The following is a 72,089-nucleotide window of genomic DNA, read 5'->3' as shown; positions in this document are numbered from 1 at the left end:
AAAAAATGATTCCACCTTTACATTGACAGGAAAATTTAAAAACTCAAACCAGATATAAAAGAGGGCATGGGACAAGGGATACCACTACAGATATCAGATGAGTCGTGCCTGTGAGCAGAAAACACAAAAAGATGCTTATCTGTGCTTTATTAGCTATGCTAAGTCATTAAACTGTGTCGATCATAGCAAATTATGAGTGCCATTGCAAAGAAAGGAAATTCCAGAGCACTCAACCAAAAAGCCTGCGTGAAGACCAGAGGGCAGTCACCGGAACAGAACAAAGGAATACTGCATACTTTAGAATCAGGAAAGATGTGGTCAGAGCTGTGTTCTTTCACTGTATATATTCAATCTCATTGCTGAGAAAATAGTCCAGGAAAATGAATTATATCAAGAAGAACACACTAGGATTGGAAAAAACCTCCTTAACAACCGGCAATGTGCAGCTGAAGCAACTTTGCTTACTAAAGGAAAAGAGGACTTGAAGTACTACTGGTAGAGATGAAAGGTTTTAATATGAATACTACCTTTAGTACTGATCACAACTCACAGTAAAAAAAACAAACAAAAAATCTTCATTACTGTACCAAAAAGCATCATAAAGAGATAATGAGAAAGCATTTGATTCTGTCAAGGGTTTCATTTTTCTTGGGTCCATAATAAAGATTTCAAATAATGAATTTACTGAGGATAGCCAATATATTATTTAATGGAAAATAACTATGAAACACATATTTCTTGATTTTAAATAATGCAGTTTTCCCTTGTTCTATTTGACATGGGATCGAGCATATACCAGCATTGCCTGTCAGTTTGACACACTGCCTTGGCCTGTGGATTTCCATGATGCTGGAAGCTCTTCACTGTATTTCAACTGCAAGTAGGGTTGCCCCAGTGAAAAGGTTTCAGGGGAGCTCCCTGAACAGACCATCAAGAAGAAATTGCCTGCCCAGTTCAGAAGCAACCCCTGAGAATTTTATGAATAGCATGGAAACATTGTCAGATACAGAAGGTCAAGTAAATGGAAGCAAAATATTGTCAGTGTTAATGCCAGAGATTGTGTTCCTTGGCTCTGAAGGCACTCACGGTGTGCCTGAGAAGGAGTTTCTTTCTCAAAGTAGAGTCCACTAAGGTGAGATGAATGGAGTAATGCCTGCTGAAGTAAAGCTTGCGGGATATTCATTTACTGGTATGGCGCAACACTAAATGAAAAGAAATAGCTGCAAAAATCAGCTAATCAGAAATTTGGATACACCAAATATTAATCTAGGAAATATGAAAAATATAAAAAGATGAGTTGGAACACTTGAAGATTGATATCCAAAGCTGGGCTTGGCCATTTTGAATCAGATAATGGACTGGTCCTGGCACTTTTGGATCAGAAATTCATATGGTATACTATAGCGGGAAAGACACAATCAAGAGGAGTTGCTTTGTATTCATTGTCAAAATGGACAATTCAAGATCTATCTTGAAGTACAATTCTGATTTGATGATATCTATCTGCCTTCAAGGAAACAAAATCAGTATAATTCTCCTTCAAATTAATGCACCCTACACAAAAGACATTAAAGAAGAAATTGAAAAAGTACATCAATATCTTCAGTCCAAAATTGATCTAACAGACAATCATGATGCATCAATCATTTTTTGGCAATTGGAATGCAAAATTTGGAAACAAAGAGGAAGGAACAGTAGTTGGAAAATATAGTCTTGGTGTTAGAAACTAAGCTGGAGATAACAAGAGACAATTTTGTAATATCAACACCTTGTTCATAGGAAAAACTTTTTTTTCAATAATACAAATAATGATGATACACGTGGATGTCTCTAGATGGAATGCACAGAAATCACATTGATTACATCTTTGAGAAGAGACACTGGCGAAGCTCAATATCAGCAGCTCAAACCAGACCAGGGGCTGACTATGGAACAGACCATCAATTGCTCATTTGAAAGCTAAGGTTGAAGACAAAGAAAATAAAAACAAGTCTGATAGAATCTAGGATATCCCACCTGAAAGACTAGAACATCTCAAACCAGATTTGCTCCATTGGGCACTAATAATAAGATATCTGATGAGCTTCAGAGAACATCAACATTATTCATGAAGTAAATTAAAGGTCATTAATAAAACAGGAAATAGTGAAAAAAAATTTTAAATGTCAGAAGAGACTCTGAAACTTGCTTGTAATCATACATTTGCTAAAGTAAGAGGGGAAAATGATAAAGTCAAAGAGCTGAACAGAAAATTTCAAAGGGCAACCCAAGAAGACAAAGTAAAATATGATAATGAAATGTACAAGAGTTAGAAAACCAAAATGGAAGAGCATGTTCAGATTCGCTGAAACTGAAAGAAAACAAGCAAAGTGTCAAGCCTCTAGTTGCAATATTGAAAGATTCTATGGGGAAAAGATTGAATAATGCAGGAAGCATCCAAAGAAGATGGAAAGAATATACAGTCACTATAGCAAAAAGAATTAGTCAACACAGCATGATTTCAGGAGGTTGTGTATAGCAAAACCAAATGATACTGAAAGAAGTTCAAGCTTCACTGAAAGCATTAGTCAAAAATAAAGCTCCAAAAATTAATGGGATACTGACTGAAATGTTCCAACAAGCTAATGAAGCACTGGAAACACTCACTGGTCAATGTAAGGAAATATGGATACCTTCCAGCCAAGTGGTCAACTGACTGGCAGACATACATATTTGTACACATTCCAAATAAAGGTGACCCAAAAGAATGGTCACATTATTAAACAATATCATTCATATTACCTACAGTAAAATTCTACTGAAGATCACCCAAAAATGGTTGCATCAATACATGGACAGAGAGTTGCCAGAGGGTCAGGTTGGACTAAAAAAAGGGCAAGGAATATCATTGCTGATTTCAAATGGAACTTAGATAAAAACAGACAAGACTAGAAATATGTTTATTTGTGTTTTATTGACCAAACTAAGGAATTAGACTGAGTGGAACACAGCAAACTATGGGTAACTTTGAGGAATTCCAGAATACTTCATTGTTCATCTGCAGAACTTGTAAACTGACCATGAGGCAGTTGTGAGATCAGATCAAGGGACTACTCCATGCTTTAAAATCAAGAAAGGTGTTTGTTGTTAGGATTGAAATCCCTCACCTTATCTATTCAATCTGTATGCAGAGCGAATAATCAGAGAAGCTGAATTATATGAAAGGAATGCAGAATCAGAATTAAAGACTATCAATGGGATGGATTGATAGAGTGGCTGCAACAGTTGCTCAAAGTTGTCAATGACAGGGTGGCACAAGACACAACAGTGTTTTTTTCTGCTATCATGTGGTCACTATGAAATGGCACACACTTGCTTAAAATGAGGATTTGAAGCAGTTGCGGATGTGCATCAAGGATTGTAGCCTTCAGTATGGATTGCATCCCAGTGAATAGAAGACTAAAATTTTCACTATTGGATGAATAGGTACCATGGTGATAAATGGAGCAGAGATGGAAGTTGACAAGGATTTCCTCTTGCTTGAATCCACAACCAATGTTCTTGGAAGCACCATCAGCGATCAACGAAAGAGTTGGATTTGTCAAATCTAATACAAATCCTCTTTTTAAGTGTTGGAAAGCAGGAAGGTTACTTCAACAACAGGATTAAGGTACACCTGACTCAACTCCTGGTGTTTTCAATCTCCTCATATGCATGTGAAATTTGGACATCAAATAAGGAAGAGGGAAGAAGAATCCATGCATTTTAATTTTGGTGCTCCTGAGGACTTGGACTGCCAAAACGACAAATAAATCGGCCTTGGAAGAATTATAGCCGGAATGTTCCTTAGATGCAAGGATGGTGACAATTTTGTCAAGAGAGACCAGCTCTTGGAGAAGGATATCATGCTTTGTAAAGTAGCAAAACAACAAAAAGAGGCAGGCCTTTTCCAAGAGATGTATTGCCACAGTGGCTACACAACAATGGGCTTGAGCAGGGGACCCTGGTGAGGGCGGCGAAAGTCCAGGCAATGCTCAGTGTTGGTGTGCCTAGGGTCCCTAGCACTTGGTACCAACTCATGGCACCCAACAACAACAAAAACTTTGAACTCATCTGTTGCGAAATACCTCTTTAAAATGTTATAGAGTATGAATTTCTCTCTGAGAACTGAGATGCAATTGGCCCAAGCCATGATATTTTCAAGCACTTTATAAATATGCAGAGGCTGAACAATGAATGAGTAAGGAAGATTGAAGCATTGATTTCTTTTAATTAAGGCTTGGTGAAGAATATTAAATATACTGTGGACTGCCAGAAGCATGACTGACAGAAATAAATTGGTGTTAGAGGAAGTTAAGCTGATGTGCTCTGTAGAACTGAGGGAGGTAAATATCCTGCTGTTTGGCCATGTTATCAGGAGTGACTGGTTCACACAGAGGTCATCCTCTTTGATTATGTAAAAGGCCAAGGTAAAACAAGAAGACTCCTAATGTTATGGATTGATATAGTGGCTGCAACTATTAGCTCAATTTTATCAATGGCTCTGAGGATGGCACAGAGCAGGACAGTGATTTATTCTACTGTGAATGTAGTCACAATAAATTAGATTTGACACCCAAGGGCAACAACATGTGTATATATTACTTTACCTCTCCGGTGATATAGGAATACATCCTTCTTAGAATTATGGTCTCATTTTCAACCACAGGACACAAAAAACTGAATTGACAACTGTGCCTTATGCTAATATATAGTGCAAGAAAGATATATAAAATAAAATCAATGGTATATAATGGTATAATATTAAATATTTCCATGATTATTCTGTTTTCATATTTCATTAAATTTAAATAACAGGGTATTTACTTTATGAATAATACTGCACATAATTATTTTCACCAAGTAATTTTTCATAGATATTCATTTTTGTAGATATTACTGTGATAGAGGTCACTGAAGTCAGTCCAGAACCAAAGCCAGAAATCACTTGTATGTTTCCATCCTTTTTCTTCCCATCAAAATATAGTTCTTACCCTTCTTTGACCTAAATCAAATAAAAGAGAAAAATTAGTCCCTGCATTCTCAACATGCGGGTACGAAACCACACACATTAATTATTCGACGGGAGTCTTTTCAAGCTGACCCTCTGCTGTTGCGACCTTACTGATTTTATATATTTATTTTGAAAAAAAAAGGCCTTTTTACCCTATCTCTCCAGAGGCAGCAATTTGTTCAAAGAAAGAAGAGAAAAACAAGATTTATCTTATCCAGGTCCATCCAAAGCAAGGTGCTATGCTCTCTGTGACTTCAATTTGACAAGTAAAGCCTGGGGCAGGCTTGTAGCATCACTGCCTGTCACTGTAAGGCAACAGAGTGGAAAAGACAAGAGATAGTGTAACAGGTAAAGTGTAACAGGTAACTAATTAAGATTAGCAGTAAATAGTAAAGGATTTTCCAAATCTAAGACATCCAATCCTTCCATATCTACCATAGCAGAAAACATACATTATTGTCATTCCACAAGCCCAGTTTGAAAAACATACAGTTAGTTTCAGTAAAAGTTAAAGTAAGAAAAGCAAAAATGTAACTAACTGTAAGTGATGCAAAAATGAGGGTAACTCTCCCTTTGTTTTACAGGCTTTTCTCATTTAGAATTCCACACTGACTTATTGATTCATTCTAAATTAAGACAGAAAATTTTGTTTCCAATATTAGAAAAACCATGTTATATTTCTTTCTCTCTGTGTGCCTATCTGCTGCCTGTTTACCTATGTACCTGTGTTTCTATCTATCTATCATCATCTACCTATCTAATCACCTAACTGTATGGGAAGCTGACATATTATGCAAAAGAACTTTACAGTGTTTCGTCACTTTGTATTTCTTTTTTCTTTGAATTATCTGAAACTTCCTCAGTGTCATCTCATCACTTTTCTTATTTTTTAACCTTTATTTTATTGCTGTGTGTATCCATTTGTGACTTTTATGTCAGATTCTTTATATATTTCCCAATATATTGTGGAAAGAGGCATAAAAGGAAAATTATATGCTTGTACATTATTTATAATAATGTTGTGTCAATTTTGTTAGTAGAATATAGACTGGAGGGCCAGTAGATTCATGCTCCTTGATTGTGTTTTCTTCTTTTCTATCCTCCACGTATTCTCTCATATATGAATTTATTTCCAAATTCTGTCATTTATTGGTATCTAGTACTAATCCTTCAAAATATAAATTTAGTAATGTTGAAAATTAAATTTTGTGTTACTTGTTTGACTTATTATTTTTCCAACAGAGTATAGAATCATTGCTAAATTAGAATGCCCAAGTGATCACAAATAAATGTAACCTGAATCATTAACACATTTTGTGTGCTCCAGCTAAATGAAGCTGAGTAAGAGAATGAATGTCACCGCAACTGTACCTTTCTCCTGGTTCTCTCCTACGTTTTTTCTTGCTGTTCTCATCACCTTCACCCCATGGTCCTCAGTAGCCATAGTTGCTAATGATAAAATTATAATTACATTGTTGTGGTGGTTGTTAGGTGTCATCTGATGCATAGCGTCCGTATGCATAATGGAATGAAAGAAAAAGTTCTTGTGCCAGAACCATTGAAGCAACCATTATGCCAGCCCATCTGGTTGAGGGCCTTCCACTTTACCAAACATGGCGTCCTTCTCCAGGGACTGGTTTCTTCTGACAATATGTCCAAAGCATGTGATATGAAGTCATGCCATCTTTGCGCGAAGTAGCACTCTGACCTTACTTCTTGCAATACAGAGTGGGTTGTCCGTTTAATGGTCCATGCTAATTTCAATATTCTCCTCCAGTACCACAATTCAAACATATCAATTCTTCTGTAGTCTTCCGTATGCAATGTCCAACTTTCACATGCATATGAAACAATAGGGACTATCATGGCTTGAGTAAGGTGCACCTTAGTAATAGCCTTGCTATTCAGTAATAGCCGTGCTGTTCGGTTCTCTAAAGAGATCTTGTGCCGCAGATTTGCCTAATTCAATACATATGTTGATCTTCACTGCTGCTTCCATGAGCATTGATTGTGGATCCAAGTAAGACAAAATCTTTGACACCTTCAAGCTTTGTGCTAGTTATTGTGATGTCACCGATTGCTCCAGTTGTGAGGATTTGGGTGGTCTACCTTACCTTGAGTTTGAATCCATATGAAAGGCTGCAATTCTTGATCTTCATCAGCAGGGGCTTCAATCCCTCCTCGATTTCAACAAGCTAGGTTGTATCACATTCATACTACCTTTCCCTAATCCTGATGTCACTTTCTTCTTCATATTAAATTTTTCTCTGATGATTTGCTCAGCATACAGATTGAATAAATATGGTAAAAGAATACAACCCAGACACACAATTTTACCAGTTTTAAATCAGACAGAATTCCCTTGTTCTGCAAGCACATCTGACTCTTGATCCATGCACAGGTTCTGAATAAGCACAATGAAGTGTTCCGAATTCCCATTCTTCTCTAGGATGCCCACCGTTTACTCTGGTTCACACAGTTGAGTGACTTTGCATAGACAATGACATAAGGAAACATCTTTTTGGTGTACTCTGCTTTGAGCCATCGGACATCTGCAATGCTCTCCTTTATTCCATGTCTTCTTCTGAATCCAGCCTGAACTTATGGCACTTCCCTGTCGGTGTGTTGCTGCAACCCTTTTTGATTGATCTCAAGCACAATTTTCCTTGTGTCCCTTATCAATGATATCATTTTATAGTTTAAGCATTCTGTTGGGTCACCTTTCTTTGGAATGAGTACAGATATGGATCACTTCCAGTCAGCTGGTCTAGTTGCCGTCTTCCAAGCTTCCTGGCACAGATGAGTGATTGCTTCTTCAGGTTCTTCAGATTACTTACAGAAATTAAAGTTCAATGTCAGTGTTCTTGAGGTAGATAAAGTAATAACTGAGCACCAGCACGCAGGAGAAAGCATCTTTCATGCTCTAGCATGTGAGGCCTTACCACAAAGCACAGCAAGATTTAACTGAATCATCACAATTTCTTTTTCTTCTTTTTCTAGAATTAAACTTTGGATTTGTAGGATTGTCCCTGATTCAACTCAAAAGCAATGCTCAGATATCTTATCAGTATATTATTGATATTTTAGGGACACTTGAACAACTCCTTCAAGTTAATGGCACTTTATTATCACAGTTCACTGCCCACATATACATATTTCATCACAGTGAATGTCAATATGAATAATTTACATCAGTTCATAGCTCGTAAAATAACTAAAGACCATTTTTCATAACATATTTGTAATCTGTCTGTTTCAAAATTCTCTCTGTCTCTTCCCTTTACACCAATACATAACAACTGGTGGCAGAGGGTATCATTTTCCATTTTAAAATGCCACATTGAATAATAACAAAGAAAACTAACATACAATATAAATTTATAAGCTACTTAGTTCCAGTGAACTTATAGCCTTACTCCATCATTACTAATTCCAGACTACTCTTACCTTCTTTTCCAACATTTGCAGCTGTTTAAATTCTATTTCCTGGAGTTGAGAAGATAGATTCGTATTAATCTGTCATTTATGTGGTTGAAATACTTTCCCATAATAGTAGCACAAGGAAGGATTCCTATGAACTTGTCAGGCTATACCATAAATCCAATGAACTCAAAGTATCCTGTCACCCAGTTTTCTTCCTATTCATCAGATTTTATGAGAGCCCTGAAATATTTCGTTAATAGTGCCAGCTTCTGTTTGGTGTGCTTTTGTCAAACCATAATTCAGCATATGAAACCTTAAAAACCAAAGCCATTGCTATTTATTTTGACTCATGGAAACCTCATACATTTAACAATAGAACTGCTCTGTAAGGTTTTGTTGGTTTTAGTCTCTATAGAAGTCGTTCTCCAGGCCTGTCTTTGAACTGAAAACATTTAGTTCACAGCTAATGGCAAAAGGTTCATGCCACTCAGCTCTTTTGGCCTGACAGAGTCTTAAACCATCTAGGTTAGGGTGCTACAGGACTATGGATATTAAGTAACCCAATTTAAAAACCAGGTCAGTGAGTGTGATCGTGTGGCACTAGCCGCACACTTTTGTTCCCGACATGCAATTGGAATACAGCAGAATAACAGGAGTATGACTGCTCATTTGAAGGAGCGCACACTGGTCTCTAATAGAACGTTCTTCCTTTTTAAAATGAGCAAAAGAAAACTTCAAAATCATCATTACATCCACAGCATGAACAGCATGAATAGCTATAATCTGGAACAGGACACATCAATTCAAGATGTTATCAGTACACTAGTATAATTTTCCTTCCCATTGCATTTTAGCATAATAATCAAGTGATAGCAGTTATATCCCAATTGGCACCATTAAGTCATATCAAATTGCACAAAAAATGAGAAAAGTTATTTTTTGCCTATTCTATTTATTCAACAATTTTATTGGTAAGTGATTTGCATATTATATAATTTAATAGTTCAATCATTCAAGCATATCAAGGAGAATTAATTTAAGAGAACCCCCCATGGTTAAATCCCCTTTAAAATGATTTATGCAATCACAATATGTTCTATTGCTCCCTGCCACTTCCTGCCTTCATTATTTACTCCCAAAATCCTCTTCCACTCCCTGTCATCAACCCAAGGCCCCTGAATCCCCTATATTCTCTTGTGTCAGTTATTATCATTATGAATCCACTCCTCCTGTATTTCACAGCTGAAAGAATCAACAGAAAAGAATAGAAAATAAAATCTCACTAAGGTAGTAAGGTTAAAAACAAAATAACATAAATATCGAAATGCAAATAATGCGTAAGAAGGTAAAGACCTCCAACAACATTCAAAAAACAGGATATAAATTTCTGTCATGGAATCAGTAAGCGATACTTGAACCCAGAACAGATTTAGATCATGTCTTTGATGTGGTCAACTGGCCAAGAATGGAATTGTATCCAGTGTAATCAAGATGGCAATGGTCTGTGCCTGTTAGTAAAGCTGTTCAGGATGCTTGCCTGTGGTGAGAGTGGATCTGCCATTAGCTCAGTCTCATTAGATACTCTGCAGATGGGTTTGGGTCTTCCACTGTCCTCCAGAGCACTCCACAAACTGGGTGATCATATGATTTTTGCTCTGATGCTTTTGTCCTCACCATATTCGAATTTTGTAATTGCCAAATTTGCATCACACAAGCTGGTGTGCTTTTTCTGTGTGAGCTTAGTTGACTCCTCTCTTAGATGACTGCCTGTTAAAATACAAGCCTTCGTTCTGTGATGCTCACCTTCCCAACACGATCACTGAAAACAAAGTAGGTGCATAAGAAAATGTGGTGAAGAAAGCTGATGGTTCCCAGCTATCAAAAGATATAGTATCTGTGTCCTAAAGCCTTGAAGATAAACAAGTGACCATCTAGCTCAGAAGCAACAAAGCCCACATAGAAGAAGCACACCAGTCTGTGTGATCAAGGGGATCAGGTATCAGGCATCTAAGACCTCGAATAAAAGCATACACAAGGTGAATGGGTGGGTGGAGAGCATGGAGTGGAGACCCAATGTACATCTGTAGACAATCAGACATCCCCTCACAGAGGGGTCATAAGGAATAGATGAGCCAGTCAGGGTGCAGTATAGCACCAATGGAACACACAATGTTTCTTTGTATCTTTGGTGCTTCCTTCCCCCCATTATCATGACCTCAATTCTACTTTGCAAATCAGATTATACCAGAGCATGCACACTGCTACAGATAAGAGCCTGAAACAGAGGGAATCCAGGATATATAAACTCCTCTGGGCCAACAAGGAGAGTAGAGATACCAGGAGGATTCGAGGAGGGGGTAGAGGGGAGAATCAAGCACAAGGATCAACCTAGTACCCCTCCCAGGGGGACAAATAATAGAAAAGTGGGTGAGAGGTAACAGGGGACTATGTAAAATGTGGAAAAATAATCTAGAACTTATGGGTTGGTGAGGGAGGGCGGGCAGGGGAGGGAGGAGGTAGAAATGAGGAGCTGATATTAGGGGCTCAAGTGGGAAGAAAATGCTTTGAAAATGATGATGGTGGCATATGTCCAAATGTGCTTGACACATTGGAAGAATGTATGGATTGTGATAAGAGATGTAAAAGCTCCCAATAAAAGTATTTTTTAAAAACTTTAACTTTAAATAGAGATAAAATAAATTAATACAAGCCTTCAAGGCACTAAATACTATTCCAATTGATAACCAGGCACTGTCTACTTCATTTACCACACTTTGCTTTAGCACCCTTATCTTCAGTGATCATTTCATGAAGTTCAGTATGGAGCAGATCCATGATGAAGAACTAATTGTTCTTAAGTTGAAGCTAAGATTTAGTAAGAGACCAAAACCCATTCCTGAATCTATGCTTTTTTTTTAATTTGATATAACTTGTGTGCCAGTACGTATGTCATAGCATTCCATAGTTCAATCAGGTCAAACATAATTGCACAATTTCTTCCATAATCATTCATTCATTTTGGGGGTAGAGGAGGGAAGGTTGGCCACCAGGTGTGGGGAAAAGAGATTGGGGATGCTCTTTGAATCATTTGGGATGGAAGTCTTCAGTGGGATGTAGCAGGAGGACAGAATTGACTTAGGGCATCTGAGGGTATCCCAGGAACCCAGGCTAAGTGCCACAGAACACTGGGAAACAGAATCCTGGATCTTCAAGGTACTTGTCATTCTTCAGAGGTTGCATTGGTGAGACCCCAAATAGAACTCTACTGGATGAACCAGACTCTACCCCTCACACATGTGTAACTTGGGGATGTAGGCTGGAAAACACATGGTGTCTAGGGTAGAACCAGTAGCAGTACAGAGAGTGTAATAATGTTGATTGGTGAACAAACAAAGTCTTGGTATATCAATGTCCTGTATGTTGTCTTAAGACATGGATTATGCTGACAATCCGATGATGGTCTTTCTGTTATATTCTGTTTATGCTCATTTATATGAGAGCATATCTTTGTGGCAGTTACATAATCTCTTGTCAACCTGCGAAGGGGTGGAGTCTAGCCTGTCAATTAAAGCACAGCTTGAGACCTCATTTGAAGATGCGACAGAGATAAATAATTCATAGGAGGCTAGATACACCCATTCCCTGCAAGACATTCTTGTTGACAAGCCACATGAAGCTATTCTGATGGCAACCAAAGTCTTAGAGTTGGAAAAGCCATGTGGAGACCCACACCAGATCTGAGATGCTTCCACCACCCATAGATCAACAAGACTTTCTACCTACTGGCCTGTGATCTTCCCGCATTTGGCGCCATTGCTTGTGTTTCATGAGTCTGATGAGGAATTTATAGACTACTGTTGGACAAATGGGCTGATATTGGACTTAGAGACTTGATCCAGACTGGTCTGGGAAGTTTTTCTTAAAATGTAATTATTCCTTATATAATTCTTACAAACAAATAAGTATCCATGAATTTGTTTCTCTAGTCAACCCCGATGAACACATTATGGTACCAGGAGTGGAGTCCTAGAGAAACAAATCATGAAGAAGGAGAGTGAATGCTTGTTTGACCCCTGCCTCAGGGTAGTTTTTCTTCTTTAGCTAACCAGAGGTCAGATATATCCATGCAGTTTACTTGGTTGTTTTCTGGAAAGAATACGGGAAGCTAAATTTTTGATTATTTTATCTGGTTGTTTTCTTTGGCTATTCCTGTTAGAAATGGAGAAAGTGAATGTGCCTAATGAACATTCTGAGCTGTTTAGTAAATATGGCTGACCACAGATCAAAATGGCTGGCAAAATGCTTGGCCCTGGTTGAGGCAATGCACCCAGAGACCTAAGGTTATATTTAGTATCAGTTGAATAGTTTAGATAAGGATTAACATATATTAGATAAGGATTGAAATTTACTGTTTTAATAGCTGAGTTTGGAATCTGATCTACTGTTTATACTGATTTTTCTGCCTAATGTTATTGATATAATGATTGATATAAATGATTATTGCAAATATGAAAATAGGAGTTTGTAACCCCACTTATTTTCAGCCATTAATATTGGATTGTTAAGTGGGTTTAGAATACACCTGCAAAGAAGACTCTGAAAAGATAAGCCCCACCCAGTGTCTTGAGTGTTCAGGATATTCTAAGGTGAAGAGACTTGGCCAGAGACCTGTTGACAGATTGAAGGGGGAAAAAGAGAAACTCTGGATTTTCAAGTTTTGAATTAGTAGTTGGGTTTGAGCCTGGAAAAAATCTGGAAACATAAAGAAACTCTCTTCTCTAGACTAAAGTGAGCTTTGGGCAGCCTGAAATGCTTGCTAGGTGACCACCTGGATCCACTTGTTGGGTGGAAGTGAGAGCAATGCAGCAATAAAGAGAGGGGTTGAGTCTGACCACTCACAGTCATGGACCTGGTTCACAGGCACTAGAAGAGAAAATGAAAGCAAGTTTGGTCTGAAGTTTATAGAGTTGTGTAGAACTTGAGCCTATGTCATTACCTAGTACAAGGGAGCTGGGTTTGTAGAGAATTTGTGATGGGGCCATGGTCTAAAGGCTAGGAGACCAGTGTGCACTCCTGTGAGGCTAAGGGAGACAGCCCACAGTGAGTTGACCAGAAACTGTCCAGATGAAGAGAAGCTTTTTGAGCCTGTGAACTGGTGTATTTTGGTGCTAGTGTTATGGATGCCCTGTCGTGATTTGACTTTGCCTATAGATGCAGACCTCACAAATTCCAACTGGAATGAAGATTCTTCACATCAAAGATTAGGATTGTCTTCTTGGAGCACTAGGTTGATATAAGAGGGAAGTATAGAAATTAGATATCCAAGTTGGGGGGATAAAGATCAGAAATGGTTTGCTTACAAACTTTCATAGGCGGGGGAGAATATTCATAGGATTAAGGTGTAGGTGTTACTTAACTGCGACTGTTAGGTATAGGATATTGTTGTGTTTTTTATCTATGGAATATTATGTTTAAATGAGGCTTTGGCATATGTTGAACTGTATGCATTTTAGCTTTATCCTTTTAGGTACAGATATGATTTTATTTTTGTTTTTTGGAAAGTATATGTGGCTAAAGAGTTGTGTGAAAGTGTCAAGTTGACAAGGGGTGATCTGTGGCAGTTATATAATCTCCTGTCAACTTGCAAAGGTGTGGAATCTAGCCTGTCAAGGTCTCAGCTTGATGACCTCATTTAAAGGTGCGACAGAGATAAATGACTCGCTGGAGGCAATCTGCACTCACTCTCTGAGAGACATTCCTGTAGACAAGCCAATTTGAACTACACTGATGGAACCCACAGTCTTAAAACTAAAGAACTCATGTGGAGATCCACACCAGCTTTGAGATGCTTCCACCAACATGAGATTCATGGGATCCACAAGACTTTCCACCCACTGGCCTGTGATCTTTTGCATTCTGCATCATTGCATGTGTTTTGTGAGTCTGATGTGGAATTTATAGACTTGTATTAGACATGTGGTTTAATATTTGACTAGGAGCATATTCTGGACTTGGCTGGAATGTTTTATTTTTTTTCTTTTTCTTATATTTGACATTTTATTAGGGGCTCATAAACTCTTATCACAATCCATACATATACATACATCAATTGTATAAAGCACATCTGTACATTCCCTGCCCTAATCATTTTCAAAGCATTTGCTCTCCACTTAAGCCCTTTTCATCAGGTCCTCTTTTTCCCCTGCCTCCTCGCTCCACCCTCCCTCATGAGCCCTTGATAATTAAAAATTATTATTTTGTCATATCTTTTCCTATCTGGCTTCTCCCTTCACCCACTTTTCTGTTGTCTATCCCCTAGGGAGGAGGTCACATGTAGATCCTTGTAATCGGTTCCCCCTTTCCAACCCACTCACCCTCTACTCTCCCAGTATCGCCCCTCACACCCCTTGTCCTGAAGGTATCATCCACCCCGGATTCCCTGTGCCTCCAGCTCCTATATGCACCAGTGTACAACCTCTGCTCTATCCAGACTTACAAGGTAGAATTCGGATCATGGTAGTGGGGGTGTGGGGGAGGCATTTAGGAACTGGAGGAAAGCTGTATTCTTCATCAGTGCTACGTCGCACCCTGACTGACTCATCTCCTCCCCTAGACCCCTCTGTGAGGGGATCTCCAGTGGCCGATAAATGGGCTTTGGGTCTCCACTCTGCACTTCCCCCTTCATTCACTGTGGTAAGATTTTTTTTTCATGATGATGCCTTATATCTGGTTCCTTTGGCACCTCGTGATTGCACAGGCTGGTGTGTTTCTTCCATGTGGGCTTTGTTGCTTCTGAGCTAGATGGCCGCTTGTTCACCTTCAAGCCTTTAAGACCCCAGACGTTATCTCTTTTGACAGCCGGACACCATCAGCTTTCTTCACCACATTTGCTTATGCACCCGTTTGTCCTCTGTGATCGTATCATGGAGGTGTGCAGCCAATGATATGATTTTTCTTAATGTATAATTGCTTATTATATAAAGCTCTTTCTTATACACAAATGAGTGTCTATAAATTTGTTTCTCTAGTCAACTCAGATAACACAACCTCAGAGGTTTGTCACCATTGGGGCTCACCCTCTTGAAACTGTGTTATTTGTTTATTAATTTTATGTTAAATGAAACCCAGGGATATTGAGTCTACATGGAATGAAAATATATAATAAGGATTTGGGGGCTGGAGGATATAGAGGTGTGGGGATTTAAGAAGGAGATGAGGCCAAGAGATCAATTTTTTTTATCTATTTGTACATATATATGATACATGTGAGAGGATTTTTTAAAATTATGATGACATTTTCAATTTATTCATTTCATATTTTTCAATAAACTTTTTAAAATTTCTTTGAAAGTTCTGGTGTGGACTTGAAATTTGAAATTATCATTATGGTTTTCCTGAGAACCCTACAGCTTTTTTATCTATATCACTTACATTCAATATTTTTAGATTTTCACCAGGGATTGAGAATAAATAATTTTCCACTTCTGGGTGCCTGATATTTCACAAAAACCAAACACAAAACAAATTGGACTATAATCTACAATAATTAATTTAAGTTATTTTGCTGTTCCCACAATACCAAAACCAATATATGGTGGATACGTAAAAAACAACAACAGCAACAACACTCAATTGTGAAGTAAAAGAGAATGAATAACTGAAAACTTGGCTTTACTAAAGGATTTTTCTCACTATGTATCCCTCTCCCCATTCATCTGTCAGTTTGATACACTGTGGTTGCTGGATTATTACTTTGATGCTAAAAGTGATGCACATATTAAAATTCTGGCTGAGTAAACTGTGTGAACAAATTTCCAGGACATACCAAAGTTGCAGCAGAATAGAACGAAGGAATAATGAATAGATAGTCTACTTCTGTGTGATAAGTCACTAGGAATATTAGTAGTGGATCATTGCTTGATGTAATGCTGAAGGATGAGTTTCTCTGGCTGGAAGACATTCAAAATACAACTAAAAAGGGCTGCTTCCTCAAAGTAGAGCTGATTTTAATGATGGATGGAGAACAGTTTTCTGCACCTATATTTCTATTGAAACGTGGTTCAGAATAAAAGGAGACAGGTGTAAAGACCCTTTCATGACTGAAATATGAATAGATGAAGTATGAATCTAAAAAAATGTATAAAATATTAATATATTGAATTGGAAGTTGTCATTAAATCAAACACATAAAGGTAATTATCCTAGCTAGTGGAAACAAGTCAAATATAAGAGGAATGTATTATAATGGTGTGGAAGGTTATTTAACCCTTTAACACTGAGCATCATGTTTTGTAACATTTAATTAAATGTATATTAATATATATTGATAGTTGTGAAAGTAAAGGATAAAAACAAACAAATATTTCCCTGAAACTAAAAATTCATTCGTTATAGGGTTAAGGAAATGGAGAAAGAACATAATATTTCACTTATTTTTGGCAAGAATGTTATGATTAGTGAAAAATATTACCAATTTATAAAGGCTACCAAAGTATATTCCTGAGGCTAAGTGACTTCTAATACTGGGATATTAATACAAGGATGATTGAAAAATAAAGGGAAATGACAAATTTAAATATACCTGAGGGCTTATCATGAATCAGTGCTTTTATCATGATAAATAGGACATGGTTCAGTAACAAATATACACTATGATCTGTGGCTTTATTCATTGAATCTTTGCTAAATGTTCAATTTACATGCCTAACATGTGTTCCGGGTAGGGGTTAGCACACCCACAGAGGGCCATCGAAATTTCCCTCCAAAAAAGGGAATCTATTTTGGTTATGAGGAGAGTGTAACCCCAGTGACTTCCAAGCTCAGATGCATAGCCTGATCCCCTAGCACAGTTGGCTTCAAGCAGAATCATTCTTACCAGACTCCAAAGAGAAAGCTCAGGACTCTTTGACTCCTGGGAAAATGGTAACAAGCTCCTCCAAAATGACTTCCAGACAGGAACCTGCCTTAAAAACCTCAACAAACACACCAGAAGAACAAATTTCAATGTCCTAAACATAACAACATGCACAGAACAAGCAGGTATTTACCACAGAAAGAAATATTCAGTTACTGCTTGGAGTCATACAGGACATGAGGGAAGCAACACAGAAATAAAGGATGAAACGATAGAGGAAATAAAGCCACGCACCAAAGGAAAATACATGAGTTAAGGGAGGAGGTAGCAAAAGCAAACAATGAGTACATACATATCACCAACAGGTGAAAAGAAGTGAAGAACCACTTGGCAACCTCAAATATAATCAAAAAAGAAAATCAAAGATCCTGAAGAAAACTTGAGAATAATGCCCAATTCTGTGAAGAGGAACACTAGAATAATTGGAATTCCAGAACAAGACAAAATAAATAATCAATTTCAAAAATATCAATGGAATTCCTGGAAGAAAATTCCCCCACCTGAATAAATTTAAAATAGCTAACTATTCAGGAAACAAGAGGACACCAACTAAACTGAACCCCAGGAAAAATTAACATAGACATATAAGTGTGAAATTATCCAGCTTTAATCAAAAGGAGAAAATCATAAAAGCAGCAAGGGAAACTTAGGCAGTCACCTATAAGGTGCTCAGATAAGCATATGTTCAGACCTATCACCAGATACAGTGAAGAAGAGGAGAGCGTGGATTAACATCCTTCAAAATTTGAAAGAGTACAATGCCAATCCAGAATCCTCTACCCCACCAAACTATCTATCAAGATAGATGGGGAAGAAAGAATCTTCTCTGATGAAAAGGATGATGGAAACATATTTACAGCAGTGCTTGATACAATGGATATATATATGGATTGTGATAATATCTGTAATTAAATTAAATAAAAATTTAATAAAATTTTGAAAACAAAATTAAATTAAAAAATATTCCCAGACAAAGATAACTTAAAGAATGTGTTAAAAGAAGCCAGGTGCTACAAAAATTCATGCCAACCCACTGTGTTCAAAACAATATTCACTAAATACAAAAGGACACCACCAAATGGAGCAATTCTACCCAGAAGTCAACACACCAAAAACAGCCCCCAAGATAACATTGATTCCACAGTGAAAAGAAGGCATGAATGAACTCCGATGCCCACTCAACACACTGATAAGGAGGGAGGTAGAAAAACACCCAACACAAAAGGAAGAAGACCACATCAAGGACTCCACAGATGGATGTGATAACTCTGAACATCAATGGTTTGAACTCATCCATTAAAAGACAAAGACTAAAAAACTAGCTTAGAAAATATAACCAATCAATCTGTTTTATAAAAGAGAAATATCTCAAGCTGGCAGACAAAAATAAGCTGAAAATTAAAAGGCTGGCTAAAGATGTATCAAGCAAACAGCAATTCAAAAACAGCAGGGGTTGCAATCCTAATCTCTGACAAAATTAATGTCAAGGTGCCGTAACAATATATATGGACAGGAACTATATAATAATCAAGGGATCAGTAGACAAAGAACCAATGAAGACAATAAGTGTATATGTGCCCAATGAGAGAATCGTGAAATTCATAAATTAAACTCTCCAAAAGATGGGGACAAATGAAAGAACGAAAGAAAGAAAGAAAGAAATCAAAACTCAATAATCATAGTAAGTAACTTTATCTGCTGCTCTCTAAGATAGATTATTGGGAAAGAAGAAATCTACAATTAGGTAACTCAAACTGATAGATATTTGTAGAGCTCTCCACCCAAATGCAGAAACATCCATATTCTCAATAAGCCATGTACACATGGCCCACATTAAAAAATAGACCATATGCTGGGGCACATGTCAAACCTGAGTCAATTCAGACACAGAGGTTACTCAGCTCTCCTTTTGGGACCACAATGCCATAGGGCAGGAAATCAACAAAAGGACAATCAAGAAAACAAGGGCAAACTATTGGAGGAAGAACTTTCTTCTGCAAAATGAGTGGGTACTGGCCCAGAATAGATACAAAATTAGGAAATTTTTAGAAATCAATGAGAATGACAATACAATAGAGTCAAATTTTTGGAACACAAGAAAAGCAGTTACCAGACGGTGTTTGATAGTGATGAATACACAGAAGGAAAAGAAATACAGTTTTTGATTGATATGCTATCACAAAACCTCCAGCATTTAGAACAAAGTTAATAATCCTACTATTAGCAAAAGAAAAGAAATAATAGAAATCAGGGTGGAGTTAAATGAGTGGGAAAATTAGAAAACCAAACTAAAAACCAACACAGCAAAAAGCTGTTTCTTTGAAAGGATCAACAAAATCAACTGAATGTTGCCAAACCTAACCAAAGAAAGGAAGTAGCAAGCATCTATAGACAGGATGAAGGATGAAACAAGGGAAATTACAACTGAGCCTAAGGAAGTTAAAAAGCTAATTACACACATTACAATAAAGGGCTGTACTCCAATGAATTCAACAACTTGAAATACAAGGGCAAATATTTGCTAAAACAATCCCTCCCTAGAGTATCTGAGATAGATATCAAGAACCTAAACAGACTCATAACAATAGAAGAATATCTAATGCTCATGGGTCAGAAGACTCAATCAAGTAAAGATGTCATTTCTACCCAAGTCCTACTGGGTAAGTTTAATGCTATCCAATTACAAATACCAACATCTTTCTACAAAGAATTGGAAAAACTGACAATGACTTCCTATGGAGAGGGAAGAAGCCCAGAATTAGCAGAAAACTCTTCAAGAAGTAGGAAAAAGTTGGAGGGCTTGCTTTTCCTGACTTTAAAATCTATAATATGGTTACAGTGGTCAAAACAGCATGGTACTGCTATAATGACAGATACTTAGACCAATGGAAAAGAAAACCTAGAAATGAAATCAACAGCATACAGAAAACTGGTCTTTGAAAAGGGCCACCAAAATATTAAATGGCAAGTGGATATCCTCTTCAACAAGTGGTGCTGGAAAAATGGAGATCTTCTATAGAAAAATGAAGCAATAACCTTACCTTATTCCAGACACAAAAATAAATTCAAGGTGGATCACAGGCCTCTGGGTAAAACCCCAATATGTTAGAGCCATACATGATGGAATTGCGAGAAATTCAAGAACTTTGTTGCAGGGAACACATCAGCTACGGGAAATTGGGAAGGACACATACACAGAGGAAGCACAAATTAATAAGTGGGATATCCTGAAGATACATCACCTGGGTACATCAAAAGACTTTACCAAGAAATAAATGAGAGCCCACAGACTCAGAAAACATCTTTAGCAATGACATATCAGACAAAGTACTATTAGTAACATCTACCATACTCTGCTAGCCTACAATAAGAAAAAACAAATAGTCCATTGAGGAGCTGTGCAAAAGACCTGAATGCAAGTTTCGCAAGGGTAGAAACCCAAAAGGTCAATAAACGTATGAGAAAATGTTCCAGATCATTAGCCATAAGGGAAATGCAAATTAAGACAACTATGAGATACTACTTAACATCTTCAAGGACAGCCCCATTTAAAAAATCAGAAACCAACAAATGTTAGAGGTGGTGTGGTGAGACAGGAAATCTCATCCACTGCTGGAGGTCCTGTAGGTATGTACAGCTGCTACGGAAATCAATTTGGCGATACCTAGAAAAAAATGGATATTGAGCTATCATATGACCCAGCAATACCCCTCCTGGGCATATAACCAGAAGTAAGAAATAGATCATGACCAGGCATCAGAGCTCCAAATCATCATGATGCAGTTCATAATTGCAAAGTATTAGAAATAACCTCATTTTTCATCAATTGACAAATGGATTTAAAATCTCTGTCATTTACACAGAATGGAATAGTATGCATCCCTAAAAAGCAGTGTTGAACTCATGAAGCATATCATTTTATTTGAAGAGTTGGAAGGAATTGTGACAAGTGAAGTTAGCCAAGCTCAAAGGGGTAAATACAGCACGAGTCCACTGAGGTAAGAACTAAAAGCATAATAGTCAGAGAGGATAATTGACTTAATGTGTAATTTCTGGGTGGGTCAAGGCACCCTCGAAGGAGTCAAATATCAACCCTGGGATACATATGATAGTCAACTAAAATGGAAAAAGAAGATGGTAGTAGGAGAATAGGGCACTAATTTGCCCACGGGGAGAGTATTCTATGTCTCCACAGCTAGGGAAGAAAGAGACCAGGCTTCATTCTGGTGCACCAAGCCTCGAGGGTAACATACCAGCATGGAGCAGGGCATTAGCAGAGAGGACAGTGGGGCCAGGACCAATCCAAGCTATGTTGACCCCCTTCCTAAAAGAATGTACGACAGAGCAAAGCACTGAAGGTGTAGGTTGGGAGAGTGGTGGGTCTTCCAAGACCACATAGGAGCAAGGTAAGAGGAAGGGAGGGAGAGACAGAGACAGAAACAGAGAGAACCTCATCTTGGTCCATGAAGCCTCAATGACAATATTCTTTCTCTGAGCGAGCAGTCAATGCACAGAGAGGACCATAAGACCGGTCCCCTCACTGGCCCGCAGCAATATGGGGTCAACACTGGAAGCAGTGTGGGATGTGAGTCTTGTCTGACTTCCCCTCCCCCCTAAACCTACCCCCTCCCCACACACAGAGGGGCAAACCACAATAAGAGCAAAACAGAGCAGCAAGGGAAACAAAATCATGAAGTCCTTGAGGAATCCTCAAAATAGACTTGTGACTCAGAGGGCAGTGCTTGGCACCTCATCAGACCCGGTTGGAAGACATTCATAAAAGTCAGCACACAAACTCGGAACGATTTACACTCTTTTATTTTTTTCCCCCTATCTATATAAAATAACAGGATAAACAACTCCGAGGAGAAAGCAATAAGACCAATGGTTGTGGAGGCGGTGGTCAAGGGAGAGGAAGAGACTGGGAAAGGGAATGGGGAGCCATTGCAATGCAGCCAAGAGGAATTACTGAGAATAGAATGAAGTGTGGACATCATAGAGGAATTACTGAGAACCGAAGGAAGGGTGAACATCATAGAGGAATTACTGAGAATGGAATGAAGGGTGAACATCATAGTGGAATTACTGAGAAACTAATGAAGGGTGAACATTATAGAGGAATTACTGAGAACCGAATGAAGGGTGAACATCATAATGGAATTACTTAGAACTGAATGAAGGTTGAACATCATAGAGGAATTACTGAGAACCGAAGGAAGGGTGAACATCATAGTGGAATTATTAGAACCTAAGGAGTGGTAAACTTCATAGAGGACTGAGGTAGTTAGTTTATTGTGCCAACCTGGCCAATAAACACATGTGGAGTTAATTGAAGGGTGGAGGGAAAAATGGCTCAGTGAGCCTCACCTTTCAAGTTCTTGGGTCTCTTGCATTCTGATGGTCGGACCAAAATGCAGCTGCCTTAGCCAGTTTCCTGCTTTAGCTGGCAAGGTTCACTTACTGCAAGACATCCCTGAAGAGAATCCACATGGACCTACCGTAATGTAACTCTGGGTGCTGGAGCAGCTGTGTGGTGACCCCTGCCAGCGCTGAGATGTTTACACACTCACTGACTCAGCTTTCCTCCTGCAGTTGGCATCATTGCGTCTGTTTTGAGAGATGGAGGAGCATTTTGTGGATTGGTGTTCGACATATGGGTTAAGGGGTTAATGTTGGACTTGTGGGCTTGGGTAGCACTGGGTTGGGATGCTTTCTTGATGTGCACTTAACCTTTATATAAAGCTCTCTCTTATACATGAGTTTCTGTGGATATGTTTCTCTAAAGTACCCAGACTAATATAAAGACTTACTGAGAACTGAATGAAGGGTAGACATCATAGGAGGGCTGGAGGAAAGTAAAAGGAGAGAAAGGAAAGAATTGGATGCAAAAGCTATTTGTAGAGGTATAAATATCGGCATGTACATATGTAAATATATAAGGATAGGGGTATTGCACAATGTATACATATTTATACGTTAAAGTATTAAGGTACCAGATGGACTTTGGGTCTCTACTTAATTCCCTCAACACAAGAACACTGTTATAATAACCTGGAAGTCTGTGATACTTTCCTACGTGATTGCTAAAGACAAAATGGGTGCAAAAGCAAATGTGGTGACAAAAGCTGGTGGTGCCTGTCTATTAAACAATGTAGCATGTGGGTTCTTAAAGACATGAAGTTAAATAAGCGGCCATCTAGCAGGGAAGCAAAGAAGCCCACATGGAAAAATCACACCAGCCTGGGTGATCAAAAGATGTCAACGTGATCAGGTATCAGAAGATCCAAAGCAAACAATATTATCCATGTTAAGGAGAGGGGTCAGAGTGGAACCCCAAAGCCTCTCTGTAGACCATGGGACATCCTTTAACAGAAGGGTCACACAGAAGAGAGTATTTAGCCAAGGTGCAATATAGTAACAGCAAAACACACAACATTTTTCTGGTTCTTTAATGCACCTCACCCCCACTATGATGGACCCAGTTTTACCTCACAAATCCTGCTATACCAGAGTATGTACATATGTAGAGATAAGAACCCAGGATATGGAATCCAGGACAGATAAAACTCTCAGACAGAGTAACGGGAAGAGCGATGTGATGAGGGTAGGGGGAGGGAGGGGGAAAGAGGGGGAAAGGGGAATCAACAGCACTGATGGGTACTCGCTTCAGCAGCACATATAATAAAAGCAGAAATGATGGATGTATAACCATACCCCCTCAAGGAGAACAAATAACAGAAACATGGGTGAAGGGATACAGTGAACAGTGTAAGAGTGTAAGATATGAATATATATATATATTTATGAAGAGTTCATGAGGATGGGAGGGTGGGAATGGAGAGGGAAAAGAGCTGCTAATAAGAGTTCAAGTGGAAAGATATTGTTTTGAAAATGACAATGATAACATGTACAAGTTTGTTTGATATACTTGATTATGGATTTTTATAATATCTGTGAGAGTCCCAATAAAATGATTTAAAAAAATAAAAAGAAAGAGCCACAGCCAGGTAAATCTACAGGGGGAAGTTCTAGCTCATTAGTTTGACCTCTTTAGGGTTGCTATATATTGAATATATAGTCTCTATCAAATGAAGTGCCAGCATTTCTAGGCAGGGGTCATTCAATTACCAATTTCACAGCGGACTCTTTTATGTACTGGCACAGAAGTAACACCTGGCTCTTTGGGACACCATCCACTCTGTAGAATCCACTGGTAATTCTCAGGAACTATGATGGGTAAATGGGGGATAGAAGCAAATATTATTTATAATGAGCTCTCCTACTTGTCTAGATTTCAAAATTAATGAAAAAAATGTAAGTAAATTTAAAATCAGTTTAAGAATAGGAAATAAAAATTGGGAGAAAAAAGGGGGGGGAGTAAAAAAGAGAGTAGGAAATAATTATTTTTACAGACTCAGGACAATAATCAAAGGAGAAAATAAATTGGATAAACATATGGAAGAAGCACACCAACCTATTTTATTAGAAGATTATAAAAATTAAATTTCAAAACGGAAGGAGGGAAAAGCTGCAATGCTTATGAAAGCAGACTATCACATCTTCCCCCTTTCAAGTGTTTGATGGGTCTTAACCACGGACCTTGTTTTTATCAATCCAGGCATCCATCCTAAGACTCCTTAATGGAAGTAGAGTAATAAAGAAAAATATATTAAGCAACATGGTTATATTTTCTTAGAAACTCTTTTGACACTATGGGATAAGTATTGGGCTACTTATTTGAAATCCTATAGTTCAAACCCACCAGCTACTTTGCCCAAGAAAGATGAGGTTATCTTCTTTCATAAAGATTTACTCTTGGCTATTTAGACTGGGTTATTCCCAAGAAGGTTGAAGGTTCAAACCTATTCAGTAGGTCCAGGGGATAAACATCTGCTAATCTTGTTTTAATAATTAATCCTAGGTTATCTTCTATGTCACATGAAGTTTTGTGAATTAAAGCCTTCTCAACAACACCTAGCAAAAACAGTCTTTGGCTCTTAAAAATCATGCTTTTCCAGAAATTGGAGTCCAATTTAGCATCTTTTTACAATTTGAATAGGCCAAGAATCTCCCAAATCAGCATGTGTTGGTTCCATTTGTTTAACAGCCCCTTCTTATTCTCTATCTTACTTTTTTCATTTTGGATTGAAGAAACAAGGACTCACTTTCAACGCATTGCTTGGAAATCTTACCTCTATCAGAGGTTATAATTCATATACTTACTTTTCTGCTAGTTGGTTGTACTATGATGACTTTTGGGTTGTTATGGCATTGGAAGCTTTACCACTAATAGTTCAATCACCAGGAGATCACCCTGGTGAACATACCATGGAGGGGGATCTTCAGATGTACTTCTTAAAGAAGCGGCCAGTGAAAATATTATAAATAACAGCAGGAATTGTTTGATAAACTACTGGAGAAGAGCCCTTCAGATATAAAAGCACTGAATGGTTACATGCTGCTTCCTCAAGTACAGTTAACTTTATAACATGAGTGGAGTCAAGCTTACATCACCTATTCTTCCTGATTAGACATGACTCAGAATGAAAAGAATCAGCTGTAAATATCCTTAATAATCAAAACATTTAAGGTACAGAATATAAATCTAGGAAAATTTCAAGTTGTCAAAAGTGAAATAGAACACATAAAGATTCATATAGGCATTAGTGAGTTGAAATTGACAGGCATTGCCTCTTGAAATTGGACAATAATTTAGTCATCTCTATTGAAAATGTCAAATTGAAGAGAGAAGGAATCTCACTCAATGCCAAAAAGAACATTCAAAAATTTGTTCCGAAGGACAATGCTGTCAGTAATAGGATAATACCCATATGCCTACAAAGAAAAACAGTTTAAAAAGATTATGATTCAAGCTTACACACCACCTTTAATATTATAGATGATTATTTTACTGGCATACACAATTTAAGATTGATAACACATGCATTTAAGATTCTCTGATAATAAAGTTATTGAAAATTTTAAAAATGGAAAAATATTAAGGGACATGAATTGGAAAATGTGATCTTAATAAAAACGGTGCTGAAGATTACATGATAGAATTGTTCAGCTGCACACCCTTGTTCAAGAAGTCTTGATGGCATCCCCTTAACCTAGAGCATTTATGCCTGCCCTTCACTCAGCTGGAGGAAATCCACTCTCTGCAGCATAACAGAGGACAGCCCTCCCACCTTCCTCTGGGGGATATTCATCTCACCATCCTCTGGAGGTAATCCCACCCTCCTTCCTCCAGGGTATATCCCGCCCCCTCATTCACCCACTGCAGTACCTATATCCTACCCATATTCCTCTGCAGGAAGTCCTGACCACGTTCCGCTAGGAGAAATACTGCTCACCTTCTGCCAGGGGAAATCCTGCCCACCCACTCACCCTCTTCAGTTCGTAACACATTTCTTGGGAAATCCCACCCACCTTTTTCTGGGAGAAGTTCACCTACATGGCTGGGTGAGCTCCTACCTATCCTCTCTCATCCCAGGTAACTGAGGGAACTTCCTTCACCTCCTGTAGTGCCTCACATGGCCTAAGGTAGCTTTTCCAGCACCCCCCATTCCTCCATGCTGTTGTGGGAACCTCTGACAGCCTCTGTGGTGATTTATCTGACCAAGGCATTTTCTCACAACATCTGCAGTGCATTACACAACCAAGAAGTCAACTGCAAAAATAGTGAAAGAATTCTTGGAGGAAAATTACCTCAGCTTAATGAATGAATACTATGCAATGATTCAGGAGGCTGAAAGAATACCAGATAGACAATCCCAAGCCACATAACAGTTGAACAGCTCAACTTTGAGGAAAAGGAGAAAATCATGAGATCAGCTAGGGAAAAACAAGCAATCACATATAAAGTTTCCCAAATAAAAATATTCCCAAAACAGTGGAGTAACATATTAAAAAAAAATGAAAGAAAGTAACACAAACCCAAGAATATTTATCCATCCAAATTATCTATCAAGTTAGATGGAGAAGCAAGTCTTTCCAGACAAGGAAAAACTAAAAAAATATGTTAGAAGAAACCCAGCCCTACAAAAGACCCTTGTTGACTCAGTATCGGCAGAAGAACATCACTCAACGAACCTAAATAGGAGACCACCATATAAAACAAACCCACCCTAGAGGGTAATAAAGAGAAAATATCCCCCAAGATAGCACTGGTTTGAGCATAAAAATTAGTAAAGAATTAACTACACACATGCGCGCATACATGCACAAAACATTGATAAGAAAGGGAGATAGGAAAAAAAAACAAAAAAGGTATCAGATGACATCACAGAGTCCATAGATGGATGTAATAACCCTGAATATCAATGGGGCCGAACACTGGCATCAAAAGGCAAAGGATAGCAGACTTGCTTAGAAAACACATCCCATCAATCTGCTGCTGACACGAACCACAGCATAAGATGACAGACAAAAATAGGCTGAAACTCAAAGGCTGAAGAAAAGTATACCAAGCAAACAGCATTTAAAAATAAGCAGGGGTTGCAATACTAATCTCATGTAAAATTGACCTCAAAGTGCAAATCATAACAAGAGATAAGGCGGGACACTTTATAATGTTCAAGGGAACTGTAGACAAAGATCTACTTAGCATTGTAAACATATATTCCCTGAGTTAGAGACCCACTGTATATCTCAATGAGACACTTCAACAGATGAAAAATGAAATCATAGGCTCAAAAATCATAGTAGGTGACCTCGAGACACTGCTTTCTGAAAAAAAAAGGTCACAGGGAAAGAAAATCAAATAGGTGACTAGAAATCTAAACACTACAATTAGACAATTTGACCTGATTGATATTAACAGAGTTCTCCACCCAAATACAAAAAAGTTCACATGCTTTTCAAGTCCACATGGCACTTACTCAAAGAAAAGCCAAGTGCTGGGGCATAATTCGAATCTGATAAATAAAAGCATATTTATATCATATAGACCTTTCTAACCACTGTGCCATAAGGCTGGAAATCAACCAAAGAAAGATGAAGAAAACAAGGGTAAACAATTGGAGGATGAATAAATCTGTATTGAAATAGGAGTGTCTACTGGCCAGATCAGAGATGAAATTAGGATATTTCTAGTAACAAAGAGAATGATAACACCACGTGCCAAAATTTATGGGACACAGCAAAGGCAGTTATAAGAGGAAGTTTCATAGCAATACATACACACATGGAAAATGAAGAGAGACTTATGATTATATGGTGGCACAACAGTTACAGAAACTAGAGCAGAGTTAACAGGATAATCCTTTTAATAGCAAAAGAAAAGAAATAATATACATCTGGGCTGAGATTCAGGAGAAGGGAAATAAGAAAACAATGAAAAAAGTATTGCTCCTAAAAGTTGGTCTTTGAAAGGATAAACAGAATCGACAGACCGCTGGCAAACCTAACCAAATAAAGGAAGGAACAGATTTCAATTGCAAGGATGAGGTATTAAAGAGGTGACATTATAACAGACCTTAATGAAATTTAATAAAGATAATTACACAGTACGATGAAGGACTGACTGTACACCATTTAATTCAACATCTTGGAAGACATGGACAAATTCTTGAAAAAAAAATCCTCCCTGGACTATTCCTGACGGATGTCAAGAATGTCAATAGACCCGAAGAAATAGACAAGGTTATCAAGGGACTACCAAGAAAGAAATCCCCTGGATTATATGGCTTCACAGGACAATTCTACTAATCATTCAGGGAAGAACTGATATCAATCCTTCACAATCTCTTCCAGAACATAGAAAAAGACAGCATACTCCCAAACTCTTTCTACGAAGCTAGTATAACTTTGATACAGAAATTGGGGCAAGGATCTCACAAAAATGGAGAATGAGAGACCAGTCTCCCTAATGAACATGGATACAAAATTCCTTCACAAAATACTGACCAGTAGAATGCAAAAGTATATAAAACACGTAATTCACCAGGACCAAGTGGGATTCATACCTGAGATGCAGGGATGGTTCAACATACAAAAGACCATTAGTCTCATTCACTACATTGACATGAAAAACTATAAGGACCACACGATACTATTGATAGACGTGGAAAAAGCATTTGACAACACCACACCAATTCCTGTTTAAGACACTCAAGAACATAAGAATGGAAGGAAATTCCTCAATATAATCCAAGCTATATATCCCAAGCAAACCACCAACGTGATCGTCAATGGAGAAAAGATGAACACAATCCCACTGAAAAAGGGGACAAGACAAGGATGTCCCTTGTCCCACTCGTATTTAACAGAGTTAAATAAAGTCTTAGCAAAAGCATAAGGTAATGAAAAGACATCAAAGGTATTCGCCTGAGGAAGAAAGAGGTGAAACTATCGGTATTTATAGATGATATGATTTTATACATGAAAAATCCCCAAAACTCCACAAGAGAAGTACTAGAAACAAAAGAGGAATATGGCAGAGTGGCAGGATACAAGATCAACAAACAAAAGTCTGCTGGACTGCTACACACATTGGAGGACCACAGAAGAGGAGATTAAAAAGGTGGTACCCTTTATAATAGCCAAGCACAAATTGAAATATCTAGGATATACCTGACTTAAAAATCCAAATGATTTGTATGAGATAAACTACAGAACACTGTTACAAGAAGGTTAACAAGAGTGACCTTAACAAATGGAAGAACCTCCCATGCTCGTGGATTGGAAGACTCAATGTAGTAAATATGTCAGTTCTGCTCAATGTACTATATAAACTTAATGCAATCCCAAAGAATTAAAATTATCTTTCTTCAAAGAAATGGAAAAATGGATTACCCACTTCATATGGAAAGGGAAGAAGCACCGAATCAGCAGATCACTCTTCAAGAAGGACAGAGTGGGAAGATTTTCTTTACCTGACTTTAGCAGCTAGTATACAGCCACAGTGGTCAAAACTTCATGGTATTGGAAAAGAACTGAAAACCAGAAATAAAATCATCAGCATACAAACAACTGATCCTTGATAAAGGTCCACCAAATATCAAATGGGATGTGAATGCCCTCTTCAACAAGTGGTGCTAGAAAATTTGAATATCTACCTGTAGAAAAATGAAGCAAGACCCTTATCTCACTCCATCCAGAAGAATAAATGCAAGGTAGATCACAGACCTTGAGGTAAAACTCCAAACTGTTAGGGCCATCAATGAGGGAATTGGGACAAACCTGAGAACATTTGTGCAGGGAATACATAGGCTATCAGAAGGAAACAAATACATATGAGTCACAGATTGAAAAGTGGGATACACTAAAGATAAAACACCTGTCTACATTGAAAGAATTCACCAAGAGAGTATCAAGAGGGCTCATGGACTGTAAAACATCTTTATCACTGAGACATCAGACAAAGGCCTTATTACTAAAATCTACAATACTCTGCTAGCTTCCAAAAGTAAAAAAAAACAAAACAGCTAATGCCCCAATGAGAATGCGGGCAAAGGACCTGAACAGTAGTTTCACAAGTGCAGAAATCCAAATGACCAATAAACATATGAGAAAATGTTCCCAATCATTAGCCTTAAGAGAAATGTACAGATTGGGATGAGCTTTATGAGCCCCAATAAAAAGATTTAAAAAAAGAGAAATGCAAATTAAAACAACTATCAGATACCACCTAACAACCTCAAAGATAGCCCAATTCAAAAAATCAGAAAGCAATAAATGTTGGAGGGGCTGTGGTAACATAGAAACTCTCATTCCCTGCTGGTGTACCTGTAGGTATGTACAGCCACTATGTAAATTGATTTGGCAATATCTAATACAGATGGACATAGAGCTATCATAGGACCCAGCAATCCCCCTACTGGGCATATACCCAGAAAAGGTAAGAAACAGACCATGACCAGACACCTGTGCTTCAGTGTTCCTTGCAACACATTTCACGATTGCAATGAGTTAAAAACAACCCAAATTTCCATCAACAGACAATTGGATTAAAAACTGGTACGTACATACAATGGAGTACTACCCATTGCTAGAGAGCAGTGATGAACACATGAAGCACATCACCGCATGGGAAGAACCAGAGGAAATAATGCTAAACAAAGTAAGCCAAGTACAAAAGGACAAGTACAACATGAGTCTGTTGAGATGAGCTTAAAAATACGAAACAGGCATAGGGAAAAAGCTACTGTATACATATATTCCTGGGGTGAGGTCCAAGTTGTATGACTGGGGCCAGACCCAATCCAGAGATACATGTGTTAGCCAAATAAAAAAGCAGGGTGTGGGGCAAAAAAAGACATGGGTAGCGTTGGACAGGGCACTAACCCACCCAATGGGAGGGTGTTGTTAATATCTCCACCGGGAAAGAGGGACCAGACTTCAACCCTGTGCTCCAAGACATGAATATACCATGTCAGCATGAAGCAGAGAACTAATAGAAAGGTCTGAGGGGCTGGCCCCAATCCCAACTACATGGAGAGCCCCCACCCCAAAGAATAATTCACTTCAGAGGACAGCACTGAAACTACAGATCTTGGAGACGGACATGTCTGATCAAAGGACACAGGAGCAAATTAAAGGGGGAAGAAGAGAGAGTGGAGCACATCCTGGTCCAGCAAGCCCTGAGGATGATATTCCTGCCAATGCACAGAGAGGACCACAAGGCCGGTCTCACTATGAGACACGACGTTTCTCACTGACCCATAGTGCTATGGAAGGCAAAACTGGAGTCACAATGTGGGAATTGCACCCGATCTGAATCCCACCACTTCCAGGTGAAACACTAAGTGTGTGCAACAGAACATTAAGGGGAGCAGGGCAATGAAGTCCCCAGGGAATACCAAAAACTTACTTTGGGGCAGGGTGTGGCACACCATCGGACTTGACCTGAAAACACTCCTAAACGTTAACAACAGACTTTGACCTAGTTTTAAGCTTTTCTTTTTGTTGTTTTGTTTTGCTGATTTGTTGTGTTTTGTCTTGTTTTTATGTGCATATTATTTATTATCTCTAGAGGTCTATCAAGAAAACAACAGGATCCATGATTCTGGGGAGGGGGACATGGGGATGGGGACGTGGGAGAAAGAAAGTAGGTGTTAACAAACCCTGGGACAAGGGAACAGCAAGTGATCTAAAATCAATGGTGAGGAGGGTGTAGGAGGCCTGGTAGGGCTTGATAAAGGGTAATGTCACCGAGAGGAATCACTGAAACCCAAATGAAGGCTGAGCATGATAGTGGGACAAGAGGACACTAAAGAGAAATAGAGAAAAGAGCTAGGAGGCAAAGGACATTTATAGAGGTCTCCATACAGGCATGTACATATATTTATATATGATGATGGGGAAATAGATTTATATACATATATTTATAGGCTTAGTATTAAGGTAGCAGATGGGCATTGGACTTCTAAACAAGTACTTCTTCAATGCAAGAACACTTTGGTCTAATAATCTGACATTCTCTCATGCTCGCCTTCCCAACATGATTGCTGAAGACAAAGCAAGTGCATAAGCAAATGTGGTGAGGAAAGCTGATGGTGCCTGGCTATCGAAAGATACAGCATCTGGGGTCTTAAAGGTTTGAAGATAAACAAGCGGTCATCTAGCTCAGAAGCAACAAAACCCATATGGAAGAAGCACACCAGCCTGCATTATCATGAGGTGTCGATAGAATCAGGTATTAGGCATCTTTAACAAAAATCATATCATTTTCAATGAAGGAGAGTGAAGAGTGGAGACCCAAAGCCCATCTCCAGGCAACTGGACATCCCCTTACAGAAGGGTTGTGGGAAGGAGACAAACCAGTCAGGGTGCAGTATAGCACTGATGAAACATACAATTTTCCTCTAGTTTTTTAATGTTTCCTCCCCCGCACTATCATGATCCCAATTCTACCTTACAAATCCGGCTAGACCAGAGGATGTACACTGGTACAGATAAGAGCTGGAAATACATGAATCCAGAACAGATAAATCCCTCAGGACTAATAATGAGAGTAGCAATACCAGGAGGGTAAGGGAAAGCTGGGGGGGCAGGGGAAGGGGGAAACTGATCACAGTGACCTACATATGACCTCCTCCTAGGGGGATGGACAACAGAAAAGTGGGTGAAGGAAGACATCAGTCAGTGTAAGACATAAAAAATAGTAATAATTTATAAATTATCAAGTTTTCATGAGGGAGAGTGGGGAAAAATGAGGAGCTGATACCAAGGGCTCAAGTAGAAAGATAATGGTTTGAAAATGATGACAACAAATGTACAAATGTGCTTGACATAATGGATGAATAGATGTATGGTGAGTGATGAGTTGTAGGAGCCCCCAATAAAATGATTTAAAACAAAAAAATTGTTTCCAACAACTTAAATGGTGGCTATAAATGTGATTTTCATCAGAAAAATACACATGCATCTACTCCACTAAATTTGATGGAGAAACTCAAAATCATCCTTCAGCAATTGTCCAATGGCCAACTGTGGAGCAGGTCAATTGCAGTTGACGTATAGAATTTCAAGTTGATGCTGATTATCTGCATCTATCTATCTATCTATCTATCTATCTATCTATCTATCTATCTATCTATCTATCTATCTATCTATCTAGCTATCTAGCTATCTAGCTATCTAGCTATCTAGCTATCTAGCTATCTAGCTATCTAGCTATCTAGCTATCTAGCTATCTAGCTATCTAGCTATCTAGCTAGCTATCTAGCTATCTAGCTATCTAGCTATCTAGCTAGCTATCTTGTAGCTATCTAGCTATCTATCTATCTAGCTAGCTATCATGTAGCTATCTAGCTAGCTATCATCTATCATCTAGAAAGAGAACTAAAAAAAAACCCAGAATTGTACTGGGCAGTGCAGAGCTTTCTTTAGAATGCAATTTTCCCAGTAGGAGAGTATCCAACAATTTGCTCTGAGTTAGTTTACCCAGTGGTGTTGTCTAGAAAGGTTCTCTCTGTTCGCAATGAATTTTTTTCATGAAAGCAATTTCACTCAAACCTCGATATTTGGGATGGCCAATTTAAGAGAATACCACATGGCCATGAAACTTTGTTTCCTGCTCAGGAAAAATGCCACGGAAACTGTTGTGATTTTGAGCACAGTTTACAAGACAGCACTGTGAGAAAAACTCAAGTGTATGAGTGGTTCTCTCCTTTCAAGAAAGGTGAAATGCTGATTGATGACAAACCTCGTTCTGGACGTCTATCAACTTCTCAAATGTTAACTCATAGTGCATTTAGTTTTGGTTCCACCAAGTCAGATTGTTAATCAACCTTTCTATTTAGAGGTTCTGAAAAGATTGTGTAACAGTGTGCAATTAAAAAGTCTGATTTGTGTCAGACAGGGGGCTGGTTTTCACCACCATGATAAGGCACCTGCTCATGCAGCCATCTCAGTGTGCCAATGTTTGGCTAAAAAGAGCAAGCCTCTCTTGCCCCACACACCTGACTCACCTGACATTGCTCTGTGTGACTTATTTTTGTTTCGTGAATGCAGAGGGAAATTAAATGACAGCTATTTCATGACATAGAAGAGGTGAAGAAAAAAAATGATGGAGGTGCTTGAAACAGATGAATTTGGAAAATGTTTCCAAGAATGGAATCGCAGATTTGACCAATATGTTACTCTGAAGGTGATAAGGTCATTTTGTAAAAAATAAATAAATAAATAAATAGCCTTAAAAAATGTGTTTTTTGGTGGACTCCCTTGGGTATCTATAATTTTTGAGAACCGTGTATAACTTTGATTTTTTAACAATATTATACATAGTAATCTTTAATAAATCCATTTTCTTTTGTTATTGTACATCTATAGTGACTATTTTGGTTCTTCCCAAATTGTTCCTGCCACTCTATATTCTGCTTATGTATAATATAGTTAAAATGCTTTTAATGTAATGCTTTTGCAAAAACCACCTCTTCTATTTTTATTTCTATTTCCCTCCATTTATTAAGGAACTCAACACTATTGTCAGTTAAAATTTTGTTACTTTGTTTTGCACAGAAGAGCCTTGCAAGAATTTTTGAATTGCGTACTATTTTGTAATGTCTCATATGTAAACATCATCACACTTGATTATCAGGAAACTCTGTTTTATTAATGTGACACCCATTTACGTCGTGTTTGATTTTGGATGATACATAGATGACTAGAGAATCTTAAATTGACAGCCACTTTCCATCAGTTCCTTAAAGACATTGTGCATTATGTTCTGTCTTTATTAGTGCAGCTGTGAAATCCACTGTCAGTCAAATGATTGCTCATTTATGTGATAATGTGTCTGATCTCTGATTTTTTTAATGGGGGCCTCTACTTTACATAAGAGCTGTCTGAATGAAGTAATGAGCTTTGTGCATCCATCAGTTAGCTTAAAATATGATAATTTTCTAATGAGTCTGTTTCATCTTTGTCTTTTTTCCTTCACAATATCATCACCTAAGACTATATTACAAATTTCAACACCGTGTTTTTATTTTACAAGTAAATAATTCAATTTGCATTACAAATTGGTTTTATTTTAATAACTTCAATGTAATTATCATTCTTACTGTAGAAATAAAAATAATATTTTAACACATTACCAAGCTAGATCAAATTCAAGTTTCCTCTTTTGAATAATTTATCTTTTTACATCATATTTGCCATTGTGCTGTCTTTTAAAGTATCTGAATCTATTCTATAAGAATCATTTTACAATTTTCTTTTCCAGTATATCTGGCAGTTGAAGAAACTGAATTATTAGCCTAAAATGTCCCATTTTCTGGATTCAAAAGTCAAAGTCCTTTAACTTACTACTTCCCTCATGTTAAAAAAAATGAAATGTTTGCTTCTTTAAAAAAATAATTCAGAGGAGATTTTCATTGCATTATTAGATAACTACTGTATACATTTAGAGATTCTAAGATTGATCAACAAGTCAAATATAGTCAGCATTGTTGATGCATTATTAAATTCTCCATCACTCTTTTACCATATTCTTGTGGAATCAACAGATAATTAACAAGATCTATTCTTTACATTCACTGTCTATCAGACTGTCGTGCTATGATGACTCTCATGTTGTATTGATGATAACAACTGTACCATTTATTTTCATATTCCTGTGGTAAATGGGGTTGAGCAGAGTTTACAAAGTAAGAAAGGCCCTCGTGATCCAAGCCTAGAAATTAGCCAATTAAGACATTATTGGGTATCCATACTGCTTTGTACTAAACATGCCTTTGAAAGGGATCAATTACTAGAAGAGACCATCATGTTTGGTGAAGTCAAGGGTCTATGAGAATGTAGGAACTTCTCTGTGAGGCAGATGGGCACACTAGCTGCAACACTGGACTTCACCATGCTAGGAGCTGAAGGAATGATGTAGGCCAGGACAACCTCTGTTTCTGTTACATATAAGGTGACATGATTTGGAGTTAACTCGATTGCATCTGCCTAAAAACATTATTTTCTAGACCACACATTTTTCTGTATTTATTATTGAAAACAATGGCTTTACTATTTTAATATTATGATTAAGCAGGAAGATACATGCTTAAAATTTCTTTTATTAATTTTGAGAATACAAAGTTGATTCTCTAGAAGCTCTAATTGATTTTATTTGTTTGATATTTTTGAAAGCATAAGTACTCAAATTAGTTCACTTTTCATCATTGATAGTCCCTTCAAGTATGCTTCCCATCTTTAACACATAATTCCAGTAGATACTGCTTTATGATACATTAATATCCCACGCTACGTGTGCACTTCTTGTCTTGATATATTTTCTACCATCCTAGTCCTTTCAAGGAGAAATGGTGATTAAAAACCCACAAAACGGTATTTGAGATGTACTTTAAGGGAGTTTGGGCATATAATAGGGAAGAAGGTGGGGGTGTTGGACAGTTAACAGCAATGAGGACAAGATTGAGGAAAATGTTCTGCAGCTGATTGTGGTGATGATTGTACAACTCTTCTTGGTGTGACTGAATAATTAAATTATATAAATGAATTATAAGCCAATGAAATTGTTCAAAAATTAAAGTAGGGTGGTCTCAAGGTAATATTTTGGCTCTGATAGACTTGTTTTTATTTTTTTCAGTTTTATACTGAACTTACATATGAGTAACTAATGGTCTGTTCCACAGTCAGCCCCGGGCCTGGTTTTCGTTGCTGGCATTGAACTTCTTCAACATCTCTTCCTACAGATGCAGGCAATTTGATTTCTGTGTATTCTTTCTGGAGATGCCCATGTTTATAATTTCCTTTTTATATTATTGAAAAAAGGTATTGAAAAAATAGTTATATTATTGAAAAAATCGTTGGTTTTGCAATATTTCATCCTTCAATCTTCAGTTTCATTTCTCTCATCTAAATCCATATTTTCCAAAACTCTTACTTCTTCTTTGTTTCCAACTTTTGCATTCCAATCTCCAGTAATAATTAATGCACTTGATAAAATGTTTGATTAGTTTCAGAATGAATTCATTGGTAGAATTCTTCAATTTCTTCATCACTAGCTTTGTGGTTGGTGCATAATTTGAATAACAGTTGTATTGATTAGATATCCTTGAGGAAGTAGATATAATCCTATCAGAGACAGCGTTGTACTTCATGAGGGGTTTGCAATGTCCTTTATGACAGTGAATGGTATGGCATTCCTCTGGACTGTGTTATTTCAGACAGAGTAAATTATATGCTTTTTCTAATTCAAAATGACCAATGTAACTCCATTTCGGCTCATTAATCAATATCAATATTTATTCATTCCATGTAATTTTTCACAGCTTCCACTTTTCCTAAATTCACACTTAGCCCTCCAAGATCCAATCAGCAGGATTTTGGAACTGTTTCTCTTTACTTTGAGTTGAGCTCACTTAGCAAATGAGTCTTCCATAACCATTGAGGTCGACTCTACTCTGTGAAATCAGTTCTCCTCAGTCACAGTTCTAGTCCCCTTCATTCAGAGGGGATAATTCATTGGAACTATCTCTGACAATGCTTCCATTTAGTAGGCTTTCAATCTCTGACACTGCTGGGAAGCTATGCATAAGGTTATCAGTGACTTCTTCCTCTGAAGTTGGGAGCTGAGTCCTTTGTTGTCTGTCCTTATTCTGGAAGTTCCACTGGAAGTTCAATTTGGGTGACCAATGTGGGTGTTCCCTTTAAAAACCAGTGGCATAGCTTCTAGCATGAGAGTAACACACTTGGAAGAGAAAGGCAATGGGCATCTTCGAGGAGATAGCAATATAAAGATGAATCAGAGAGAAAGCTAAAAGATGGCCTTGATGATTGGAAAAATGCACCATAAGTCAAGCAATGTCATCAGCTACCAGAAACTGGACCAGATAGAGAACCAATTATCCTGTCACCACAAACTGACAGAGAAGTGGTGGCTCATGGAAGCAGCAGTCAAGAAATCAAAGAATGTATTTTATTGGGCAAATTTGCTGTACAAGACCTCTTCTTTAAAATGCTGAAAAACAAAAATATCGAAGCCATGGTATTTGCAATAACTTCATATGCATGTGAAAGTGCGACAATGAATTAGGAAAACTGAAGGAGGACTGATCCATTTAAATTATGGTGTTGGCAAAGGATATTAGAAGCAAAAGCACGGCCAGAAGAACAAATCAATCTGTCTTGGAAGAAACACAGCCAGAAAGATCCTTGGAAGTGAGGCTAGTGAGATAAAGTGGATGGTCAGTGGAAAGAGGAAGACCTTCAATGCAATGTATTGACACGGTGGTCACAAGACTGAGCTCAGTCATGGTAATGCTTGTTAGGATGCCGCCAGACAGAGCAGGGTTTATGAGCCAGAACAGATGCAACAACACCTACAATACATGTACATATTGTATAAGTTTATCTTTGACAGATATATTGGAAGTATGGTTTATTTGTCAAGTAACTGTGTTTTGTAGTTACTTTTAAATATTTTTATTTTTATACTTCTGATATACTATGATATGGAGCATTGACTTTATTTGCCAAAATATCCGTTGGCGCAGCTTTAAATAATCATGGCAACTTTCATTTTTATTTAAATGAATATTTTTTTCTCTTTTTAAGATATTAATTTTCTTAGCTTAATTTTTGTTTATACATTTTTGTAAAACTTTTTGAATATGATTTTACTTTTTAAAATAATTCACTGTGTTAATTAGATGATTTCTAATATTGGACTTATTTCTTAATACTTTCTACACATATTTTATTTCAACAGCTTCTCAAATTTGGAATGGAAGTAAAATTCTTGCATGAAGCTAATACTTCTCCTACAAGAGTGGATGGACCCAAAATTAATGAGGTCTGAAAATTATGCCCAAATTTCAATAAAGATATACAAACATTTTCCTATATGCACAAAGTATAAGAACATTCTATGTGCTAGCTCCTTGCAGTGAGTTGCCCTGAAATTTATGCTTCAGAAGTTTTTTGTTTTTTTTTTAATGTTGACATATTTTTATTTTATTTTTGTTGTTGTTTTGTTTTGTTTTAAACGTTTTATTAGGGGCTCATACAACTCTTATCACAGTCCATACATATACATACATCAATTGTATAAAGCACATCTGTACATTTTTTGCCCTAATCATTTTCTTTTCTTTCTTTCTTTTTTTTTCCTTTTCTTTTTTTACATTTTATTTGGGACTCATACAACTCTTATCACAGTCCATACATATACATACATCAATTGTATAAAGCACATCCATACATTCCCCTCCCCAATCATTCTCAAAGCATTTGCTTCAGAAGTTTTATAACAAATCTGCCTCTGATTTCATCCCTGTTTCAGAGACACATTCTATAATACTCTTTCAATGGAGAAAATTCCCAATACCTTCTTTATCTATATTTCTTGTTCTTTATGCACACGTAAGAAGAAGTATGTGGTTTCTACTTATTATTAAATATTCTCTCATATCTTAATGTAGGCCACAAAACAGTCCACCAAAGTTATCCTGATCTTAATCACTGGAAACAGCAAAAGTTACCATATATGCTGCATTTTAATTTAAAAGTGTTTGCAGATTTGATTAGCATGAGGATCTTAATGGAAAGTGTTTTACATCACATGATGCATTTTAAAAAGAAGCACGTGTATTCTTACAAGAGAGGCAGACAGTGGAAAGTTGTCGAGAAGACAACACTATGAAGATGATTTTGAGTTAGAGAAGATGGCCTTGATGATTGGGAAGCTGTAACTGTAAGCCAAGCATAATCCTCAGCTACCAGAAGCTGGACCATATAAGGAACTGTTTATCTTTTAAAGCATGTAGATGTACAGAATCTCTGCTGGTCCCTGATTTTTTGAAATATCAGATTTCTGACCTTCAATGATTTAAGAATTATTGTTTATGGAAAGTTGAATTCAATGATAATGGACATTTTTCATGACATTTTTGACTCCATAAGTATTTCACGTTTTACTTACTTAGTACTACAGTCAAGGTAACATATTTCAAATGAATAGTTGGCAAAAAAGGAAACAGTTATTAAGATACAAAAGACCATTTTCCAATCTAATATATACTCTTCTATAATTACTTGATTCTGGCCAGAAACTGTAAATGTTTTATTTATTGTCATTACCATGAAGTCATTTTATTTCTTCTTATGGTTTCACTAGTGTTTCTAATATAACTTTGATCCATTCATTTGTAAATAAACGCCACTACCTTTAAAAAATGTGATCTCTTTCTCCACACAGTCTCACACATATACACATATATACACTGATCCAAACTTATTGCTACAAAATCATGTCGTGGCTGCTATGATTGTTGTTAGGTGCTATTTGCTTTGTTCTACTGACAGTGAGCCTGTGCACAACAGGAGGATACAGCACTCAGTCCTCTGCTACCCTCACAATTGTTCCTGTGTTTGAGTCCATTGTTTCAGCTAGTGTATCAATATTTTATTCCTAATTTTTAAAAATAATTAAATCATTTTATCAGGGGCTTGAACAGCTCTTATCACAATCAACGCATAAATCCATTGTGCCGAGCACTTTTGTACATTTGGTTCCCTTATCTTGTCAGTGGCTTTGTTCTTTTTGTTACCTAGTTAGTTTACCAAGCATGATGTCTCTCAGGGTATGCGCTCTCCTAATATCATGTCCAAGGAATGTAAAAGTAGTCTCGCCATCCTTCCTTCCATGGCGCAGTCTGGGTACAGCTATCAAGACAGATTTGTTTGCTCTTTCAGCAGTCCATGGCACGTTCATTGTCCTTTGTCAGCACCAAAATTCAAATACAGCAATTCTTTGTCAGTCTGCCTTATTCAGTGGCCAGCTATCAATTGCTTAGGAGGCAATTGAAAGTTCTGTGGCTGAGTCAAGTGCATCTTTTTCTTTAATTTTTCAATGTGTTAAGGAGGTCTGACGTAGTAGATTTACTTAAGGCAATGCTTCATCTGATCTCTTGACTGATGCTTCCATGAGCATTGACTGTGTAAGATGAATCTTTGACAACTTCAGTCTTTTCTCCATTTATTAAAATGTTCCCTATTGGTTCAGTTGCGAGCATTTTGGTCTTCTTTACCTTGAATTGTTATTAATACTAAAGCTTGCAAATCTTGATCTTCATCAGCACGTTCTCCCAGCCCTCTTTACATTCAGGAAGCAAGATGGTCTCATCTGCACATCACAGGTTGTGAATGAGCCTCCCTCCAATCCTGATGGTGCACTTTCCTTAAAAAAAAATTAAGCTTCTCTGATTTTGGCTTAGCATATAGGTTGAATAAATATGGTGAGAGGATAAAACCCTGATCTATACTTTCTTGATCTTAAACCCTGTACCATTCTCTTGTTCTGTTTGCACAACTGTTCCTTGATCCATTTAACAGGCTCTGCAGCAGCACAATGAAGTATTCTGGAAACCCCATTCTTCTTAAGGCTATCCGTAGCTTGTTTTGAGTTGGCGTTGTTTTGATGGCACTGAGCCTGAGTCTTTGAGTTTCCAGCATCAGAGCAACATGCAAGTCAGTAGAGTACTGGCAAATAGATGGTGGGCTTCATACATAGGTACCATAAAATACTCTTCTCCTGCATCTCCTATACTCATTCTCTCTGGCTATGGCCCCTGAAACAGTCCACAGGACAGTAGAGAAGCCCATATTGATTACAGGTATAAATTGACTTTCCGAATCTAAGCAGGGACGAGCAGAACGACAAGGGCAAGCAGCAGAACAATCTCGTGTAGGAGTCCAGCACGGAAGTAGGGGCTAGTTGCCTACTTACACAGAGAGCTCCAAGACAGCAATGTGGTCACACGCCAAATGCAGTTTATCAAAAAGAAAACATTCTTACAATTAAAAAGAGAAAACTGAAGAAATAAAATGTATGAAACATATTTTATAAAAATACAATTTTAAATGTGAAATCTCACTTGTTAATCTGAATGTTAAACAATATAGAAGACAGAGGCAGAGGTCACAAGCCATCTAGCTGCAAATATTCATTCTTGTATTAAAGAGAGTATGTCTGAATAAAAGAATGAGTTACTAAAAATACCATATATACCCATGTAAAGGCGAGTTTTTCAGCACATTTTTAATGCAGTTTTTGTGGTAAAATTATTTGTCTTGGCTGACATTCAGGTTGACTTATATTCAAATGAGATGCATTAAATATCTAAGATTTTTAAAAAGTGTAATAAGTTGTATTTGTAATTAAGTAACAATTTAAGAATGAAGATGATTATAATTTTAGGATATATATATAATTAATATAATGCAAAAATATGATACAATTCTGGCCAAGTGAAGAAATGAAAAAGGGAAGATCTATTTTCAATTTCATGATCAGAATATTCTCTTTAACTATTGATATTTAGTGAAATAGATTCACATCTCTGTTTATATTAGTAAATGAAGAAAGGTACTTTAATTCTAATTTTCGTTTTTTTCTTACAGACAAAAATTAAAATAATCTATTTAATGATCTTTTGAAAAGGGCATGTCATTATAATAAGCCTGTTTAAAGTGAAAATAATTATAAATTTCTAAGAATACATATGTTGGGACTGTAAAATAGAGGACTAACATGAAATATCAATGATGGAAGAAATCATATTTAGTAGTCAAATTTTAGAATTATCTATCATAATTAAAAAATAAAACACAAGAATAATAGTAAAAGCAATGCAAGGGTAGATTATCAATTAAGAAAGGTAAACTTAGATTTATTTTTGCTTACTAATCTGTAGTGAACTATTTCAAATCAGATTAGTAAATTAATGTAAGCAAGTCTTTGCCTGCTTTGGATAGTCAAGGATCACTGCGAGGAACAGATATTTTGAATAGTCTCTTTGATTTTGCAGCCATACCTGAAAGCAGAGTCTGGTGTAGTGAAAAATATTTTTAGCATAGTAGTAAGCTTTGTAACTAAGCCTACATAAAAACATGCCTATCTTACTCATCAGATAATTCAACCCTGAACAAAATCCTCAAAGAAAGTATTAGTAACTTTTAGAAAATGTTCAGATTCTGGGTAGTTAATATAAAAGAAGACATGCAAGAATAGCTTCATTATAAATAATATAATTAAATACTGTATTTTCTTCTTTTGTGAGGGAGGTGAACTAAATAAATAAATCTACAGAGATCACTTCTGAATTGTTTAAATACTCATGACAGTCTACTGTACCGTTTAACTGACATATTCTTTTTTTCTTCACCATGAATTCACTAAAAAGACATTTTTTAAAAGTTTATTTCCAGTGTCTACGTTCAAAATGCTTTTCAGGGGAAATCTGTGCTATAGCAAAATGTTCTACCTTTATCCTGTGTGGTTTGGTAGCGTTACTGTCCGAGAAACCCACAGGGAGTGACTATGAGTCAGCATTGACGCAATGCTAGTGAGTTTGAATGTGGAGCTACTTTTGGCTGTTGAGAATTTGGAATGTGGATCCTTTTATTGAGAATCAGAACATTCAATTTTTAAAATCTAATTTAATTTTAATTTAAAAAGCCATATTTGACTATTGGTTATAATATAACAATAGAAATTTGTATAGTGAATTTTAAGGAAAAGTAAGCAGATATTGTCCAACACACTGACTAAGAACTTAGATTTTCTGTGAGTTAACTTTGATAAAAATTAGTTTTTATGTATAATCTTGAGTAGAAATAAAAGTAATGGTTTCTGAACCTTTTGAAAATATTGGTATCATTTTTTCCAAATTTCATCATTAAAAAAAAGTCAACATCTCAAGCAAGATCAATGCATTTAAAAAAATCTATAAGAAAAAGTTGACAACACTTATCAGGGAAGGTAAAGGAATAGCATAAGTATATATTTAATGGCAATTCCAGAAAATAGAAGCTACTAATAGCTTTTATTATTTTTTTAGATCTTTGAAAAGCCTTTCTCTGGCTGTAGGGTCCTTTGTGAACACTATATTTTATCTTTAGACATATTCTATTTAGACAGGAGATTAAGGAACAGAAACAGCCTGCATTTTTCTAAAGCAATACAACTATGCTTCAATGATAAACTAAAATTACTACCATAAAAGTATCTTTTGCTCAAAAATGAACATCCACATGGGATTGCATGTTCATCATTTGAACAGATGTGAGCTCTTTCACAGGATGTCAGGATGTGACCTAGCATATCAAGGACAACATTTTCTGTCTGGAAAACACAAAATTCACTGCAAACAGGAGTTATTAACGCTAATGAAGAATATTAAAGTGAATCCCGGCTTAAAATTTTTACATTTGAAAAAGAAGCACAGTTTGTAAACGGAATCCGGTCAATGTGTTCCACTTCTCAAGCGCATCCCCAAGTGTTTCCTTTTGAATGTCTTCCCCATCTGGACACACAGTGAGAATTGTGATTACAGATGGGTTGTTGTTCTGACTCACAGGGACTCAATGTGCAACAACAAAGCACTGACAGGTCTGACCAAGCCTCACAATTGCAACTGTTTTTGAGTCCCTTGTTGCTGCCACCGCGTCGCGTCACCTGATCTTCTGGAGGGCTGTCTTTTTCTCACAGACCTTCTGCCTTATCAAATGCGATGCCAGTTTCCAAGGGTTGGTCCCTCGGGGTCCCAGGCCCAACGTGCTAAGGAGCATTCTGGGTGTGCGTCCTTTAGGAAATGTTTATTTATTCTTCTGGAACTCCGGGATATTTTCCATAATTGTCACCAGTACTGGAATCCAAATGCGCCAATTCTTCTTGTACTTTCCTTATTTAATCTCCAACCTCAGCTTGCGTATGACGTGATTATAAAACAAAAATGTTTGAATGAAATGCAATTTGGATCAAATGCACCTCAGTCCTTAAAGTGACATTTTTCTTATTTTACAAAGGTCTTTTGCTCCCGATTTGCCTAATGCAAGGTCATTTGATTCCTTGACTGCTTCTATGAATGTTGACTATGAATCCAAGCACTATAAAGACATAGTATAACATAATGAATTAGTATTTTAGGAAATATGTTACTTTGTATATACCAATTAATCATCACCAAATATACACTGTAAAAAATTTGTCAAAATATGCCAATGGCTCCATTATATTGACCTAAATGTGGATTAAATAAATAAGTATTATTTATTTTGTCAAATAAATAACAATGATCAGTTTATAACTTATCAGTAAAATAGACACAAGCTTACTATAAGTTGATTGAAATTTCCAGTGAAGATGCACACATAAATATCAGGAGGAATATAACAGATTTACATAACTTGTATTCTAAAACTTGAGACGTGAAAACTACTTTCATAAAATTAATCCCATAAAATTGATTGAAACTGCTATGGATGCAAAACTTATAAGCCCTCATTCCCTTAATGTAAAAATGGAGAATCTTGGTGGTACAGTGACTAAGTGCTCAGCTGCTACAGGTCAGTGGTTTGAGCCCACCAAGATCTCCAGAGGGGAAAAAACTTGCAGTCTGCTTCCATAAAGATGGCTCCTTTATACACCGCAGGAGGGCAGATCCACTCTGTAAATCAGATCTCCACGAGTCAGAAATAGTTAGAAACCAGAGAAATCACAGAAATATATATTATCTTCATAATCAGTGAAAAGAAAGTGTGCCATAGAAAGTTAACAGAGAGAAAAAGGAAAATGAGGAAATGTGTAGAAATACTACAGTAATTTTAAAGGCCAAAAACTAAGGCATCATTGCATAGTAGATAATCGTTGCATAGTAGATAATTTCACATGCATATATCAGATGAATGCTATAATGGCAGGACAGGAATCATTTCAATAGTAAGTAAACAACAGTAAATGGAAATGATTTTGTCACCCAAGTTGGAGATTCCCAACTTTCATCTTCCAAAATAAGTCTGTGTCTTATTATTATTGTTTTAAGCAACTAAACAGCCCACAACTGCTCACCTGTGGTTTTCTTATTATTGTTTTCTCCCAATCTTGAACAAGTTTAACCTAACAAATGTTTGAGTACAATTTTGCACCACTCCATCTGAAATTCGTTGCCTTGCTTTACCAAACATCTATTGCATTTATAAGTACTTTGAAATTACTATTTCTTTTTTTAATCTTATAATACTATGTTCCTATGATTATTCTATGTCTACCAAGGAAATACACTACTTTAATTTAAAGAATCAATTTGAAATTCTGATGATGTCAATGGTAAATCTATATTTTCTAAATATTCTCAAATGAAAGTTTATGACTCACCAAATTTATAGAAGAAATGGGAATTCAAACATAGAAGAGACATTAGAATCCAAATAATTGAACCCATTTTTTTATAAACAGCATTGATAAAACTGGAGTTTAACCTGAATTACTGATAGATTTATGTGCACATGCAGAATTTATCAAATATTATCAATTCCAGAAATTCTGCTAGATTCTAAGAGAATCAAGAAGGAAAATTCATGAGTCTGTACAGTAATGAAGAAAAATGGTGAAATTAATATAAAATATACCTTCATTAATGACACTGATAGAACTGTGAACGGGGACTTTTCAATATACAAAGGATATTAGTAGAAGTAATTAAAAACTATATTATGATGCCTGTGGTAAATTATAGAGTTAATAGGCTTGATAGAGATTTAAATAATATATACTAAGAAAGACCGTACAGAAGCACACCATAATTTAATAGATACTTGTAATTTACTGATGCCAGTGTATAAGCTATGATGCAGGAAAGGTGATGGCATGGTCATCAAAATGGATGACCCAGTCACAGGACAGTTCATACATGCCACACACCAATTTCATCCTCAACAATAATATTTCCCACTGTGTGCTCCATTGAACTCTGCATCAGAATTCTATGAGTTGCTTGCTACAAATGCGGCTAATTCATCAGCCCCATTTGAGCTTGGAAATCTGCATACAGGAAGCTTGGGCATGTGACAATCATGCACTCTATTAAGGAAGGGTGCCAAAGAAGAGGGTCCCTGGTGGCCAGGAGGTTGTGTGTTGGGTCATGCTCCACAAGATCAGAATTTTAAAGCATCAGTGATTCTGTAAAGAATCACAGTCTCAGAAATCCTCACAGACAGTTCTACACTGGTTTATAGGATCACTATGAGTCGGCATTGACTCAATGGCAGTGAGTTTGTTTCTCTGAGAAGAGGCAAAAACTGAAATTCTGGAGAAATTTTTACACCGTCTAGGTAGCAATCAAGCTGGGGAATGAGCAGTGGAAATGAAAATTGAGGCCCAGTAACCGAAAGAATATGGACTGAACATGGACAGAGTCCAAGGATATTCCAGTTTTTATCCCACATTTCTGAGAACCATACTGTATTTTAGGTTCATGTGAACAAAGAGAGCTATTAGAGAGCAATCATTTGATTGAAATTAATACTCTAAAGAGTAAGTTGTTTCCAAAGACACTTGTTCAGAGCCATAGCTACTAGATAAGATAAACATTGAGCAAAAATTATCAAAAAATGTAAAAGTCTGAAGATAATTAAAAGGTTTTTGTGTTTTTTTAAAGACTCATTTTAGAAACTGATATGATGATACCAAGACATACAAGTTCAGAATCCAATAGAAATGTCCTCTGTGGAACAAGGGAGTTTGTTCAATGGAAAAATAAAGTGAAATGTGAAAAATCAGTAGACTTGCTTACTAGTTCTACCTCCACCATTAAGAATCCATGTGGCCACACACATCACCATAGAACAATCCTGTCTAATTTGATAAATGGGGTCTGTGGTCCAACTAAAACCAGCTACATTCCATTTAGTTACACTCTCCAGAAAGGACTTTTTGTTCAAAGAAGATGGAAGTCTAGTGTGCACTCTTTCGAACCCTACAAAACCATGCAACAAAATAAAACCCCACATTTAAAAAGAGAATTGCCTGAACTTCACTATCTGCACACTTGGCCAATATTTTAGACAGAGCCATTCAGAGACCCCGGAGTGCTAACAGTGAAGTCTGGGAAAGAATATAGAGCACCCAATGATAAGCCACACCCGTATAGAAGAATTTTGACCAAACGTCAAGATTTTAACAGAAAGGCAAACTCTGAAAATGGAGTCATAATCATCAAGAAAGCAACAATATGAATAAATCATAAAGCTTATTAAAGTAAAGAAAATGGTGAAATAGAGGAAATTAAGAGGTAGTGGATACAAACCTCTGCAGAGTTTGTGCTAAAGTAGCATAAAAAAGTTCATCATAAACTGAACGTTCAAATTAGAATTATAAGGGTATAAAGAAGGCTACAAAGAACCAGGAACAGTTGTCTCATGTCTGTTGGAGTAAATGGAAGCCAACTTTAAATATAGAAAGACTGGAAGCCATATTCTAACTTTCCAATGCCAAGAACTGAGACATTGCCATGGTGCTGACTTAAGGGTATAACACAAAAAGAGCCGGAAGAAGCAGTTACATCAGAATAATTATGGCTAAGACAATTAATTAAATAAAATAAACGAGTTGGCAATTTTTAACTGGTAGAAGAAAATACAGAAATAGAAAAGAAATAAATAAAGATTTTTATCTTTGAAGAAAGGAAGATGTTGCTACAATGAGGACTTCACTCTATCAAAGAGGCATGGAAGAAGCGGTCCACGTGAGGTCCCTGAACGTAATCATGAATAAGGTAAACAATGTTGATCTCAACAAATAAAAACAACCACAATAGCATTAATAACGACATATATCTGTAGGAAATGAATTGGGCTTAAAACCTATGAAAGAACACTCCTGACAAGTAACACTGGAAAACCTCAACAGAAATCCAGGGAAAAGAATGAAGACACAATGCTACATTCAGTCTAACAGTTTATTAGTTGTGTCAGTAGCTTATCATTTTGCTATGTCAGTAACAGAGATGAGTGCAGGAAGTGAAACAGATGGAAAGAGTTGAAATCGTATGAGATGGATATAAGGATCTACAATGGGATAGACATGTTAATAGAACAAAGACCATTTGGTAGAGCATTGCTGGTCGGCGTTGTGGTAAGGTGTCGCAGTGTTGGTTTGGACGCACAGTGCCCCCTGTGTTACAGAACGAAACACTGCTCAGCCCGGCGCCGTCCTCACAGTTGTTCCTATGCTTGCTGTTGTAACCGCTGTGTCAGTTGAAATCATTGACAGCACTCCTCTTTTGCACGGTCCCTCTACTTTACCAAGCAGGATGTCCTTCTCTAGGCTCTGCTCTCTCTAAGATGTATTCACTCCATCCTGGTCTCTGAAGAGCCCTCTAACTATACTTCTTCCCAGATAGACTTTTAGGAGTCCGGGGTAGGTCCCATATTCTTTGCCAGCACCACAACTCCAGTGTATCGACTCTTTGTCGTCCACGTTGTGTCCAACGTTCACATGCATGAGTCAGTTGAAAGTGTCGTGGCTTCGGTCAGCTGTATCTTAGTTCTAAAGAACAGTCTTTCAATACTCTAACGAGGTCTTGTGTAGCAAGGGGGTGTCTTTTGCTTTCTTGACTTTTGCTTCCAGGAGGATTGATTGTATATCAAAGCAAGACAAACAATTCTTCTCAACTTCCGTCTTTTCTCCATTTATCATGACGTTACCTATTGACACAGGAGGAGGATTTTGTTCTTCTTTACACTGAGTTGTAATCCAACCTGAAGACTGAAATCCTTGATCTTTATCAGCAAATGTTCTAAGTCCTCCTCTCGTTCATCAAATTTGTGCCATCTGATGCTGAATTCTTCTTAATAAAATACAAGTTCTCTGATTATTTGCATTTACTATATTTTAAAATATCCTAAGAGATAAAATTTCTTTCTTTAAAAAAAATCATATTATTAGGGGCTCATACAACTCTTATCACAATCCATACATACATCAATTGTGTAAAGCACATTTGTACATTCATTGCCCTCATCATTCTCAAAACATTTATTCTCCATCTAAGCCCAGGGCATTAACTCCTCATTTTTCCCCTTCCTCCCTCCTCCATCCTGCCTCATGAATTCCTGATAATTTATAAATTATTATTTTGTCATATCTTACACTGTCTGGTGTCTCCTTTCACCCACTTTTCTGTTGTCCATCCCCCAACGAGGAGGTTATATGTAGACCCTTGTAATGGGCTCCCCCTTTCCAGCCCACCCTCCCTTCACCCTCCAGATATTGCCATTCTCATCACTGGTTCTGAAGGGATCATCTCTCCTGGATTCCTGGTGTTTCTAATTCCTATCAGTACCAGTGTACATCCTCTGATCTAGCCAGATTTGTAAATTAGAAGAGGGATCATGGTAGTGTGGGGTGGAGTTGGGGGAGGAAGCATTTAGGAAGTAGAGGAAAGTTGTTTGTTTCATCTTTGATACCCTGCACCCTGACTCACTCATTTCCTTCCCGAGACCCTTCTGTAAGGGAATGTCCAATTGCCTACAGCTGGACTTTGGGTCTCCAGTCTGCACTCCCCCTTATTCACAATATGATTTTTTGTTCTGATGATGCTTGATACCTTATACCTTTGACACCTCATGATCGCACAGGTTGATATTCTTCTTCCATGTGGGCTTTGTTGCTTCTGAGCTAGATAGCCACTTGTTTACCTAGAAGCCTTTAAGTCCCTGTACGCTCTATCTTTTGATATAGCCTGGCACCATCAGCTTTCTTCACAACATTTGCTTATGCACCCACTTTGTCTTCAGCGATTGTGTCGGGAAGGTGAGCATCATGGAATAAGGGATAAAATTTCTGAGGATGCAAAATACAAATACTATGGATCTTTATATTTTACTATTAACACTATTACTTATATTCAGAAAATGGAAGACTACAAGTTTGAGTTAAGATATACACTGGTCTCATTTTTCATAGCAAGAAGTTGATTTATAGAGCCAAATCAAAGCACAATTCACAAAGAAAATGTTACCAGCATCTAATTTTTGTTTGATTATTTTTCATTTGTGAAGAATCATAATTTTTGTTTGATTATTTTTCATTTGTGAAGAATATTTGTCAATTAAATTTATTATGATCATGATTCATTACATATCCCTTAAGATTCACTCCAGATTCTTTTATTTTGGTCAAATTCAACTTAGATATAATTCCACTATTGCATAAGGTATAGTAGCTTCTGTTTATTATTATCTTTATTTATATGATAGTGTGTTATCAAGTGCTGGCAACCAGTCCCAACACAGGAGCTATGCATATAACAGAAAGTATACTGCTGAGCCCTGCACCATCCTCACAATTTTTACTAATAGTCAGTGTGTCAGTCTTTCTCATGGAAGGATTTCCTCTTTTTTCACTGCCACTCTATCAAACATGGTGTCCTTTTCCAGGGACTTGTCTCTACTGTTAACAGGTCCAAAGTAATGTGAGACGAAGGCTCATCAACCTTGCTGCTCCTCTTTCAAGTTAAATTACTTTGTTCTTCTAGCATTGCATGATAAAATCAATAGTCTTCACCAACTCCATAATTCCAATGTAACAATTCTTCTCACCTCCTTATTCATTGTTCCGTGTTCATATGCATATTAAGCATTTGAGAATAGCATGGTTTCAGTCAACCATACCCAAGTCTTCAAAGTTTTATCTTTACCCTTTAACGATCTAAAGCATGCTCTGGCAATAGATTTTCCCAAATGCAATGCATATCATTTGATTTTGGACTGTTGGTTCCATGGGAACATATTGTGGGTCCAAGTAAACTGAAATCCTGGACAATTTCAAAGGTTTCTCCATTTGTCATCATGCTACGTGTTGGCCCAGTTCTGGGAAAAGGGGTTTTCTTTATGTTGAGTTGTGTTCCATGCTGAGACTTTGATCTTATAAACTATACTTCAAGGTTTCCTCTCTTTCACTGAGCAAGGTTATGTCACTTGTACCTCACAGATTGTTAATGAGTCTTCCTCAGATTCTGATATCATATTGACCTTCATATCATTCAATTTCTGGGACCATTTCTTAGTATATACATTGAATAATGCTTATAATATAGATGAATCCTGGAAGAAATTAGGCAGTGTGAAATGAGCTAATTGCAAAATAACAACTATTGTACAATAAAATGTCATGTAAAGGATTCACAGTAAAAGTAGAATTCATTGATGGTTACCTGTGGTGAGAGGCGATAGGAGCGTAAGTCCCTAAATAGAAGGTATGCACATGCAGATTAACTTGGGTGAAGGTAAAAGCAGTATGCAATAAGAAAGAGGGCAAGAACAAAATGATTAAATTAATGAAGATACAGGAGGAGTGCAAGAGTTAAAATACAGCAGCAAACACTACCATATTCATAATTCTGCATTAACAATTATCTCTGAGTGGATGTATAGGTAAAGATGTGAGCTGAATAAATGTGGGAAGAGGAATGGAACTATAGCTATATATATGTGAATAATTTTACATATTCATTTACCTATGTTGCTGAAACATCTCCATGAATTTAGCAAAGCATGCTGGTTGCAAAGTAACAAATTTTTAGACAATAATAAAAAGGGAATGAGTTTTAGAACTGAAGTCTCAGAATCATAGTTTTCATGGACACAAATGACAATTGGCATAGCACAGTCCACTGAAACAATAGACTACATCCTACATTGGTGAAGATATACTGATTACCCTTCTGTGTTTATGTGTGGCTTGACACTACCTAAGTGAATGCTATGTGGCCCATCAAAAATTTTAAAATCCCAGTAAAGAGAATGATGTAGTAGATGTAACAGCTTCCATCATGAAATATGTGAATCTCATGTCCCTAATACATAAAGCTATTGTACTACCGGATATATAATGGCACAATATATATTTAACTTAATATATACCAATATATGCTTTGATAGCTATAATAATTGCCTGTATTAATGTTTTCTATTTTGAAAGTTTATCATACAATAGTCCATGCTTCAACTCATAGTCAATAGCAGAGGATCTCATGTGTAAGAAGTCACTTGAGTGCTATAGTCCCATCTCTTTGCTTGGTTTTCATTGGACAGGAGTGTGCAGAATCATACCTAAATGCGACAAAATGAGTGGCGCTAATGACAAACAAGTATCATTTTGGAAGTGAAAGAAAAGTTTTTTTCCCCCTCTTTTTAGGGGAGAGCACGAACGCAGTCCCCCACTACCACAAATTATGCAGTCGAGTTTCCCACATTTGGAGAAATCGCAAGGGTCAGCACACCCGGAGTGCAATGGAGAAGCCTCCCCCCAGGAAAACCACCTTCGTGATCATGGTATCTCCCCTGCCAGGTAAGTATTGAAAGAAAAGTTTATTAACACAAAATCAAGTCACTGATTTTATTGCTCACAATTTAGGCATACCACACTTGACAATTATGAAGATCATTTTTTAAAAAGGAAAGAAAAATTCTCCAGGATATTAAAGAATTGGTCCCACTGAAAGTTGAAAAATTAACAAAAATGTAAGAATGACTTAAATAGAGAAATCGCTGACAATTAAGTGGATTGAGGACTAAGCACAAAGTGAAGCTCTCTTAGCGTGATGATGGCCATTGGAACTCGTTTGAGATAGTTAAAAAGCAAGCCCAGTCTATGACATGCAGTTCATGTAATGTCCAGAATATAACATTAAATTTCACAGAATGTACTATGAACATTAAGAGACACGTGACTGTCTCTTTAGAGTCACACTTTCTTCCTTATGTTCCACCCTTTTAAAAAAACATTCTTACTATCTTTATATTTTCACTGTATCTGAATTATGTGACCCAAATCGACATTACCAAAGCACCCTGGGACTTTCCACAGTATTCTGTCTGACCCAGGAAGGACAAGGTTAAACACAATGACTAAAGTAGTATATTTCACTGGGTAAGTACACAATATAACAAAGTCGAGCATATTTTTGAATTTATTGAGGTATAATATAGGACTATAAAATCTTACAGTACTTAATACATACATGTTTATTCTATATATGATGACCCATAGAAATAGAAAATACTAGGTTTTCCAATTGCAACTAACCATAGTCAATATCAACAAAAACTTGCTCATCTAATATATGTTACTTGCAGTTTAGTAAGAAATGGAAAAAAATTAAAATATCATAATTTGAGATATATTATCTAAATAGATATCCATATTTGGTGAATTTGTGGAGACAATGGAGAATTCATTTGTTTCGCAGTGTATACTTTAAATAGTTTCTTGAAATAAATTGTGCATTTATGAAGTAGCATTAAAAGCAAGTATTTAACTGTTTTCTGATTTAGAAATGAGAAATTTTAATATTTACATACTATGTTAACTTATTACCTTTGTGATGTTGTGGTATTTGTTTAGGGTTTAAAAATCTGATATATATTTTAAAGTGTTTATAAATAACACTTTAAGAGATTATGAAAGAAAACTTTATCAGATAAAACTTGTTTCTTGTGGCTTAAAAAACTCAGAGATGCAATTCCAACAACAACAATAATAATATGGGATGTAGCTTGTTACCTTGTTACCCATATTTACCATAGTGTGGACTGAGTTACTAGATGATTATTATTTTAGCTAACAGCATTAAAGGTGCTCAATACTGTCCTTTACATAACATTATCAAGATCCAAATAATACTTGTGCTATACAGATTTGTTCCTTAAGAGAATTATAATACTTTTATAAAGATTAATAATGGCACACTATTTTATATAGATGAAGGTTCTAAACAAAATTTGATAAAGTGATTTTAAAAATATATAATAGTTTCCTCAAGTTTGAAGAACAGAGGTGCTTTTCCTTATAGATATTTCATGATATTCATATAGAGTTGTCAGGGCACAAATGTGAATGACTATTTTCCACTCTTTCAGAATGGTAATCATGCAAAGTGACTGTTAGGGCCACAAACGAGAAGCTTACTAGGTAGTGAATATTTAAGCCTTTCATTTGTGAATTCTGAAGAAATATATTCTAAAAGTAATGGCAGTCAAGAAATACATTTCTAGATACAAATTTTTAAAAATCTCAAAAGTCTCCAATTCATTGACAATCTGTTACAAGACTACTTCTGTTATGAACTATCAAGACTAGAAACTGAAGATAATGATTGATAATTGTCTTAAACTGAAGAAGTGGTGACTTACAGTTCAAGGCTTGCTAAGATTAAACTTTTAAAATATACTTATTTATTTAATGAATACATTAGCCTCTGGCACTGTCATTAAATGAAAATGAGATTTAGATCACCTCTTACACATTGATGTACAGTTTCACAGAAGCTTAACTTTATAGAGAATTAAATTAAAACGACCTAATTTAATCACCAATGAGAGATAAAAGAAAAAAGTTATGACAGAAGTATCTAGATTATTTAATTATTTTTACACATTTTTTCAAATGTCTATAATTCAATTAAAACATTGCATTATATTAAATAAATATAAAGAAATAATAATAACAAAATATAGAACTAGGAATAAAAATTATTGCAGAAGAGAGCCTGATTTTGTAGTATAATATCATATGCTTTAAAATAAAGAGGGTTATCTTGTTCAAAAATTTGAAATAAGCTGGAAATTTCCATCAGAAAACTAGTTTTGGAAAAAAAACCCCTGATATTTCCAATAATGGTTTTGTGGTAACAGCACAGATTTAAGGAATTTTCTAATATCAAGTTGAGTGTATATAAAGAAAACATAAATATCTCAAATTTCATGCAAAAATTGAAACTATAAAAACTAGTCAGCATTAAATATATATAAATTGGATTATCAATATAAATGATGATTTTATGAAAACATGGAATATTTTCAAGTGTTGAAAACAACAGCAACAATAAAACTTGCAAAGAATTCTATGTAGAAAAAATATATAAATTGTTTGTTATCTCATGCATAGTCATTTTGTTATGTAAATAATACTTATATTTATCCAATCAATCATTTATTCATTTAGTGAGATAAATATTAATTGATATCTATAAACTAGACAGAAAAACATAATAAATGCAAAACACATGGTAGAAAAATTGTTAAATAAGTATATTGTGCCTTTTAAATATTTCATTATTTTTATTCGAGACAATAGTTGGTACACTGTAACTGTGAGTAGTAAGCATAGGGATCCAATGAAAAGCCATCAAGAATCGGTAAGCCTGAGGGTGTAAGGGATTTTCCAGGTTGGAAAGCTACAATTAGCAGAGTGAGGCTAGCCTAGTGACTTAGCTTTACCACAAATACCTTTGAACCAGGGCATCCTCTTAACTCACCAGAAGTTGACAAAAGGTGATGGATAGAGCATGTGAACATCTGAATAAATTCTTACATTTAGGACAAGAATGCTAACACGCAAGTTGACTGAGAAACCATAGCATAGACAGGTAGCTGTGGTAGTACATTGTCACAGGAAAGACATGTTTTCATCGACCCATGTGCAATCACAGAAGTGCCCAATGATAAACCCTGCAGTTCTTTCCGCTTCTAATTGTCAACATCTACCATTGAAAAATGGGGTGCAGGAGGTGACATAAAAGCATTTATGGAAGCTTTCGAAGATGTCTGCCAATGTTGATTTTTCTCTGTTTTCTAAATGTAAATACTGATTATTCACTAGTTTCTTTTTTATTTTCTGACATTTTGACTTCTATAACTCTATAGCATCATTATATTTCAGATAACTACTAGAATGAAAACTGTCAGCTATTTAGAATGCTTTTAATGACTTAGTACGCTTGATTGTCAATCAATTATAATAAAGAAACAGTAAGTTGTTACTCTTTTCGGGCTAGCACAAGAATTTTATGCTAAAATTTGGCATTTATATTAGAGAAACTAAGAATAGTCAAATTGTTCTGAGATTATTTATAACCTTGATAAAGTACACTTTAATATGCTCAAAGACATAAAATGTCAACTTTTTATGTTTATCTCAATGACAGATTTCTATATATAGAAATACAAGCTCCTTATAAAAAGATGCTAAAATGGGAAAATTTACAGGCTCAAGAGCTTTCCACTCACATATGTGAGAAAATGATAGTAATTAAGAAAAGTCAAATGATATCCAAATATTTCTTTCCATTTTAGAGTTGGACTAACACTAATAAGAGCAGCCAGCGAAGAAGCTGTTCTTTAAGACACGTGCCAACAACTCTTACTGTCTGAAAGACTGAACTTGATTGAAGATTAGGAAACAATAAAATATATACTAGGAAACGAGGGTGATGAGATCCTATTATGTTATTCTGGTGCATAAGTGTTCTAAATTAAAGAAGAAATTAGAAGTACTTTTAAAAATATGCTTAATTGTTACTGATGTTGCTGCTAGTTGCCCCAAAGTCAATTCCAACTCATAGTATCTTACCTAAAACAGAATGAAACACTTCCTAGCTCTGTGCCATCCCAGTATATTTTTTAATAATTTTATTGGGGGCTGATTCCATCCCAGTTTTTTTTATGACATTGCCAAAGTCACTTTGCCAATTCATCTCATTAAGAAATATTCTTCTTTCAGACAGATTCTCTGCCTTTCTGAACGTGATATATTTTTCCAAGACTCCCACTTCTATCATTTTCAAAGAAGATAAGACAAAGTCTTGCTTGTCAATATCACCTCTAAGGAGCACATTAGCTAAACATGTTCCAAGACATACTTGTTAATTCTTCTGGCAGCCTATGGTATATTCAATATTCTTAGTCAATACTCTGTCAAATACGACATTCATTCTTCAGCCCAACTTTGGAATCTGTATAAACTGATTGAAAATACTATATCTTGGGGAAAATACAGCTTAGAGCTCAAAATGACCTCTTTTTCTTTTAAGACTTTTAATAATGTGGCATCAGATTTTGAGGGAAACATTAACAGCCTGCAGTCTGCAGGTGACACAACCTCTCAATCTTTGAGTAGCTGAGGCAAATGGAATAATGAAGTCAAAGAGACTTCCTTATGGATTCCAATTCCATGTGAAGAAAGCCAAAGTTACAACAACCGAATCATCAATTCATATCATGATGAATGGAGAAAAGATCGAAGTAGACCACGATTTCATCTTGCTTGGATCCACAACCACTGCTCAGGAATGCAGCAGACAAGAAATCAAGTGAAGCATTGAAACCTCTTCAAAATGTTGAAAATCAAGGAAATCAGTTTGAGGACTAAGACGGTGCCTGACACACAAGGCACACGTTTTCAATTGCCTCATCTGCATGTGGAAGTCGGGCATTGAATAAGGAAGAGTGAAGAAGAACCGAAACATTTGAACTACGGTGGTAGTGAAGAATATTGAAAATGTTACGGACTTCCAAAAGACCAAACAAATCTGTCTTAAAAGAATGTTCTTTAGAACAGCTAGACACAACCGCTGAAGACAAAGCGGGTGAGTAAGCAAATGTGATGAAGAAAGCTGAGGGTTCCTGGCTATCAAAAGATATAGCGTCTGGGTCTTAAAGACTTGAAGGTAAACAAGCAGCCATCTATCTCAGAAGCAGCAAAGCCCACATGTAAGAAGCACATCAGCCTGTGCGATAACAAGGTGTTGAAGGTATCAGGCATCATCAGAACAACAAAAAAGAACTTACCATAGTGAATGAGGTGGGGAGTGTGGAGTGGAGACCCAAAGCCCATTTGTAGGCCACTGGAGATCCCCTTGCAGAGGGGTCTTGGGGAGGAGACAAGCCAGACAGGGTGCGATGTAGCAACGATGAAAACTACAACTTTCCTCCAGTTTCTAAATGCTTCCTATCCCCACCCCACCCCCTGTCCCCACTATCATGATCCCAAGTCTACCTTGAAACACTGGCTAGACCAAAGGATGTACACTGGTGCCGATAGGAACTGGAAACACAGGGAATCCAGAGCAGATGATTCCTTCAGGACCAGTGGTGTGAGTAGCAATACTGGGAAAGTAGGAGAGTGGGTTGGAAAGGGGGAACCGATGTTAAGGATCTACATGTGATCTCCTCCCTGGGGGATGGACAACAGAAAAGTGGGTGAAGGGAGATGTCGGACAGGACAAGATATGACCAAATAATAATTTATAAATTATCAAGGGTTCATGAGGGAGGGGGTAGCGGGGAGGAAGGGGGAAAATGAGAGACTGATGCCAGGGGCTTAAGTGGAGAGCAAATGTTTTGAGAATGATGAGGGCAATGAATGTACAAATGTGCTTGACACAATTGAAGTATGTATGGATTGGGATAAATGTTGTATGAGCCCCTAATAAAACGATTAAAAAAACAAAACAAAATAATAAAATCGGAAGCATTTAGTGGGTGGGAAATAAAAAGGACCCCTTGAATGTTCCCTAGAGGCAACGATGGGAAGACATTATCTCAGTACTTTGGGCATACTAGCAGGAGAAGCCAGTTCTGGAAAAGGATCTCATATTTGTCAAAGTAGAGGAGCTTGGAAAAGAGAAGGACTAACATGATGGATTGACCCAGCAGCTCCATCAGTGTGATGCACACAAAATTGTGAGGAGCTCATGGTAGCAGGTGGGGTTTCGCTCCATTGTACGTAAGGTCGCTACGAGTCCCTATGACTCACTGGAACCTCTTCAAAATTGCCTCAATGGAACCTAACAAGAACAACATTATCTTTGCTAAGGATCCCTGGTGGCACAACAAATTAAGTGTCAGGCTGCTAATGAATATGTGCACACCGCAAAATGTCCATACCCTCCTTTTTAAAGATCGGTTATAGCTTGGTTCTGACCTCTAGGATCTTGGTGGGTTGGAATCCAGTCCATGCCACTGGGCTTGGGTGCACTTTTTTTTGGAATGTTAATTAAATATCCTTTACTGGTTATTTCGCTTTACGCTTAAAAACGTAAAAGAACGAAACAAAGAAAAAGAGCAGTGGTTCTTTGTGAAATGCTTCAGATGTTTTTATTCTCACATCATCTTGAACGATCTAACTCATAGAGGATTTCAGACACCAGCACTGGACTTTGACCTTGTGATTGTTGTTCGGTGCCCTCAAGCCAGTTCCGACCCATATCAATGCTATGCACAACAGAACAATGCATGCGTGGTTCATCCTCAGAATCGTTCCTGGGTGTGAGCCCGTGGTGACAGCAACAGTGTCGGTCCATCTCTCTAAGGGTTATCCTCTGCTTTACCAAGCATGACTTCCTTCCCTTGGGACTGGTGTCTCCTGATTAAATGTTGAAAGGATGTAAGACCAATTTTCTCCACCCTTGCCTCTGAGGAGCTCTCTGGCCGTACTTCTTCCATGACAGATTTGTTTGCTCTTTTGGCAGTCGATGGCACTTAAACTTTTCTTCTCGAGCACCACAATTAAAATGTACTGGTTCTTCATTTATCTTACTTATCCAAAGTTCAACTTTCACAGGCATATGAGACTACAGAAAATATCATGGCTTGGGTCAGGCACACCTTAGTCCTCAAAGTAACCTCCCTACTTTTAAATACTCTACAGAAGTTGTGTGTGACAGACTTACCCAATCCAACACTACTTTTGATCTCTTGCCTGCTGCTTCCATGAGTGATGATTATAGATCCCAGCAAGACGAAATCCTCAAAAAACTTCAATAGCTTCTCTAATTGTGATGATGTTACCTATTAGAACTTCTTAAAAATATCAACTCAGTGTTTACCCTGAATGCATGCACTGTCAATCACTCTTCATGACTCGTTTTAGAGGAAGTCAAGGTTCACATTACCTAGCATTCTCACCATAAACACTGTTCCATTTTCTATTTTGAACTTCTAATTTTTGTTCAACCTCCACCCCCGCAAAAACAAAACAAAACACCTATTATAGGAAGCCTTTTTCCATAGGGGTGGGAAAGGAATATTTTCCATCTTTCTGTCCTTAGAGTTTATTATTGTTTCTAGCGCCTATTGCTCTGTGTTATACATTTTTATTTTTAAATGACTTTTACTATATTACATTGTGAGCTCCATGAGAGAATGGACTAAGCTTTATTCATTGTTATCTCCCCCATAGGATTTTATACTGTGCTTTTTGAACATAGAGGTCACTTAATAAGTATTCATTGCTGTTGTTTGACAATAAAATGCCAAGTCTCTTTAATACTGCATGAGAAACAATAAATACACTGCTATGATTTAGTGTCTCTAAACAGGAAAGTGCAAGAATAAATTAACTTCTTTAGAAGTACATTATATCTAATTTTAGACTTTCATTACGAGATCTGTGTTCAGTGTTTTCTCCGAGATGTTTTTCTTGAAGATGCTTTTCCTACCTACAACATATTTATCCCTAACAAGATAAGTGAAAAGTGATTTTTAAAACAAATTGAACATAGTTTTAAATATACTGGACTATTTCTTTTAAGACTTTTTTGTGAATGGAGTAAAAGTTTATATAAGAGAACATTAGTTTTATGTTCATTGCTTCCATATTGCTTCATTTCATTGACTGCAGTCACCTCAATGCAACACCATTAAGTCCACCATCTCCTTATCCCTCCCACCTCTAAACCAACTTCTCTCCTAATGTCTTTGAACATTGTTTAAGGGCAAGTGCCTCCCCCTTGATGTCAAATGATTAGTAATTTTAAGGTGTGCATACCTCATCAAAGTTCTCATTCCCCATGTAGACCTGTTTGGCCAGACATTGAAAACCAAGTGAGTGTTCAATGGTATACCTAAAGAATGTCTAAGGGTAATAATCCAAGTGTATAGCTTACTCTTTAGCCTCATGTGTTTTATAAGTTTGAGTTTGTTTCACATTTTCCACCACTCTATATAGGACCTTGTAATGTTATAGCTCTCAAAGTTGTTGATAGTGGCAGTTGGTACGAAGTCCATGTGGACCATTAGTCATTAGATTCATATTTTCTACGTGTCTTCAATTTTTGCTACTCTTCTTTCCTCTAGACACAGAGAAATAGGAGTTGGTCTTAGAGGCTTGTTCAGAAGTGGTTAAGTTGTTGCTCGCCAAAGGGGGATGCAGACCATGGTCTTTATGGAATATGCTGTGCCCATTGACTGGGTGTCTCCTCATACTTTGGACCTAAACCTCAATTCCAGCTATGCATTTTCTAAAAGTGCTTCGTTCCATCAAATATGTTTGTGTACCTTGGCCCCCATGTATGCTCTACCATTCATGGTTATATTTTTAATAAATGGGTACATAAACCATTTGTCAAGTAAAAAATGCATATATAGAGAAATACTGTCACATGCACAATCAAGCAATAGCAATGATGTACGAGTAGATGTATAGACAAACATGCAGGCTGAACATATATACACACACTTTTATATTTAAATATATAATCTCTTCATCCTATATATTTATCACATGTATGATAAATATATGTGACCTATATAGCATATGATATATCATATCCACGTTCTACTGGGAGCTATGCTAGCAGGGTCACCAAAGGAATAGGTTTTCTCGTAGCATCTAGAGTAAAAGCAAAAAAGGGCATGGTTTCCTACTTCAGAGGAAGGAGCCATGGAAAAGTCCTAAGCATAGATTGGAAATATTGTCATATATGGAAGGTCTTATAAATGGAGGCAGAACACTGTTGGAAATAATTCCCGAGAATGAGCCCCTTGGGTCAGAGGAAGAGCTGATTTCTTTGAGTGGGGTTGACCATGGTGACATGAGTTAGGTACAGCCTTGGGAGTTGAGCCTTTGGGACGTTCACTGGCTGAAGAAGCTTTGACTCAAGGTAAGGAGAAACAGCTGAAAAGTTACTTTAATTATTGGAACTTGGAATGTGCTGATTATGAATCTAGGAATATTGGAAGTTATCCAAAATAAAGGAAACACATAAAAGTCTACATCCTAGGCTTTAGTGAGCTGAAATGGACTGGTATTGTCCTTTTTAAACAACAACAACAAAAATCACATTTTTTACTCCGTCAGGAATAATGCAATTAAAACTAATGTCATACCTTTATCAAAAAAAGACAATGCAAAAGCAGTCATGAAGTAAAATTCTGTCTGTGAAAGAATTATATCCACCTGCCTTCAGAAAATCCAATAAATACAATTATTAATCAAATTTATGCACCCACCACAAAAACTAGTGATGAAATTGAAGAATCCTACCAACCACTTCAGTTTGAAATTAATCAAACATGAAAGCAATTGCTTAAAAAGCAATAATTGCTCATTATTGGCAATATAAATGCAAAAGTTGGAAATAAAGAAGAAAGACTCATACTCGGATAGCATAGGCTTGGTTCTAGAAAGGACACTAAAGACTGGAGCTAGGACTTTGCAAGGCCACTGACGTTCATAGAAATCTTTTTCCAACAACAAAAATGGCGAGTGACTTTCTACATGGACTTCTCCGGATGAAATACATAAAAATCAAATTCACTATATCTCTGGGAAAGTACAACGGAGAAATCCAAAGCTAGCATCCAAAGCTAAGCCAGGAGATAACTGTGGAACAGACAATCAATTGTTCATTTCTAAGTTCCGGTTGAAACAGAAGAAAATTAAAACAAGCCTGGGAGAGCCAAACTAGGACTTGGAGCGTATCCCACCAGAACGCTGACAGACATCAAGAACGTATTTGGAACAATGAAGACTAATGATAAAAACCTTATGAGCTGTGGGAGGACATCAACAGCATAATACATAAAGAAAGCCAAGGGTAATTAAAAAACACAAGAAAGAAAGAAAAGATCAAAATGGATATCAGAAGATATATCAAAAACTGTTCTTAAACGAGCCCAGCTAAAGCAAATGGAAGAAATGATAAAGTTAAAGAGCTGAACACAAATTTCAAACGGCATCTTGAGAAGACAAAGCCAAGTAGTATAATGAAAGGGCAAAGAGCTGACCTACAATGCGGAAGCTCCAAGGGAATGCCACGTCCACCTTAAACAGCAAGAGCCCCACAAAAAAAGTACGCTTCAATTTGCAGTATTGAAAAATTCTTCAGGTAATATTGAATGATACAGGAAGCAACAAAGAACATGTAAAAACATTACCTGTACCAAAAGAACTAGTCAATATTCCACCATTTCAGGAGGGAGCATGGAGCGAGGACCAATGGTGCTGAAGGAAGAAGTTCATGCTGTACTGAGCACTAGCCACAAACAAGGCTCCAGGAAGTGATGGATTTTCAATGGAACTGTTTCAACACTGGAAGCACTACCCCAGGAAATGTGGAAGACATCTACTTGGCCATCTGTCTGGAAGAGAGAGATCCATATTGTACCCATCCCAGAGAAATTTGGACCAACAAAATGCTCAAAGTATAGAGCATTATCACTGATCAAGTACAATCTTGCTGAAGATCACCCAGCAATGGTTGCAGCAGGACATTGACATGGAACTGGCCAGAGGTTCCGGCTGGATTCAGAGGAGGATGTGGAACAAGGGATTGCTGATGCCAGGTAGGTATTGGTTTAAAGTAGAGAAGACCAGAGATATATTTATTTCTGGTTTATTGACTCTTCAAAGCCTTTCAACTGTGTGGAGCATAATAGACTATGGAAAACATTTAGAAAAATTGCAATTTTCCAAACACTTTATTGTGCTAATGCAGAACATGTACATGGATCAAGAGGCAGCTATGAAAACAGAAAAAAGGAGTACTGTATGATTTAAAATCAGGAAAGATGTACATGTCAACATGGTTGTATCTGCTCATCATAATTATTCAATCTGTATGTTGAGTAAATAACCAGAGAAGCTATATTATATGAAGAAGAATGTGACATCAACATTAGAAGAAACCTTATTAACAAGTTTTACACAGATGACATGACCTTGCTTACTGAAATCAAGGAGGACTTGAAGCGCTTGTTGATGAAGATCATAGATTGTAGTCATATGGATTATAACTCAATGTATAGAAAGCCAAAATCCTCACAATTGGACCAATAGGAAACATTGTCATCAATAGAGAAAAGATTGAAGTTGCCAATGATTTTATTTTGCTCGGATCTATAATCAATGCTCATGCAAACTGAAATCAAGATATATAAAAAAAACAGCTACCTAATTATTATTAGGCAAATCTGCGAAATTGCACAAGAGTGCTTTAGGTTATTGAGAAGCAAGGATGCTACTTTGAAGACTAAGGTTCACCTGGCCCAATCTATGGTATTTTCAATTGTTTCACATGCATGTGGAAGTTGGAGGTCAAATAAAAAAAGCCAAAGAAGAATTGGTGCATTTGAATTCCGGCACTGGACAAGAATATGGAAAGTACCAAGGAATGCTAAAAGTAGAAAACAATGGGTCTTGGAAGAAGTACGGCCAAGTGCTCCTTAGATGCAAGGATGGGGAGACTTTGTCTTACACCCTTTGGGCATTTTGTCAGGAAGGACCAGTCTCTATAAAAGAACATCATGTCTGGTAAAGTAGAGGGGCCGCGAAAAAGCGGAAGGCCCTGGAGGAGATGGACGGACACGGTGGCTACAACCATGGGCTCAGGCATAGGTACGGTGGTGGGCACGGTGCAGGACCCAGCAGTGTTTCCTTCCGTTACGTATAAGGTCACTATGAGTCAGAACAGGCTTGAGGGCACCTAACAACAATAACAATGCTCACCAGGAAATGTTTTACCAAATTTTATTTGATCTATTTAATTTTCTATCCTATTTTATATACTTAAATTCATCTTCAAATAAAATTTCAAAACTTTTCTTTTTACCAGATATGAGTGGATACAATAAATGTTTTCTAAATTAGTACTGCTGAGATTATCGTGTGTGTCTGATATATTATCAATAATTTTTTAAACCCCAAAAAGATTGATCAAAAAATTCTGGAGTTCAGTTAGGCTCATATGCACAGGTTAGAATGTGGTAAAGGAAAGAGTTTTGAACATATTATGACAATTATGATCACATATTATTTGCCTTTTCCTATTTTCCAGCTTAACTATTTTATTAAACATTTGTTTTCATCATACTTACTGTTTTGTCTTAAAATATTTTAGAATAGCACTGTTTTGATTTTTTTCAAAAATGGCATAAAGGAGGGAGGGGGGAAATGAGGAGCTGATACCAAGGACTCAAGTGGAAAGCAAATGTATTGAGAATTATGAGGGCAACAAATGTACAAATGTGCTTGATATACAATGGATGGATGGATGGATTGTGATGAGTTGTATGAGTTCCTAATAAAATGATTTTAAAATGACAATATATAGTTATTAAGATTCTCTTTACATGAGTATGTAAAAAGAATCACTTAATAAATGCATTCCCTCCATTTTTAGAAATTAGCTCTCCAGAACTGCATGTAGAAACAATGTGATTGATAGTTTTATATTCCATATAATTCACAAATAATTTTATAGCTATTATTGAACTATATTGATGAAATCAATGCTCCTTAGAGAAACTCAATTTTTGGAAGAAACCTCCCAACTTTTCTAGGCATCTTTAAAAGTGTTTTCAATGTATTGAATTTTCATATAATTATTCTCAAGAGGCCTTTAAATGGAGATGTGAATTGGTAACAATAAAGCAAACACTTACCCAGTTTATAGATTTGCTTAAATTATTAGCTTATATAACCAATTTAGCAAATAACTATGATTGCCTGTGTATAGTCCCTAGTTACCAACATTTCTGCTTTGACAGTTTTGTCATCTTTTTCACTTGTTTGTGCAATCAAATAGACAATAATTATTATTTTTATAAAAATGAATAAAATGGGAGTGTTCATATTCTAAATAACAATATTGTAACAAATGTATATACATAGATTAAAAATGAAAAAAAGAAAGTTTGCTCTTGAGTAGATTCTAACTCATAGCAACAATGTAGGAAAGAGTAGACCTGCCTAATGGAGTTCCCTAGGCTCTAAGTCCTTGTGGAAGCAAATTATTTGAATCATTGACTTTTTGATTTTCAGGTAAGTGTTTAAGCACCGTGACATCAAGATTTTATTAATAATAAGTATACATCTTATTACAACAAAAATGGGTAAAAGTGTAACTGTTTTTTGGCCTTCTATTTTAATAGGAGTTCTTGTAGTGCAGTGGGTTATGCATTGGGCTACTAACCTCAAGGTCAGCACTTCAAAACCTAGTTCCTTGTGAGAAAAATGAGACTTTCTACATGCACAAGTAGATACATCCTTGGAAACCCACAGTGGAGGTCCTACCCTGTGCTGTAGAGTTGCTGAAAGACAGAATTGATTCTATGGCAATGAGGTTTGTGTATCATTACATATAAGAATGCATTTAAGATGGATAAATGAGAGCTTATAAATACAAATACAGGTAGAAATAGGAAAGGTGCTCACTTAATTGCAAAAATGGCTAGGGACTTCAAATTGTAAATCCCGTCCTCAGGTAGAGCAGTGCACTACGAGGATGCGCAACTGAGGTGTACTATGGTTGGCACGCATTTAAGCTTTACCTATTCCAATTGGAAACTTTTGTTTTAAAGTGTCTAATTTGAGCAATCTGATTTGTATAACCTATACCCTAATGTTAATGTATGGGAAAATAATTCAAAAAATATTTTCTAATTTCCTAATATCCATTTCTGTAAGATAAGTATTTAAGAAATATATTTTTCGATGGACATGTATTGCCTTTACAAGTACACTCATTGCTGCTGGCCAGCTAGTCCATACACACCTATAGGAGGAGCCAATAATGAGGTCTGCTATGCAGAGCACAGGAAAAGCCAGCATGGTGGACATGCTCAGGAGATTCCGCCCTTTACTATACTTCAGAGCACGTATGACAGTTAATTTAATATCTGCCATCATAGAAAACTTGGGCAAATATAACAACTCCCCAATGGCCTCTTGCCTCAGCTGCTTGATGGGGGAAGAGAGTGTATCAAATTTTATTTCGACTTAAGTTCTAGAGAAAGGTTCTGTTTACTTACAGCAAAACAATGCTCTAATAATAGTACTTAAATATGTTGCCTGCTGTTTTTTTGCCTGACATTTAAAAGTATTTATTGTTACAAAAAACTGATAAAAGAAAGACAAATCATATTATAAAGACAAAAAGAGGCAACACTGTCACATTCCTTCGGAAACTCAGGTTATGAAAGCTATCAGGATCAGCTACGTAGGCAACAGAAACATTAGGCAAGGTTCATATAAAAACAAAAATAATATGATATCAGAAATGAGGAAACAAAAAGTGTCATTTAATTTATTTGCTATCAGGCTTTAGTTTGAAACTGCTATGTAGACAATGTAAACATTGATTTTCTATAGCACAGCTGTGAATATATTGATTGAAAGTTCACTAATAAAAAGATGCAGAGACAAAATTATTTAAGATAAAATATGCAAAACTGACTAAGAGTAATTCTGGGGAACATATTTTAAGAAATAATTGTGAGCCTTTGATATCTTCTTTCCTTCCTTGAAGATTTCAAGAAATAAATATCATTTCTTTCTCCATTAAGTGTCCGGTAATTTTGAGTTAGTTTTGTTTATTTCACCTGTGAAATATTTTCTATTTCTCTTGTTTGGAAAACACACCTCAACTAAAACAGAACAAATCAAACCAAAACAAACAAACAAAATTCAAAAGGAATAAGTGAACATTATATGTTGAGTACTTCATTCTAGGTTACAATTGGCCAGAAAAATATATAAATTAAAGCAATACTTTGCTATAAGGATGGATTTTACTTATTACTATTTTTAAAAATTCCATGGTATTAAATTTCAGGGGGAATGCAATGAACACTTCTTTTAAATGCTGTTAAGGACCAATGAAATACTGACCCATGCTACAACACAATAAACTAAAAATGGTATGCTGGCAGGTTTCTGTTTTTGTTTTCCTAATCAATGCAATACGGCAGATTAGGCAGTTATGGTCCTCAGGTCCTCTATAACACAGAAGCAAGAGATAAAATGATACATATGCATGTTAACACTGGAATTCTGACATTCAAAGAGTAGGACAAAGAACTACATCAACTACCAAATAGAGGAAAGAAAAACTGAAATATAATAGCAACCAAGTAGATACATGGCGTGGTAAATTACCAGTTGGTTCAGTAATGTGTGGACCACTTGGATTGTTGCATACAGTGTTCTGGTCAGGAATCGGATGACTATTTGCATTTGCACAGTACTGTACTGTCGTGCACACATGTGAACAGCTAGCAGAGTCAGAGAGCAAGACCCTGTGCAGCCATAACTCCCAGACTTAAAGCAGCACCCCTGCACGAGTGCAACCACCCCCACCAGATCAGTGACAGCAACCCACACTGCTCCAGCCTGCACTCAGCTTCTCTAGACGTCCAGTGATCAGAACATGTGCTCACACATCTGCCCAATGTCCAATCAGCCTGCAGAGAGAGTATGAGTAGCACAGCACTGCCAAAATAACAGCCAACGCAGCACATCCTCCATTACTCAGATACATCAAAACAAAAACCAAGGGTTATGTTCATTTGGTTTTGTATCAAGTTGGTTGCATCAGGATTCTCAGTCATTTTGTAGTTGACGTTATCTTTGAGAATTGACCTAACAGAATGTCATAAACTCTGGGATGGGATCTGTTGTGATTAGCCACCTGGTTGTGGAAGGATTAATCAGATCACAGCCCTGATGCAAGGAGAAAAAGTTCATTGTGTTGGTGGATGTGGGGGTGGGGTGGTGTTATATGCGCCTTGACCTTCAGTTCTTTGGACTTGAACCAAATGCCTTCCATATTTCTTGCCGACCTTGAAGTCAGAATTCATTCGACCTGCCTCTCATTGGAACTCATATGCACCTGACCTGCCAACCTTGTGTTCATCTGGTTCTGCCTTCAACAGTGTGTGGCTTTCTTGCTTAGGGGTTCATTTCCCTGCTTCCTCATTCATTCGCCTTGGCTCGTACACAGGTCGGAAAAAATCTCCAGCTTAATATTTGACCCATAGACTTGAACCAGACTGGAAACTCACTTTGACAAGTGTATGAACCACTTTCTTGACACAATGTAAGATTTCATAATTGTCTTTAAGTAGAGGTCATGCATGGTCTAATGTGTACAGGTGTTAAATTGATAGAGGGTGGACTGTGACAATTCAGGTTTGTGTGAACTACGCTGAGTTAGGATTCACAGTGATTCGGCAGTTAACACCATCCAATGACCCAGGACATGAGCTCATGTAATGTAATTATAGCCAATAAGTTGTAAGCTTCCATGATTGTATAAGATAGGGATTCTCAAAACCTATGGGTCAATTATTTGGGGGAGGTTGAATGACCCTTTGGAATAGTTAGTTTATTGTGCCAGCCTGGCTGATAAACACAAGTGAGATTAATTGAAGGGCAGAGAGATAAATGGCTTAGTGAGCCTTGCCTTTCTTGTCTCTCACTCATTGATCATTGGACCAATGTGCTGCTGCGTTGCTTGTTCTGTGCCTACCTGTGGGATGCCTAGCCTCTGGACTGTATCACTGTAAATTGAGGTCCCTTTAAGACCACACGATTGGAATTTACATCTCTTGAGCTGGGGACTGACTTCTGGTGACCTGGCTGACAGTTGGTGGCCTGCCTTGCTGTTTGCTGCCTGTGCTGGGATAGCCCACATCTCTCCACAGAGGACTACCTGGTGGCCCTCAAGACTTGAAGGACTGCCAGTGTCTTCACAACTCTCATGGGAATGAGTTGCACTGAGCCATTTGTACTGCTTTATAATTTAACTGCTCATTTCTTGTATTATATATCCCTCTATCTGTATATAATTTAACAGTACATTTTTTGTGTTATATATATCTTTATAAATATAAAGATATATATATATAAGCTTATCAGAAATCTTGTTTTATCTCTAGAGAACCCTGTCTAACACACCCTTTCACACATATTTCTGATGGTCTTAGGAACTGAGACACTGCTCCACTATCCATCTCCAGGTGGTCCACCCACATGCAGATAGGCTGATTTGGTGAGAAAGAAGCTATCTCAACCTTTCCACTGTTGTTGGCTTTTTTACCCATACTGTCACAAAATGTAGCAAAGTAGTTTACTGTTTTTATATTAAGACTGTTACCCATGTTACCCCGTGCTTCAAGACAAAATTTCACTTATTTGTCATTAGAAATAAATATTTCACAATATAAATTACATATTGTTTTGTGATGAATCATTATGCATTAATCATGTTCAACTTGTAACAATGAAAATACATCTTGTATATCAGATATTTAATTTTAAATTCATAACAGTATTAAAATTGCAGTTACTAAGTAGCAATGAAAAGAATTTAATGGTTGGGGGGGGTCACCACAACATGAGGAACTGTATTAAAGGGACGCGGCATTTGGAAAGTTGAGAACCACTGGCATTAGATTAAAAGGGAATGCAATATTCTTACTCAGGTTCTGACCCTGATGCAGTGCACTTCCTCGGACATGTGGCCTGCTTCCAATAAAAGTGGATGCTGTGGTGGACTTGTTTGCCTTGTGCTGTGTCACCTTCTGCGTTAGGCTCATGACCTAATGGTGTGCTATATTGCACAGTGATCCTGGAAATCA

At 36.9% G+C, this 72,089-nt stretch overlaps 1 non-coding gene across 1 annotated transcript; it reads right to left on the bottom strand.

The window, feature by feature from the left end:
• Nucleotides 1-53,802: 53,802 nt before the first annotated feature.
• LOC142437830 (U1 spliceosomal RNA) lies at nucleotides 53,803-53,966 on the bottom strand. The gene has a single exon (XR_012782342.1). It is a non-coding gene; the product is annotated as a U1 spliceosomal RNA (small nuclear RNA).
• Nucleotides 53,967-72,089: the final 18,123 nt, after the last annotated feature.

The sequence above is a fragment of the Tenrec ecaudatus genome, chromosome 1 (genome assembly GCF_050624435.1).
Source record: "Tenrec ecaudatus isolate mTenEca1 chromosome 1, mTenEca1.hap1, whole genome shotgun sequence".
Classification (NCBI taxonomy): domain Eukaryota; kingdom Metazoa; phylum Chordata; class Mammalia; order Afrosoricida; family Tenrecidae; genus Tenrec; species Tenrec ecaudatus.
The sequence above is the reverse complement of the archived record's forward strand: the minus strand, read 5'-3'. Positions and strand labels throughout refer to the sequence as shown.